Below are 72,089 nucleotides of genomic sequence, written 5' to 3' on the forward strand. Positions count from 1 at the left end.
TGTTTTCCAAGTTTCATAATATATGTCACAATGTTTGAACGTTATGACAGCAGTTAAATCAAAATTCATCAAGTTTTTTTTTCCATATTCCTTTTTGTTTTCAATTATAAAATCAATCTTTAACTGTACAAACATGATATAATCTATAAGGAATGCAAAAACAATATCATGCAAGTAGGCAATATATACATTTGCAAAATGAACTAATCAATACATTGACGTACATTGTACCGTACACCTTTCCAATTCTAAAGCACTTACATTGAAATAAATAAAAAGTTGAAACTTTCGAATTATGTATAACATCCTCAATTATTGGACGGTTTACAAATTGTCAAATTTAATCGAGTTCACAGTTAGTATATTGTTTTACTCATCGATGCTTAATGATCAATTAAAATGGCTCTACATTTAAACTGCTGATTTACATTTCCTTTTCAATGACCATAATTTACTTATAAAAAAGGGCAGATATATGAAAATACCTTGATTTCGAAAAACATGTCTTACTAAAAGAATTGAATATTGAAACCACTTTCTCCTCTACTGTAAAAAAAATGATATAGTACGTATAAAACGGTTTTAATGGCATCCCAATAGATAATCCTATGTTTTCAATCTTTTTAAAAGGGAAAAACTAATAGTTTTATTGTTGTTATTATTACTTATTTGTATTGTCACAAGTTTCATGTTTCACTAAGTTGCCAATACGGAATGATATTTAATACTTTTCTAAAGAACCAAAAACCAAAAACTAAAGTTTATATATGATTAATAAATTTACAAACCTATTTAGGTTTGAAGACCTTTGCGCAATTCCATACCTTAAGTTTTGTTTCAAAGCTTTTAAGGAAGAAAACAAAAATAAGCAAATATATTTTTTTTATCAAATGAATTGTACGCGATATTAAGTTTATAATGCATGTTAAATCTTAGATATCTAAGTCACTAATTTCCCATTCGAAAATACACGACAGTATTAGCATTTTGCTTAAACAAGCAGAATACAAATATGACTTCAAACAAAAGCTATTTCAAATACACGAATCAACCTCTGGTAAACAGTTTGAGTCAAAAACAAATCTGTTTAGATTAATGTGCATTTGAATCATATTGATTTTTCAACAGTCAGGGACAGGTCATATATATATGTTTAACATGTTTATTTTTTCCCCGAAAACTTTTACACATTTTCATAATCAATCTAGTGCCTTGATCTATTCAATGCTTGCATAAAAACAATCAAAACTATTATAAAACCTATTGCCATAATAAATAAAAGCTGGATGGAACAAAATAATGGAATACTATTTCTGAACAATATTTGAAACTTCTGAGTATTGAACCAAAGGGTTACCGACATCTGCTTTGGATTCATCTTTGTCATTTTGTACTGAAAAAAAAAATTTGGAAAATTAGAAGAACGTATGATCATTATGATATATTAAATTGGAAATCAAGGATGAACATACTGCATGCAAAAGTGAAGTATAATCGAACTAAGGAAAACAAGACGTGTAATACAACTTTCTATTATAAAGCAAGCCTTTGATATTTCGAGAGAAGAATAATTCCTGATTAGATATGCATACAAGTTATTTTGTTTCAAAGTTTTGTCGTTTTGCGAAACGCTTTAAGTGAATAGTTTGAAATGCCTAACATTGACAGGTATTATATAAGATTACTACACAGGCCTGATAAGTTTCTATTAAATTTCAGGTAATTTGTACATGTTGTAGTACACTAATATCTTTGAGATTCTGTATTATACAAAGAAAAAATTCTTGTTACGAAACAATAATAATGATTCAGTTAAATTGAGTTTAATCTTCAAATACAAACTAGGAAAGTTTTGTGTCTATGATAAGTACTTCAAGGTAAACTACGTTAAGCATGTACCCACTTTGTACTTCAGAGGGTCTTTTTCATGATTAAGAGAGAACAATTTGTTCTCAAAATAAGATTTACAAATGTTTCATAGAAAATCTAGATTCAAAACAAAAGTGTGTAATATGGAACAAAGATAAATATGAAAATGTTTTTGATCGACTGATTGTTGTCTGTCAAACGTAAAGTAGCGAATCTATCCTTTATAATAGGACGATAACAAACTGAAGTTAACTCCAATAGGTAGTTTCATGATGATTGGTAGGAGTTTCGAGTGTCGTGTGGAATGAGAATATGTTTGTGAAGGACAGACATATTGTTTTTAAAAAAATGCGACCTATTTATGATAAAAAAAACAAGATTTATTCTAAATTGGTTTAAATACTTACATGGCGTTGGTGGTCTTCTTATCACATATGTGAACACTGTTATACAGACAATTAAAGCCATTATACCAATTATAATTATTAAAGTCTGTAAATATTCAGGAAATGACTTTTCATCTTTTCTGTTCTGAAAATCTAAAAAAATATACTTAAATATACTAGGCTTTCTACACATGGATTTCGTTAAATATCAGCCACGTGCTATATGTCAACCTTTTTATAGAGTGGAGTGCATTAGCTAGAATGCGATCAGGGGCATTAATTACAATCACAATCCAGTAAAAGAAGACATGATTGTGGCTACGGAAAGTAGATTTTGTCCATTGTTCAAATAGGACACAGATATTATGTAACAGTCTACCAATTAATAATGGCATGGGTTCAACCTATGGTTCAATGGGTTCGTCGAAAGCAACACAATTATACTAAGGAAATCAAAAGAAAAAATAGCCCTTGAATAACATGCAGGCGGAGCTCGAATATTGATGCATATAAATTTAAAGTTTACTTTAGTAAAATGGAACGTATATGTTTTGTTTAGATGTTTTGTTGCAAAGCTTAGTGACCAATTGTTAATACCTGGATTTTAGTCTATACAAATCGTACACCTATATTTACATATTCTCATTCCAGTATAGTGGCCTCGGTGGCCGAGTGGTCTAAGTAGTTACTATTGTAATCACTAGCCAGTCACTACTGAGGTTGTGAATTCGAACCCCGCTCGTTAGGGTGCATTCGACTGCAATCTTAGCTGACTATCATTGTCAGTTTTCCTATCGAAGGTCGGTGGTTTTCTCCGGCCACTCCGGCTTCCTCCACCAATAAAAAATGACCGCCTCGAAATAGCCCAAAAGCGGTGCTTAAAAGTGGTGTTAAAACACCAAAAATGAAAATTAAATCCTTCGAGTATATATATCAGTACGTAATATAGTGTATTGTCGTTAGCAATCTATATGTTAAATACAGTGGAATAATTCTTTTAACTTTGTCTTCAAGTATAGTATAAGAAATGTCTGTTAGAGACACATATGGGGCTGATAAGTTAAATATTTTAATGCTTTTGCACAATGATACTATCCAATATGTCAATGTTTCGATTGAGAAGATTTATCAAGGCAGCAGCAAAAGAAAACACACAAAAAACAAAAAACAAAAAATCTGAGAGATTCTCATAAAATGAAATAAAAATAGCGAGATCTGGAGTGTTTAGAAGATTTGCGTCACCTGATTTGCATACACCACCCGCCGTGCAAATTCCAAGATAGTCAGAATTGCACAACTAGTAAATTACAAGATAAGATGACCTAAGATATCAAACTTCGAAATCATGTCGATAGTGAATTGAAACACATATATGTTAATTGAGACATGAGTTATTTGTAGACTAACTAAGGAACCGTGATTATAACTAATTCGTCAGACGTGCGTTTCCCTAATTTTGACATTTTTACCTATTATGTCTGTTTGTTTTGTTTACACATCGTTGTTATTATAATTGAATTTGAGCTTAATATGCTTAATCCATAACAAAATGCCAATAAACTTAGGAGTCAAAGCAGAAACAGCTTTTGTCTTATAGAGGCACATCTTTCAAGTAAAAGCTTGTCAAACAGTTGTTTACATTATGATTTTCCTTGTTTTCCTTGGTATTTAGCTATCTTGTTAACTATTTTTATAGAGTAATGTGCTTTTTTTTGGCTCTTATTGATTTATATTCCTTCCACCTGTTTTGATTGAAAGGTCACTTTTGAGTCTAACATGTATGTAGATGAAAAGTGAAATCACAAAAATAATGAGGAAAATTCAAAACAGAATAAGCCTTATCAACTCGCAAAATCAAAATCTCAAATACATCAAACGAATGGATAACAACTGCATATTCCTGATATAGTACAGGCATTTTCTTAATATTTAGAATTCGTATTTGCATTAAATCTGGTTTTATTAACTAGATAAATCACACTCTTATGACTGAAAAGGATGTTACATTTCACCTCAAAGTAGAAATATAACATTTACTGTGATATGTTTAAACTAACATATGTAACACACAATTGCTATTTGGCACAGAACGTTTCGAAACATTGAATATGAGCAAAAGCATGACGGAAGATTAAAGATTTAACATGAAATGAGACGATATCAAATGTGTTTGTATAACAAAGGTATTAAAAAATTTACCTGAGCATATTTTATTAACTTCTTTTCGTAAGACAATCCCACTTATATTACAGGCAAACACGAATGGTTTTTCAGGTTTTTTGCAGAAAAATGAAGTATTAAATACCATTGTCTTGAAAAAGATATCAATTATTTGGTCTTTGTCTGTTGTTTTAAATATTGTCACAGGAAAAGTATTGTTCTGAAACAAAAAAATGTATTTCCTTAGAAAACAAGCTCATTTTCTGGAAAACATTATGAGTACATGGATATATTGTAATGCCGACATTCCCCCCTTTTTATAGTAAACCTATGTCTGTATAGTTTCTCGAAATTATTGAGGATAAACGATAGATGTTAGTGAGATGTCTAATGTTACAAGTAGTGCAAGACTTGTCATTTGTTATTTTGGCTGTTGTTTTCATGATACGACATATTTGTGTATGTTAGTCTGTAAATAAGTTTTAGTTTACGTACTGATTCCGTATTTTCGCGGTAGTTACCTTATTATACTATAAACTCAAATAAAACTGTTCTAATGATCTACTTATAAATTTAAAGTCGAAACCCATCTTTATTGATGAAGATCAATCATTGTTTACAAACAGTATCAACATTACGGGAGTTTCCCTAATATGATCCATGGTTGCCGATTGGTAAACAATATGTAACAAGCTCTGTCATTGGTCCGTCGAAAGTATAAATACCAAAACAACAACAGAAACGACGGAGTGGTTGGTTGACAAGTATGGGTAGTGACAAACTTTAATAAATGCTGGAATATGTAGCTAATTGATCGTTACCTTTGTTTTAATTTAAGGTTGTCGGTGCTGGTGCTAAGGGTGTCGGTGACGGTGCTAAGGCTTGTCGGTGACGGTGCTTAGGGTGCCGGTGACGGTGCTAAGGGTGCCGGTGACGGTGCTGAGGTTGTCGGTGCTAAGGTTGTGGGTGACGGTGACAAATAGTCACCAATCACGGTGACTGTGCTAAATACGGTTACCGGTGACGGTGACATTGCTATTGAAGGTGCACATTTAGAGTTCTGTTGGCGGTTTTGGCATGATTAATATGCAATGAAGGTGTTATACTAAGTTGTTGTCTTCTTAGTTCTATAATGAAGAAGGGTGTTTTTTTATCCTTTAATTGAGATTATAGAAATATACAAAATAAGTGGCAACCTTGTTACTTGAATGTTGAATTAAACATGTAGTAGTTGTGTGTGTCTATGGAAGACCATCCTGAACCAGGGACCTGACCCGACCCGTGACGAATCCTGCAAGACCCACTCTCTCCAGCGTGGATTATTTTTGATATTAATAAAATATGAAACTTTATTTTATTCAGATATTTTATTTCATAACTGAGAACTATACATAAATACAAGTATTCGTTTTCCCTTTCTGTAACGTGTTTTGGTCCGACGGTTAATAGTGGACGTCGAACCTTATACTTTATAGATCCTTTAAATCCCTTTTTCTTTGTGACCCTGTGTTCCCTGTTGACCGACTCTAGCACCAGGGAGGCGGCGTTACAATATAACACGAATATTATGAAACATGGTTCAGATATAGTTTTGTAATGACAATCCACATGAGAAGTATTTTAAAAACACTATTCATTTTGATTTCAGCAAGTCAACCTGGTGGTTTATTCCTTAGTGAAATCATTTCAACTTTTGATTCGTCGGGAAATAATAGACTACGGCAATGAAATGTAACTGGGGATGAAATTGAAGTATTTTATATGTGATGATTTACTGTAAAACAGTTTATTTCTTTTTTTTTGCGACAGCTTGTAGAAAAGCCTTTATCTGATGATATAATGAAGTGCAAATTGTAAGTTATAGTATATGTTTTTTTAATTTTAGTTTATTTATAGGAACCGCTTTATATAACATGGAAAACCAAAGGATAATGGGTCCCCATCCACAGTGCATTAAGAACAGCAAAAAAAAAAAACCCCAACCCCAACTTAAATTGCTGTTCTTCATCTCATAGTCGCACATTTTTGTCTGCATATGAAGACCAAGTCTTTTTTCCTGTAGATCATATGTCTACGTCTCAACAATGTATATCAACAGATAGTTTTGTTTGTCCTGTAAAAACCTTTTTTTTTTATATCATAATGCATAGCTCTCAGGCTATCTGATATTATGTTAAAGCAAGTTTTGTATTAAATAACAACTTGATATGGTAGAAATAGTTTAGAACATTGATCATTTGAATGTAAACACTAACATAAAGTATAATGAAAAAGTATGATATAACTTTCTGGTACTTTATCTAACCTTTTATAAAATATTCATTTGAGGGAGAATAATGATATTTTTGGGATTTGTAGGGAGATGACACCTACGAAATTATACAAATTAACACAGTTTTATTCAATAACAGCATTTAAAAGGATACACATATAATACTCTAAGTTTAGATGATATTTTATAATTTGAACTTTAATACATTTTGTATGACGTATTTTCTTACCACACTAATTTGTTAATTTGTTTTAAAAATACAAAACAATCTAAGATATCTCACAAGGCTTAATGATATTTAGATGCAAATATATGAAAAGATAAGTATGGCCAATACTGGAAGGACATACAAAAGGTGAAAACTTCTATGTATTGACAAAAGTGTAGTCAATCATTTCTCAACAACAGACCTGTATGCCCTCCCTCTAATTATACTAAATTAAACTTAATACAGGACAAGTGTATCATTACAGATCAATTTAATTTATTTGACAATAATAATCTTAAGTTCGTCTGCATTATTTGCGTGACAATATCCAACAAATTATGTCATCCATGAATTAGTTCTTCAATTGAAAAACATTTGATACTGTTCAGAGTGTTTATACACATAAAATTATAGGTAATGAAAATACGATAACAAAGTGATTTTTCAAATATATGTGAGCACAAAAAATGGTTTACCTCAACCTCTAACTGACATATGGGAGTCGGAGATACATTCGATACGCCTGTAGATATACCTATACCAAATACTTGCTTCTGTTGTTTTACTTCAGTTTTTGTTGAATTGTCACAATCTAAAATTCAATATACATGAATATACATCTCATAAACACATATTAGCTGTAACTAATTATTTGAACTCTGTTGGAATGATTAAATGGATAAACCAACAATAAAAGAATAGATATGTACTAATGCGTGTGTCAGATATTTCTATTACAACTAATAATTGACATTTGCTTAATTGTTGATAGACTAAATATGTTCAGAATTTAAAAAAAAAACATACCTCAATTTAACACATTGTAAATGTAATGTGATTATATGTAATGCTGCAAACAAATAATGAGATTTCCGACCCTTTCAGAGAACTTGAGATTCCCCTTATATTTTGGTGTGATTATTGTTGCTTTATATTAAGTTTTCTATGTTAAGTTAAGTAGACTGTGATTTGTCTTTTCTTCAATTGTTTTATTTGTTTGTCCTCGAATATGAGTTTGAATATCCATAAGTATTTTTTTAATTTTTTTTTATTATTTATATATAGTGAAAGATTGAATGGCATTCTTGAAATTGCTATTAAGATTACTTTTTGCTTACAAATGAATTTTCCAGATTCCTGTGATAGATCAATTAAATCTTGAAAAATTCCATTGGAACAGAAATATTGACCGATGTCATCAAATTTAAAATCGTGAATGGTTAGTTGTCTATGATAGTCATCAATTATCTCCTCTGTGTACTTATTAGCATCAATATCATGAGACGGTCGGTTGTTTCTGTATAACAGCGCATTGTCCTTAAACCAATGCCAATCTTTATGATACTGTCCTGATGAGCACACCAACCTCAGAACCTTGCCATACCTCACAGGATGCGATTGAAGAGCAACTTCAACTTTCGCTAAATATAAAAATCATGATATAAATACCATACAGCAAGTAAAAACATTTCTTTAGTTGTACAATATATGAATATGAAAAAGAAATCTTTACAGTATTATACATTCAAGTAAATTTGCAGGAAACTGAAAAAATTGCGATTAAAAACCATTATAATGTAAGTATCCTTTCTTTGTAAGTTATTATTATTCATCTCCAGCAACAACAGAAATCCACAATTTTACAATGTGCAACATGAGAAACTACATTGAATCAACATTAAAATGTCATGTACATTTAGTTAAATAATTGGAAAAATTCCCTGGCATATATTTACCACACGTTTAGGATAAAATAAAGTACATTCTTTTCAATTGAAAGATGAGTTTATGTGGTTGTGACTTGAATAAAGGAAAAGAATATTTTTACTTACCAGAACAATAGAAATATTTCATAACAAACAGCAAAATTGTCCATCGATTCATTTTAACAAAAACGGAGTTTTCCTATCCCTCTGAAATAAGTAAATAAGATATACAGAATTAATCACTATATATAAGTAAAAACATGCTGAGTTCAGTTTTTACATTGTTGCATTTTATCGATATTGTTAAATCATTTAGGTTTCAGTAGACCCATTTTATGATCTTCCTATACATAATAAGGTGAAGGCATACTTTCAAGCTCAGGAAACATCATATAGGTGGTTACCAACTTTAACGAGTGCCAATTGTAACTTGAAGAGTACATATAACAGTAGACAGTAATTTGGCAAGATGAAAAGGTTGAATACAAGAACTGATTGAGAGATATTCTTTATAAAATCGGAATCATAGCAATTTCAAATAATTTGAACACGAAATAAAGTTTTGTCGTGAAAACCATTATATTTATATAATTTCAATTAGTTGCATTAACCCATTGTCTGAATTTGAAGAAAACATGAGTGTTATCAAATGTATTTTGTAATTATATATTTAAAAAAAATCTTAAAGAGGTGAGGTAAATATGTCCCGGTTTGTGGGAAATCAATAAAATATTTCTCACTTTTGTTTCATGTTTCATACTGATAAATCGGATTATTAAGTACTTTTATACTACATGTATTTCATTTTTGTTAAATGGAACTTCTTCCACATTTAAATGACCACCAAGAAAGATATATAATTGTCATTTCAAACTGACACTCAGTCAGGTGTAATGGTTAGATACTTTCAGCGCATGAGTTGTTTAAAACGGCTATACATATCTTATTTAATCTGTAACTGCATATTACATAAGTAGTAATAATAACTCATATACGTAAGTTCTACGAGTACCTGAGTTCACCTCATTTTATGATTGAGTTTATTTTACTGTATTGTTTATTATTTTAAATGAAGGCAACAGTAAAATTGAGAATGGAAATGGGGAATGTGTCAAAGAGAGAACGACCCAACCATAGAGCAGACAACAGCCGCGAAGGTCAGCAATGAGTGTTCAATGTAGAGAGAAACTCCCGCACCGGGAGGAGTCCTTCAGCTGGTCCCTAAACAGATATGTATACTAGTTCAGTGATAATGGACGTCATTCTTAACTTCGAATTATACACAAGAAACTAAAATTAAAAATATTACAAGACTAACAAAAGCTAGAGGCTCACGACTTGAAACAGGCGCGAAAATGCGTTGGGGTTAAACATGTTTTTGAGATCTCAACCCTCCCCTATACCTCTATCCAATGTAGAAAAAAACAAACGCACAATAGTACGCACAGTAAAACTCAGTTTAAGAGAAGTCCGATTCCGATGTCAGAATAAGAAACAAAAGAAAAAAAAAACCCAAGAAGACATTAATACATAAATAACAGCAGACTACTAACAGTTACTGACATGTTAGCTCCAGACCTCAATTAAACTGATTTAAAAATTATGTCTTCATTATATGAATATCAGGTACAATCCCTCCTGTAAGGGTACATGTAGTATACCGCTGCTCAAAAGTCATAAATCGTTTGAGAGAAAACAAACTGGGGTACAAACTAAAACCGAGTGAAACACATCAACTATAAGAGGAAACAAGGAATTAATAGACACACTGAAATGCAACAAAAACAAACGACAATGGAACAAACACGAACTATAAGATACCAACATAACCTGATTTGGTATAACTGATTAATTAGTCGTTACATGTATTTTATGATATCATCACATGTAAACTAAAAGTGCATTATTGGATTGAGAGGTGTCTCATTACCACATCTTCATATATTTAATTACTCACTGCCAAAGAGTGTTTATCTATAAGGAATGACTGTTATAATTTTTCTGTCAATGAAGAAATAACATTAAAAATATGGAGCACACTGAATGACCCGTGAAGCTGGTTATTTTATTTCAATTTTTATTCTGAGTTCCATTAACACTGAACTTCTATATACAAAATTATGTATGTGAGCTAATAGACAAAACACCGTCAGCCAATCAGAAGACGCGTTACATCCAAAATTAAATTATTGGTAGAGATTTAGGAAAAATATGTTTCAGTTAAATCATGTTAAAGGACAAATCTTTAAACACTTGAACTTCATTCCGCTGTTGATTTTATGATAGAAATGATGATCACGGTAGTTTATATTGCTTTTAATGTATTATATTCAATTTGCCAGAAATAACATTTTTTTTTATTCTAGTTTGTTTTGCATAAATATACATTTTGCATTCCTGATCAGGGATGTCATTACAAACTTAAACAGGGTCTGTATATTTTTATGACGGTAACCAAAAGAATTATTTATCCATATTGTGACATATGAAGGTATACTGAAAGAAATCAAATATACTTACACATTATATTCAAAACCTCTTATAGAACTGAAACAGAATTATTTTCATTCTAAAATGGTAAAAAAAACACAGATATATTCTGAAATACATACCGAAAAGATCGATCAATAACATTTGAAAAAATAAAACAATGCATTTTAATATTGATCAAACCAAAAGTAGTGCATTAGCAACAAATCTCTATGCAGAGATATGGACATGTTAAGCTGAATAGGAACAACTATCGTCAATTTCCTTCATATCGACCTATTATAGATCTTATTGTACTGATTATCGTAACGGATTATTGTTTTCTCTTCTCTATGACCAGTAAAACTGTTTTTGGATCATCAAAATGTTCTTCAAATATTAGTAACATATCCCACCGGCACTATAACCGAGGCTTGTATGATATCAGACTATTATATGTCTGTACGTCGGTCAATCCAACTAAAATAACTCTTCTTTTGTCATCTTAAAAAGGAGTAGCTGACCAACAATTGGAACAGCCATTTCCGTGAGACTTAGACTACAGATATCTTCATCGTGACCGGCATACAATAACCCGACTTGACAGCCATTGACTAATTCTGAATTTTCTATATTTGGTATCAAAAAAATTCTTGCACCTCCAAAATAAAAGTTCTAAGTTGTTCCAACGGCTCCTTTTCCACAATCGTGGAATTATAGCTGCACACATTTTATAATTGTCACCTCTTTACCTCTACTAGCAGAACACATAATAGTGATTTGATGGTTATGCTGATACATTAAATATGATCTACAAACATCAAATGCACCAAAGAGTTATGTATAAGGCATACATTTCTGCTCTTTTTCCGGATGCATCATGACACAACCACATAACAACCTGTTGGTTCATGTTTGGGAGTAACGAAATTCATGAAACAACGTAGTCCTGAAGTATTTTATACTAGTGTTGCTTTTCTAGCATTATTAGATTGGACCTGGACAACCGCTTGAGATTTTTTAAACGCTGAGCAATTCACACGTTTAAGAACGAGATATGTTGCGTTTGCTACACAAGCAGGACATACACCTCATTACAGCTTTCACATTTAAATACCAGCATAATGTACCTACAGTCCCTAGGGGAACACACATTAATTGAGTAGCCAATCATATTTTTTTTTTTAAATAAAACTAAGTTTAAGGATTAAAAGGAAATTATACAATAGATTGGCTACTTCCGTTTTTTTTTTTATAAATAAGAGTCGATTTGTTTTCATATGGCTCTTCTTATATAAGAATAGTATTGTTGTCAAATGTGTAAACGATGACGTTAAAGTTTTGGTTTTAAAAATATTTATATAAAAGAAAAGAATTATTTAGTAAGTCTTTTAAAAACACTCATTTTGCAAAACATCAACCCTGCAGACTAATATGTAACATGTATAATAACGACCACGTGATAAAGCTAAAAATAGACAAGATCTAGCTTAAATGTTAAAAATAGAAAAAAATATAAACTAAGGTGTCCTAGTTTAAAAGTTGTACAAGGACACACAACCAGGTATTACGTTAATAACACATACGATTTAACTTTCGGTTTCAAAATAAACAACATTTAAACTATCTAAAACCTTATTTGGGTGAACATATCAATGAAATTATATTTCCAAAAGTTTCCAATATTTTTAGTATTATAGATTAATCAATTCAGATCAGATTCTGGAAAAAAATTAGTTTAATATTCTATGCACTTATCATTAATAATTAAATAGCAGCATTGGATTTTCTCAACGATCGACTGATGTAGAAAAGTAAGTATTTATACAGTAAATCACTTAATATCCTTGCAAAAACTAAAAAGTCTGAATCATATTATTTCATTGCTTTAAGTTATAAAAGACTTACCATATTTTTATCGACAAACCCAAGATCCAAATGAGACGAGAACGCATGCGTTAATAGTGTAATAATGATAAGGAGAAATCGGGTATTCAAGATGAAACATACAGCTTTAATATACGAGATTGTATTTTGAAAATAGTTATAATCGTACATCTTTACAATTTTAAAGTTTAAAGTAATTTGAATCAAAATCATACCCTTCAATTAAAAATAAAAGTATCAGTTAAAAACAGAAACACCCCTATGATTTAATGAATCTCAGGTAAATATTTGTTTGTTTGCATATCCGGGTAGGTTTCCACAAGTATGTTAGACGCAGGTCTTATAATTAAAACAAGTATTATACTGCCAAAATTGCATTTGCACCAAGCGTTATGAAGAGCTCATAAAATGTATATTTTGTGTAAACATTGTTTATTAGTTTCAGATGCAAGAAAGTGTTATTTCATTTTCTCAAAATATTACGTAACATTGCAAATTACTAGAAACAGTCTTGATTTTCAACATTAAAAAAAGAAAAAAGAAAGTTTAGGTGGTTATGTGAGGGTTGGGATCCCGCTTACATGTTTAGCCCCGTCACATTTTATATGTTAGTGCCTGTTACTATTCATTCGTGTGATGTGTTTGAGCTTTTGATTTTGCAATTTGATGAAGGACTTTCATTTTTGAATTTTCCTAGGAGTTCAGTATTTTTGTAATTTTACTTTTTTTCCAAGTCAAGAGCCTGTAAATCAGGTTTGTTGCTGTGTTACATATTTATTTTCAGTTCATTTTTTTGTACTTTATTTAGACCGTTTCATTTGATTTGTTTTACATTTGTGATTTGATGGTTTTTCATAGTTGACTATGCAATATGGGCTTTGCTCATTGATGAAGGAAATAAAGAGACCCATAACTGTTAATTTCTGTGTCATTTGTTCTCTTAAGGAGAGTTTTTCCATTGACAACCAAATCAGATCTTCTTTTTTATATTAAGGATCCAATGATTTCTGACATAATATATTTAACAGGAACAAGAACATTCATTTACAAAAATTGTGATTGTAAAGCACATCTCACCCACATCGTCTGCATGTGCAAAACATGTGTGGAAACTGTTTGCAGTTTGGATTTCAACGTTTTTACTCGTTCAAATGGATACGCGTATATCATGGCAACATGCCGTCGTCGTCATTGTTGTGCTAACAAAGATAACAGATATTATTTAAAAAAACAGTATATTACATTATATACAGCATTAATCAACATAGAAAAAATCGACTCCTCCTTGAATAAAATAGTTCGTTTCTATAAATGGTAGGGTTTGCTCTTCAGTTTTGCTGTTGTCCCTTTATTTTCCTCTTATAGTTGATGTGTTTTTCACTGTTTTAGTTTGTAACCCAAATTTGTATTCTTTCACAGCGGCCAACCGTGAATACTGATGAACTCGCAGTTAGCCAAATAGTATGGTAGGATTGAGTATCTATGTATTTCTACTAAACTTTAAGCAATAAACATTGATAAAATGGCTCAATACACGTGTGTTATCTCAAATTTGATTTGATTTTATTTTGTTTAACCTTTAATCAACTATTTCGATTCTTTATAAATTGGTGGCCTTTTAATATAGTTGGCGACGTTGACGAACAGTAATGATTTCGTAAATGTTGGCGACGTTGGCGAACAGTGGCGATTTCGTAAATGTTGGCGTCAATTGCGATGTTGGCAAACATTTACACAATCCTGTACCAGAATGGGTTCATGTGGTTTTGTAGAAGTTTGAAACTTTAAAAGTTTCTATGTACAAATTCAACGGGTAAACATTATTAAATCGATTTCCACAATTTGAAGTAATTTATGATAAAATGACACCCAAAAAGAACAGAACCGGAATAAACCAACATCATATATAAAAAACAAATAAAACTTGCAAAATTAATTGAAGTAAAAGAAAACCACCTTTGATGTTGCATTTTTAATTTAACGTCCTGTTGTTGGAACATCATGCACAACGTTTATATAACACGACATTACGTAGATATTATTTTTGTATAATTTTTTGTTACAGCATAGAATTTGAATGTAAAATTATCATATAACAGTTATTTATTACTTTTAATTTTAAACGAATATTTGTTCTTTAACCTTTTTTTGTTATATTGGTATTTCTATTAATTCATCGTTATAAACAATGAATAAATCGACAGACAAAGAAATGAATATTTATTTATTTCTTTTTCTTTTTATTATTTATCTATTTATCAAACTATTATTATTATTATAATTATTATTATTATTATTATTATTATTATTATTATTATTATTATTATTATTATTATTATTATTATTATTATTATTATTATTATTATTATTATTATTATTATTATTATTATTATTATTATTAATAATTAAGAAACAATAGGTTCACGTGTTCGGGTTTTCACTTTTACCAAGGTGGAACTATAGAAAACTTATTTTTCAATCTTTAGTAAGTTAAGAGCAGAGACATACTTATACATTACATAAAAATTTATATGTTACACCAAATGCAATAATGTTTGTAACAAAAATCTCTAAAGAATGATAACAAAACATATTTAAAGATTTCCGGTTCGGCGAATTTCCGACAAATTCCGGTACGGGTTCTGGTTACCACTTTTACCGACCACCTGTTTTTGATAACCAATATTTTATTCATAATTTTTTTTTGTATAAAACTTTGCGCTATATTTACTGCTGCGTAAATACTCTGCTTTACTATAGGTACACTTCTTCTTTTTTTTTTTTATATTTCATCACATTGACTAATGTTGTTTTTTTTAAATTTTATTAAAAAATAAACGTTGATTATTATTTCCCCCGAGATAGCATAATAAATATCCCAGTAATATATAATATATATGACTAATACAAGTGGTGCATGAAAAGATGGTCATTGTGTACTATTTTTACTAGGGTGAACATCTATCAATCAAAATGCAGGTTCAGGAAGTAATCTTTTTTTATATTATCTACTGTCCTTCATATTTTTATTTACAGAAATAACTTTTTTCTTTAGCATATATATTAATAAGACAACACTTATATTATTAAATGACAAAATCGAAATCTCAAATACATCAAAGATATGGAAAGCAACTTTCATATTCCTGACATGATAAAACTCCCTTTTGGCTTCAATGACTGTCTTATTACAAATGTATCATGTATACAGCAGTTGAATTACATGTACTCATAGTTTTCGATACAAATGGGATCAAACTTCATCATATACATTATATAGTGTAATTGCACATTATATAGGTAATTTTATATCATACATTCATGTAAGGAAACTAGACATGTATGTCATATTTGTTTTTCGTAAATTGTTTTGTATAAATGTTAAAGACCGTTCGTTTCCTCGTTTGAATTGTTTAACATTTCTCGCACCGTGACATTTTATATAAAATGGTCCAAACAAATCAATTTCTAACTCTTTGCACGTGTGTCTCTGACATCTTACGAAGTTTAACAGTTCAATGTTCTTTTGGTATCGTTTTTTTTTATAACATTTCGTTTATTCTTTCATATCAATAATTCTAGAGCGCATCTTCTAATCATTAATCAACCTTCATAAATGTTTGCTTGTTTTGACTTTTGAGTCCAAAGCAATATGTATTACGATTAAGTCTTATTTTCCATATATTGGATTTGAATTTCCCCTATTTGATTAAATTTTATTCAACTGTCATATAAGTGAGTGGTGAAGCTAGCTATAAAACCAGGGGACCTATAGTTGTTAATTTCTGTGTTATTTTGGTCTCTTGTGGAGAGTTGTCTCATTGGCAATCATACCACATCTTTTTTTATATATATTAATCAACCATTTTCTACACAAGAAAATTCCTGTACCAAGTTAGGAGTATGAAAGTTGTTTTCTATTCGTTTGATGTCTTTGAGCGTTCGAATTTGTCATAGAAAATAGACTTTCCGTCTTTGATTTTTCATCGGAGTTCAGTATTTTACTTTTAGCTCAATATTATAATTGTATTCCTTTGCGCTTTGCTCACTATTTCTTCAAACCAATTTACTGCAAAATTTATGGATCTTCATTATATGTCTGGTTTGATGAGCCTAATATAAAATCATTACTGGTTTTTAAACAATAAAGGTACTAATTGCACCAGATGCGCATATCGACAATAAATGTCTCTTCAGTGATGCTCGAGACAAACATATTTGAAAATCCAAAACTTATTAAAAAAAAGGAAGAGCTAATAAACCAGATAGAACAAAAAGTATAAAGAGTTTTACACCAAACACAACTATATATTTATTAACCGGTCATTATCATAAATGTTCTCACATCTTAAGATCTTTATATTGATGAAGACTTATTTTTACTATGACACCCTTGCTAACAGTGACAACACGCATTAAATCGCATATTAACCTTTACGTATTCCGGATTAACAGTTTGTTTCTGTGTTCTAATGTAGATTTCATTGTTTAGTTTAAAGTTTCACATTTTGTTTTTGTCACAATCAAATGTTTTAATGTTCTTGTTTCTTCTTTTTTCATTTGATACACAATTATCCTTCTCTTTTTTTGTGCATGTTGTTTGAAATGACATCTTTCCCTATACATGTAACAAGGACGTATGTTGTTAGTAATACGTTCCTGTCTATAAGAATAAAATACTTTTGTTCTTATATTTCTATGATTTATTTTTCTTTATCAAGTTCCAGTACCGATTAAATGTATAAATCTAACCATACGCAGGAACTCAAATTTAGTATATGAAGGCCTTATACGAATTTATTCGGTTCGCAGATGTATATGCATTAATATTCGTTACGTTAAACAATACTGTTGCTTTGTATAATGAAATATACTTTTATAAAACTGATACACATACAAATGCCCATTCGCTTGAAATAATCATTTTCTTCATTTAAATATAATTACTTATTCATATACCAAATATTTGAATTTCTTTGTACAAGTAACGATCACATCTTTTCAAATAAATATCAGTCTTTCGACCATAATGAATGTTAGAACTATAATACTTAATTTCATGCATTTCAATTCGATTATTTTTTTTTTTTGTAAACTCATACCTCGGTTAAAACTTGTTAAACTATTGTAAAACGGCATAGTTATTAGTAGATAACTTGTTTTCTGATTTGCCAATTTACTAAATTTTGTTATTACTTACATTTAAAAACATATAAAGAAATCGAATCGTTATCTAAAAGTTTGGAATTACAGGTAAGATGATCATGACTTAACATTTCAGAAATATTGCAAGCTTCGTTTCCACTAATAATACTGAACTTAATAATATTTAAATCATTTCCAAGTTACAAAATAAAAAAAAAGTTTTGGATGTATTCTTATTAATTGAAGTACAATGAAGAGTTAAACATTATTATAAATGAGAACATTGTCTAATGTCACTTACCGGAAACCCTCCAAATGATAGTTGGTTGTCGTTATAATTAGGGGGTGTCGGAAATCCTTTCCTAAACATAGACGATCTCGACAGAGGTACCTACAGCCTACCGTGTCCATCAACAAGGACCACAGCACACAATAAGTAAAAGAACTTAACACTGATCATTATCAACATTCAAAAGTAAAGTGAAAACCATATGCACCCGATTTAATTTAAATACACCTTGACCACGTGGGACACACCTTATCTGACTTCCTAATAGCACTCTATGTCTTTGTTTACGTTACTCCTTCAAATTTACATCATATTTGGCAGTTCTTTTGTTAATAATCATATCCATCCAATAAACGGATAGTTTGATTCTCTAAAAGTAAACAATAATATTAAATCAATGACAACACGTTATATTTGTAATTTTGTAGATGAAGATCATTTTTCAAACGATTGTCAATGACTAGATAATATTTATCATACCTTCCATAGTTTAATTTATTGAAAGGGGAAGCAGATTATTTAAATGACAGTTATGCGGTTATAAATATAAGGGTACGCAATAATGAAACCATACAAATAAAGTTCACTCATAATTAAAACTATATTTTTACACGAATTTAAACACCATATTTAATTTATTGATATTATAAAAATGATACATGCATGTATTGTACCCGACTTTTTAAAATGTTGTACGTCTCAAATTTGTTTATACGATTTAGAACCCTACCTGTGTATGTAAGAATGTAGACACAAAATGTACACGAGTTGACCCATAATTAAGAACACTAAGTGTATTTAATTGATCTAATCAGAACTAACGTACAATGTAACAATAGACTACACTAATTAAACCTCTCACACACTAGAGTAATACTGCGTTGTTTATAAACATTCTAACAAATACACATGCGAAACAAGAAGTTAACATATACATATCACAGTTGCATCAGATCCGAAAAAGATATAAGACAACTCTAAACTTTTTACTGTGCGTGTTTGTTGCTGTGTGTTTGTTTGGGGTGTTTGGAGAAGGGGTGAAGGGGTGAAATATTACAAAAATGCTTAATCTCACTGCATTTTGCGCCTGTTCTTAGTTAGAAGCCTCTGACCTGTGTGAGGTTCTTTGTTTTAGTTTTAGCTAACTTATATGCTTTAGAGTTTAGTGTGATGTCCATTTTCAATGAACTATTATACCTTTTAGTTTTTAAAGCCCCCCTCCTTGTATTAGATGTTTACGACTTGTTGAAGACTCATTGGTGGCCTTTGGTAGTTAACTGCTTTTTGGTGGGGTTGTTGTCTCTGTGATATATTCCCCATTTCCAGTCTCAAGTTTTTTTTTTATCCTTTATAATACTAAAACTTGCTTTTGAACGATACATTTATGCTTGTACATTAAGTACTTTAATATTACACAATGATAGATACATTTTTACTGCGCTGTGATATTTTACATAGTACTTTAATATTACACAATGATAGATACATTTTTACTGCACTGTGATATTTTACATAGTACTTTAATATTACACAATGATAGATACATTTTTACTGCGCTGTGATATTTTACATAGTACTTTAATATTACACAATGATATATACATTTTATACCGCGCTGTGATATTTTACATAGTACTCTGAAATGTGTTGATATCTTCTATTTTTTTACTAACATAGAATAACATTTGAAAAGGTAATAATATTAACTACCAATAGCATTCGGAAGTATAAGACTCTCTTATTCCAGAATATTGTACATGTACATGTACCTCTTACCTAACTCTTATGGAGTTTTCAAATTAAAGCATCTTAATAAAGAAAACAATTCATGTTTGATGGGTGATAAATACAATGAATGTTGTATATTTTATATTTTCATTATCATTCTGTTTATATTGATCTACATCAGTCAAACCATAACAAAATATTGAACTCCGAGGAAAATTTAAAACAGAAAGTCCCTAATCAAATGGAAAAAATCAAAAGCTCATTCACATCAAACGAACGGATAACAACTGTCATATTCCTGACTTGGTACAGGCATTTTCTTATGTAGAAAATGGTGGATTGAACCTGGTTTTATAGCTAGCTAAACCTCTCACTCATTCGATGAGGTCAAAGTCAAGAAAACGAGCAAAGGATTGTGGTAACTCCAATCTGGATAGTCATCTGTGATACAGATATCTAATAAATGTCAACAGACTCGAGATTACGTCTGTAAAATGTTTAAGTGATGACTACAACATTACCACAAGGAATCCTGGTTTCAAAAGTAAAAAAACAAAAACAAACAGCAACCTTCTTCCGACTAAGCCATGGTAGGAAAGAAAAAATCCTATGTAGTTCATCTACAGGAATATTGCTACATAAAAAAAACAAATGTCTCGATGTTTGACATTCTGTTTATTGAAAACAACTTAAACCTTTTAAGCTGAAACCATCAGATTTGTTGTTAAGGTTTGTTTTCAAACTGTAAATTCAGAAATATCTCTTTCGCCATCTTAAATTAACTGATAATTACAATGTAACACGTCGTCAACTCGCAATAGCCCAACAATGATAGTGTGACATTATCACTCATTTCCTTGTAAGTTCCTTGCTTGGGTTATGTTTACTCGGTGTGACCTACGAATCAACCGTAGACTGATGTACGATCAGCGACGCTAACCATATCTTTCCATGGGTGACAGTTTGTTTAAACATGTGGTCTTTGCTTGTTTCTCACTTTCATCTTTTGATCCTAGAGTTATAGAATAAACATTAATTGAACATTTATACACTGCACATGTATCACAAGTGAATGCCACGGAATAGCTATAATAAGGAAGTAAACAGACAAAAAAGTACATGATTGATTATATAAATATACATATTGACTTTACAAATTACACATTAGGATGCTGTGAATGAATTGGAAACATGTAAGCATAAATCATGTAAATGAAAAAGTGTGTTTACAGGAAAAATTTAGGAAACCGACGCAAAATGTCAAGATGTTCAAATACGCATTTATTGTAAGTTATATCCATTTATTAATTACGTTTAATATTTGAATAAGAATTATTGATAAAGATTTGTAAATTATCATTATTTGTTTTTCCTGTTTTATTACACGAAAAATAAGTCAGCAAAAACATCATCACTAATAATATACGGTAATCTAGTACACGCATATTTAAGACTGGTAAATTGAGTGTGTATAACATCGGATGATTTGTATGTGTGGTACATGGTCATGACACAATCCAGATATAATTATGATAATATATTGTTACTTAGCATTATTAAATACTTGATGTTTTAGAGAAACTAGAATAAGTCAGTTTTTTTTATTTTCTCTATATGTGTTACCAGATACAGTGTTTGAATATTGTTCTACCTATATGTAGAATATAAGAATGAGAGAAAATGTTGGGTATTCGCCAATAAAATATCAAGGGGTCAACTTGCTGTCATAAATATATACATATACACCCACTTATATGGTATACCAATATCTCAATTGCTCCGAAGTTTGATAAAAACGTTAATATATACTGACAAACATAAACTTTTCTTCGATATCAAATTTCCTTAACGACTCAATATTTTTAGATATAACAGACGCAGTCACTGATTAGTTGCTTAACTTAAGACAATTACATCAATATCTGCAAATGAAATTATCACAGATACCAGGATTGAAATTCTATACAAATTTGTTGCCCACTTTGAATAAAAATCTGTAGTCTGACTTTTTGTTGCACATAGACAAAATATTATACAACTTTTTTGCGGTCTTTTGGCTTTTATTTTGATTTTTTTTAAAAGAGATAAACTGAAAATAACAAAAATGATATGAAGAATAAGATTTAAAAATGAGTCGACAAATAGCTAATATTGTCTTTGATCTTTTATTAGAGTTATCACTCTGAAATTGGGTTTTAAAGCGCGGTAATTACGGTTCATTGGTTTAAATACACAAGAGGTAAACAGACTTTTATAATGAAATTGTCTACAAGAATAACTTACAGATATTGTGTTTGAGGTTTTTTGTCTAAACGTTATGATTTGTATTCATGTTTTGTGATTTTCGCTATGATTATGAAAACAATAATGATAGAGACAACATAAAAATGAAATGACCAGCTATTAGATCTTAAAATAAGTCTACATGGACAAATCGTCAGTAAAATGATAATAATAGTTTAAACCACTTTTGCGCTATGGATAAACACTTTTGGAGATTACGAAATCATCCGTCGAAACCTTAAATACCATCATTTAAAGATAATATTCAATCATAAGCGTCTAGTAAACATATATCCTGGGTACAATAACCAGTATTACTGATTCATGGGTAGGTCAGATTGTTTTTATTCTCGTTTTCTGATTGCAATTTCGTTTGCATTAAAAACCAAAAATACATGAAAATATGGTCAATTTGAAATATCCATTCCGATTTTAAAGTTATCATTTATTTAATTTTTGTCAGGCATTGTGTCTGGTTGCTACAGTTTTTATTCCTGACCGTAAATTTGAGAGAAGGTAATTATAAATAGTAACCATTATGCAGGATAATAAATTGTACATACCCATTAAAGGTAAACAATATTTATTTTGAAAATTAAATCACTCATACAAGGTTCCAAATTTTGTACAGACTCATTTACATTTGACGGTGTCAAACGATTGTTTGGTGCTCTACTCCAATTTACATACATAGGTGTAGTTTATCAAAGGCTACACACCAAAATCTACAATGAAATTCAGCTCAGTAAATGAAATAATTTTGGTCTTTAATAACGGTTCTGGAGCGCTACCGAATAGTCTCCTTTTCTAAGATCTAGTGTCTGTCATAATGTAAATTTTAAAGTCTTGTAAAGGTATCTTTGAAGACTTGTTAACAAATGAAGTCATACTTATGTTGAAGTCATATACTAAATGATGCTGTATAGAAGAGGGGCGAAAGATACCAGAGGGACGTCAAACGTATAGATCGAAAATAAACTGACAACGCCATGGCTAGAAATTAAAAAGACAAACAGACAAATAATAGTACACAAGACACAACATAGAAAACTAAAGACTAAGCAATACGAACCCAACTAAAATTGGGGATGATCTCAGGTGCTCCGGAAGGGCAAGGAGATAAGGCTCCGCCTGTGGCACCCGTCGTGTTGCACATGTTATTACATTGACTTGACTGTTAGTGTTGCTATCCACCAATTGCAACTCATTCAAAATTTTGACCAAATTGCAATTTGTTTTATTAAATCAAATTGTTCCACTGGTCAGAATATTGAACAAATTGTTCAGTCAAAATGTGAAAGTGCAAGGTGTTAAAATAAAATATACTTACAATCCTATAAGACTTTAATTTCACTTTAATGATGTTATTACTAAATTTGTCTATCAATCTGTATAGTTATATTATAGCCATTACCATACTAAAGGTAAAATGTTTTATTTTGAATTGCTATAAAAATGTCCAAACTAAGCTTTTAATATATAGTTTTTCTTTCGAAAAGGATTTTATATTTATAAGAATCATATATCATTTAAAATAATACATCATATATTCAGTAAAATACGTGTGAAATAACAATGTGCTATTGATAAGTTTCCTTGAGGAGATAACCTAAAATACTATTCTTTTGAATAAAGACTTTTTGAAACCAAAAAAGATTATCTCCCCTTCCTACAAACATATTGCAATTTCACAAATATTTTACTGAATATGAAATGTTTTTATTCACATAATGTGTGATTCTTATGAATATAGAATACTTTTCGAAGGAAAAACTATATAAAAGCTTAGTTTGGACATTTTTATAGCAATTACAAATAAAACAGTTCACCATTAGTATGGTAATGGCTATAATATAACTATACAGATTGATAGACTGATTTAGTAATACCATCAATTAAGTGGAGTTAAAGTCTTATAGGATTGTAAGTAAGTTTTATTTTATCACCTTGCACTTTCACGACTTGACTGTGGTTTTCTACAGCAGTTGATTCAAATTTCTGACCAGTTGAACAATTTGGTTTAATAAAACAAATTGCAATTTGGTCAAAATTTTGAATGAATTGCAATTACTAACAGTTAAGTCACTGTAAAACCCGGTAAATAGTAAAGTTTGGTAGGTCACAATAATGAAAAGGGAAGGGGAATGTAGTTACGATGTCAGGAACATAAAGAAGTTATATCACAGTTACAAAAAAAAAACCGCAATGTATATCTTACATTCAAGTGGTTATAGAAAAAATTGAAAACAAAACGTTTAATAATTTCTTGCGTCTGAAGCACTTTTTTTTATTTACCTTCATCAAGAACGCTCAAAGCCAAACATTTGAAATCCGAAGATAGATAAGGACCGAAAATCGATAAAGAGCGATATGTCAAAAATACCTAAAATGAATAGTCAAACTCATCTAAAGCAAATTTTGCCTGAGGGAGTTGAAACCTTAGTTTCATAAAAGTAATACTCAAGTATAAAAATAATACTCAAATTTAACGTATGTGAACACTTTATACAGCAACGTCTTGAACAATGCAAAATAGTGAATTGACGGTAGTAAAAAGTTCAATTTCATTGTAAAGTCTTGGTAAGTACAATTGATAGTATTTATATAGCTACATTCAAGTCAAAGATTTATTGTACACATAATTAGAATGATCAATCTTATCATCTTACCTTTAAGTTGCAGTCAGTTCCAATGTGTATACTAAGCTTGGTGGGTCAGCTGAGATGAAATGTCCACAGATAACAAGAAGTTCGGAGACAGCCTGGTTTCGATCAGATCATATTTCGCAAATCTCAATTGGAAATGAATTGAATGAAAAAATAGATCAACACCGTTTCAAGATAATAGGAAATAACAGTACTAAAATATACAACCTTAAGATTTTGAATGTCTTACAGTCAGATTTCGGAGAGTATTCATGTTCAATAACAGATGGAAATGTTTCGCAATTATTCACTTTGAACCTGATACAACTAAGTAAGTTTCATTGATGTCTTAGTAATAACTTTGATATTTGATATTTTACGATGCTTAAAACATTTATTTTAGTGAGATAAAAGAATAATGACATAATGTATATGTTTTAAAAATCATCGTGCTTTTTGATGAAGTGTATCATTCTAAGAAGTTAGTTGAAACAAGTTATGAGTTCGATACGGCATTTAGAGAAGCAATGCAACACTTGAATCATTCAAAAATAAAAGCATACTTAGCAAATTTAACATATCCTTTAATTCTAGCTGTGTGAAAACAAAAACTTGATGTCAATAAATTTAATATCTTTGTGGGTGTAACGAATTATGAAAGATATGTATTTTCAGGACCTCCGAATGGCATGCACATCTATTTATTTCATCAAAATAAAGTCACATTCCACAGCAACATTGCCGGAAGCGATAGAATTGCTGCAAATGAAGGAGAAACTATTCATCTTATGTGTAATATTACCAGTGGTATACCTGAGGAAAGTTTAATGTGGTTTTACAAAGGAAAAATACTCAGTTTCGGCGGGCCTGGATCATTAACTTTGAAACTCACCTTACTGCCAAAGGATAGCGGACGATATGTCTGCAGAGCAAATAGCTCTGCACTTGAAGAAACTATGATTGAAACAGTCAACATTGACGTCCTTTGTAAGTTATCATACTTTCTTCTATTATTAATATTTCTAATGCCAGGGAATGGACGTAGTATATATGTCATCTTATGTTATTCATATCGGAGACTTTTATATCCTAGTATACGTTATGTTTTTCTCTCATCGTTGAAGGCCGTACGGTAACGTAAAACCACTACCATCAACTTTATTTTAGCTTTGGAGGAAAGTTGTCTCATTGACCATCACAACTCCTCTACTCTTCTTATTTAGACAATTCTGTGTCTTTTAACGTCTTGCTTGTGAACATCCAACAATATTTGTTTTTGTTGAAAGAAAGACTTTCAAATGAAGTGTATATAAAAAAATGCAAGTGACGAATACCTTTGCTCATTTGCTATACAATAATGCTTCTTGGAACTCCAGCTACCTTGAGTCGCTTCACATAATTACATTGATAACGTGAATCATTGTTAATTATTGATGTCAGGTTTTTTAATGAACAACTTCCTTTTCATTGTTTTTATGTACCAGCAGTACACATTGTACGCTGGTTAATCGGAAGTTTAAACTAATACAATTCAAAATTACACATTGTTTGTTCAGATGTGTTTCCGTGTTGATTACCTAATTTACTTGAACTAAAAAAGTATAAGATACAAAGTTTAAACATATACTTTTTTTATCTACACAAACCATTTACAGCTTAACGACAGATAATGACATAGCTAATCTTCAACTTCGTACTTTATTTGGCCTTTTTAACTTTTTTCAATCAAGCGTCACTGATGAGTCTTTTGTAGACGATACGCGCATCTAGGGCAAATACAAAATTTCAATCCTGTGTCTATGATAAGTTTATTTACAAAAAGATAAGGACAAGATATATAAATAGTTATCAAAGGTACCAGGATTCTAATATATAAGACTAATCAGTGACGCTCAGATCAAAATAGTTATAAAGTAAAAAAAAGTACAACGTTGAAGAGCATTGATAACCGAAATTTCCGAACAAATTACACCAAATATGACTAAGGTAATCTATTTTTGTGATAACAAAATCCTAAGTTTTTCGAATAAATCAAAGTTTTGTAACAGAAAATTTATAAAAATGATCATAAATAATTAATATTCTAGTCAACACCGTTTTTTTATAGAGAAATTATTCACTACTAATTTTTTTTTTATATGAAGTATTTTCAGATTGATAACAGTTTATTCTTTCTTTTTCCTTGCATTTATTTTGTTTCATGTTTGTTTCAATTGATATTTTATCGTATGAAATAATTTCTACCTCACATGTATAGTACTGTCCATTTTTCTCTTTGTTAGACAAGCCACGAGTATCACTGAGTGTAAACAGCACTTTACATATTGTGGAAGGAAGTTCCTTGACTGTTTACTGCAATGTGAAAAGCAACCCGGAAATAATAAACGTAACCTGGTGGCGAACCTACGAAAATAACAATAAAACAATTAGTTCTGGAAAAATACTGCATGTGAATCTAGCCACACGACGGGATTCTGCGAAGTATGTTTGTGAAGCCGAAAATATAAAAGGACACGGTATGGCTTATACAGACATCATGGTTATGTGTAAGTTATCGGCATTAAAAAAAAAGTACAATTCCACTACACATGCTACATACGATATTTATTTTGCTGGGATTACATTTAATTCTGATAAATCTTTACCATAATATGCACATTTCTAAAAAGACTGAATGTTTAATAAATATAACACGATACAGCTACATATATGCTACGACTGCATGATATGTCAGGTTTCATGATCAACCTAATTAGTAAGCAACAATTAGTACAGTTATAGTTCTATTTACATTGGATGCTTTAGTATTTTGAAATAATTTAATTTCGGATGTAACGCGTCTTCTGATTGACTGACGTTATTTTGTTATCAGCCCATCGACATAATTTAGTTATGTGACCGTGACGTCAGCAACGTTTATCATGGTTTTCTACGGTTTGAAATGGAATTTATAATTAAATTATATGAAATGACTGTAATATTTTTTCTGTCTATTCGAAACAACATAAAAAAAAATGTGGTGCACACTGTTAAATAACCCGCTACGCGCGTTATTCAGTGTGCACCAAATTGTTTATGTTATTTCTGCATAGACAGAAAAAAAATATTACAGTCATTCTTTAAATAATTAAATAATAAGAATGTATCTCCCTCAAAAGTAATTTCTCGTCCGAATTCGTCTTCCATATGCTCTTCTTGGGACTTTCATCGCTTAAATGTTTGTATTATGTAGTAAATGTTTAAAATGCGTTGGTCTCGAGCATACGTGTCTAAAGAGATGAATAGTCATAATTGACATCTTGTACAATAAAATTGATCTCGTTTAATTTGACAATTCAATATGTCAATCGACGATACCATTAACATTGTATATACATCAGTTACATTTCAATATATACTATTTTATGCTTTATTCAGAAATTAATTAAATTTTACCTTTTTGCTGTTGTCTTTTTCTGACTTATACTCATGAATGTATGCAAAATGAAACAGTGATAGTTTCCCTTTTCATTTTGACTTCAGTGGGTAAAATGTTGCAGAACAGTTACAATCTAAGATCCTATTTCAGATGCTCCTGATATCAGCATTCAATATGAAAATTACACACAAAATTCAAAAGATAGAAAGCTGAAGTGTGTACCAAAAGGCTTTCCCGATGTGTACACTTTTCATAGTTGGAAGCACACATCCGATTATGGAGACCACATTCGTTTGTTATCCGGTACAGCAGATGGTAGTTTACTATTGCCGGAAATAACAGATTCGTCGAAGCAATACCAGGATAACGGATTTTATATGTGCACTGCAACTAATGGAATAGCTGACAGTAAAGGCGAAACAAATAGATCAGCTTCTGTATATCTTAGTATCACAGGTATGATATAATTATCATGTTTTAAGAGTTTTGTTGACATAGGATTGCACAATTTAGAGGAAATTCCAAGAAGTGATGAATTTGAATAAAACAAAACGAGTCATACCATTGATAAATATAATATTGAACATCATACATACATATACTGAATATCGTGTATCGAAACATAACATTTGTTTTTGCAATTTTTTAGTATATTCCATAGTGTGATTTATACATCATATATCTTATTTAGGGATAAAAAATATCTCTATAAGTTACGTGCTTGCATTTCCTATCATGATTTTCTTGATAGAGGTTTGCTGCTCACAAGGAAGCTATTAAACCAAGAGTTCCAAATGGTGAGGTTGAAATCATCCCTTCGTAAATTTTACGGACGCCATCACGAGTTGGTTGACCGTTATGGAATAACCGTTTCACAAATGATATCGGATATGTTCCTTACGTCGTAACTACAATCCCCTTCCCTTTCATGAATATGACCTACCGAATTAGACTATTTACCGGATTTGTAATCACTTAAGCAACACGACGGGTGCCACATGTGGAGCAGGATCTGCTTACCCTTCCGGAGCACCTGAGATCACCCCTAGTTTTTGGTGGGGTTCGTGTTGTTTATTCTTTAGTTTTCTATGTTGTGTCGTGTGTACTATTGTTTTTCTGTTTGTCTTTTTTATTTTTGGCCATGGCGTTGTCAGTTTGTTTTAGATTTATGAGTTCGACTGTCCCTTTGGTATCTTTCGTCCCTCTTTTACGATATTTACAAACTATGGTAAACATAAAACAAATTTAAATTTTAGGCATTCCAGTATTTGTGGCTGAAAATACAAACGTGTTCTACGGCGTTGTAAACGAACCTGCAGAAATAACTGTCAGTATTTTTAGTAATCCAAAGTATTCAGATTTCATCATAAAGCACAAAGACGGAAAAAGGCTTTTAAGCAATGGTATTAGTATGAAATTGCGCGAACAACACATGTTTATCACAGATGTGATTCACACATCAAAAGTACGAGTAAAATGTTATAGGACTACCTTTATAATAACCACGTTGAGATCTGATATGGTTCAAAACTACACTGTTTTCGTACAGAATGATTATGGGAATAACCAGTTCCAAACAAGTGTCTTATTTGCAAGTAAGTTTCTTGAAATAATATGTATGATGATTTCTTGTTCGCTATTATAGCAAATGCCTCCATTTCTACTACTTGGTAGTTTATCCCTTTCAATGTATTACTTTATGATCTTGTAAGTATTGCATCTTTCAGAACTCCAATAAAAAGATAGTATATATCAACAGCTTTTGGTTTTTATTTGGGGTATGGTAATACGGATCCTTTCTCAGTCAATCAATCACTGACTGCATTTGTTAAAAAGTTTATCATATGTTGATATTGTAGCATGGTAAACATATACTTTACATTCTTTAGAAACCTGCGCTGAGTCTTGAACATGCAGTGAGGTATGAGAGTTTCTACAATGGCGAAATCATTGTATCGCCTCTCAATTGTATCGTCTGGTGTATCAAATTATAAGCTTGGTACCTTTGATACCTATTTTAGGTTATCCCGATACACCTCTAAATGTCACTGTACGGCCAGTTGCGAAGTACGCAAGAATTGATTGGACACAAAACTTCAATGGTGGATTAAAACAGAACTTTTTCATAGAATATCGAACACAAGACAGTAGTTTGTGGAAAACAGTGAAGACATTGAACTATACACAAAATGTTAGAGTATCCTGGACTATTCAACATCTTCAAGCTGGGTTTTATGTCTTTAGAATGTTTGCAAGAAATAGAATTGGTGATAGTAACCGAACTAACGAAATATTTGTAGAAATTAAAAGTATGTTGAAGTTTTCAGTAGACATATGTATACTTAATCACATAGGTTTTCGATGCCAAGGCTGGTGGAGTTTATTTCCCCCAGGGTATCACCATCCCAATAGTCAACACGTTTGTGCTGACATGAACTATTATTGATATGGTCATATTTATAAATAAACTGTTACAAATCTTTTGAATTTTTGAAATACTAAGACTTTTTTACCTTAGGAATAGATTAGCTGAGCTGTATTTGGCAAAACGTTTTAGGAATGTTGGTCCCCCAATGCTCTTCAACTTCGTACTTTATTTGGTCTTTTTAACCTTTTTGGATTCGAGGGTCATTGATCAGGTTTTTTTTGTAGACGAAACGCGCGTCTGACGTTAATACGCAATTTTATCCTGGTATCTATGATACGTTTATTTATGATTATCGGATATTTCGACATAAGTTTATACGTTTTAAAAAACCTTATAACATAAAACAGTTGCAATACATTTTCATTTGAACCGATATTATAGAAATAAAAGGTAAATGCAGAAAAGCGCCTTTTGTAATATATCTGTCAAATCAGCTATGCGGTTTTTATATTTAAAGCAGGCAAAATATGTCATAAGAACTTGTAAATGCATAAGGTTTGCAACCCTTCAGTGATAAAAGTCAATGTTAAATAAACACTTATATCTTTTTGTTATTCATCATTTGAATTTATGTATTTTTTCTAAATAAAAAACATTTCTTTTTCAGATGAAAACGCAGGATTTTCTTCCTATATCATTTTGTCTGGATCTGCTTCTTTGATATTGGTATTCATTATCGTCTTAACTGCGTATGGTATTAGGAGATGTCTGAGACGAAAGATCCATATTAGTCACAGTTCTACTCAGACTTACAAAATTGAAGCGTCTCAATATGATGAAATTGATGAGGATCAAATAATACATGTACATGATGTAGAAATCGCTGCTACCGATGAAATATATGTCACAGATATTGACAGCGATTATGAACAACCCGAAAATTCAGTTATTAGACAAAGAAGCAACAGTGACCAGATGAATTTGCCGTCGGCAAGCAGCAGTGAAGGTAGCGAAAACGACATTGATGAAAATGACACGTTTGCAAAAGATTTAATTTTAATTTCATATAAACAGTTAACTGGAGATCGATCACTTCCATTACCATATGACAAACTTGAAACTGTTGTTAATTAGTCGGTTTGTAAAAATCTGTAAACCTCAAATAGTTTGAACTAAATATTACTTATGAAAAGTGACTGTTACCCTTATTTGATTTTTAAAACTATGTGCTGCATAGCTAAAAAGTTATTGGAGGTTCAATTGTGCCTTCATTCCGTCACACTTTATCATTCCGTCATTTTTTAATGATTGTAAATCTTCGAGTAAATAAAGGCACCATTATGTGGGAGGAGAAAATAATATATTAACTCGTCTTTTTCCCTTATGCTGCATACTTGTCAACACTGTAAGAACTCCAATCATTTAAGCTAAGAAAAACAATTCATTTTATTTCACAAATACATGTATCAAGGAACACGCAGATATTCAACAAATCTTATCTATCTTATAAATCTGCGTCCTGAAAGTTTTTGATTTTAGGAAATTATTTTAATTGGTAAAGTAAAAAAGAAAGGCTGTGATTTGGTTATGGTTCATGTTGCAAGGAACCACACTGAACTTCTTTTTAATTTTGAAAGGTAAAAACAAAATAGCAATGTATCTTATGAAGAAAATGCAACTACAAAGAAGAATAACCGTCGCATTCTGAAGTGAATATGCCATATTCGCCAACTTGCCTATATTTATTCAATACGCAAAGTTTAAGAATAATTTAGCAAGTAAATGTTGGTATAAACATGTCATTGAAATCGTTTTGACTCCTACCTGCCATTCTTTGCTTTTCGTTTAGCATGTTAAGACCTAAATACAACATACGCCACTGCTAATGATTGAAACATGTGAAAGTATTTAAATAACATAAAGAGCAGTAAATTCTGGTTCTTCCCGAGCCCGATCTTTATAATTTTGTGAAAAGTTTTCTATTGTCGTTTGTCATTCAGTGTTTTAATTTTTGGCATGGTATTGTCTGTTCTTAGATTACGTTTTGTCTGTCCAATCGGTGCCTTCTTACTTTTTATCAATGATTTAATAAACTGATATAATTTACCGTAAAAAAGTTGTGCTAATGTTGTACATGTTGTAAACCGATAAAAACAGAGGCAAATCAAAGTAACAAACACACACAAAAGAATATTGCATTAACTCCAAAAGGAGCAAGACTGTTAACCGAAAAGGTAAGTGTCCCTTGCTATGCATATACCAGTCGCTATGCGAGTTCAGGTGTAACATCACTAATTCGGACCCTGCCAGAAAGCACATATCAGAAAGTAGTACATATTAAACACAAAATAGTTCCGACGCATGAGTATAATTGTACTTTCATAATATAAAAAAGAAGATATGGTATGACTGCCAATAAGACGACTCTCCACAAGAGACCAAAATGACACAGAAATTAAGAACTATAGGTCAATGTACGGCCTTCAACAATGATCAAAGCCCGTACTGCATAGTCAGCTATAAAGGACCTCGAAATGGCAAATTAAAAAAAAAAATTCATACTAGATAACTTACGGCAAAATTTAGGTACAAAAACATAAACGAAAAACAAATATGTTACACATCAACAAACGACAACCAATGAATTTCAGGCTAATGACTAGAGACAGGCACATGACTTGGGATAGGCTAGTACATACATAATGAGAATTATCAGGATCCCAACCCTCCCCTAACCTAGGACAGTGGTGTAACAGTACAACATAAGAACGAAATATAAAAATGAGTTGAAATAGGCTTAATTGATTAGGTGGATGCAAATAGAAATACATCTAACAAGAACATAGATTGGTCGTGGACGGTAACTTGTATATCCCCCTTCCAAAAAAACCTCAATTAAATACAGATCTGAGAGTTCTCGCTGTTACTGGCAGATAGTTCAACGCCACTATCAACTTATGAAAAAATCATGCAACTAAGACTAAATTATCAATCCGTAAACATCCACCATCCAATGGGTATAGTGTAAAGACGTCACAAACAGTCTGAGAAAAACATGATCGTGTGCAATGTCAAGGTACAGGTACCGACCAATTGTAGATACATGCATGTGTATATATATATATATTATAACAATACTATTTAGTTTGCTTTTAATTAACTTCTAACAGAGTCAATATTAATACCAATAAAAACAATATTCGATGATCAAGTTACAGCGATTACTTGGTTACTTTTTAGAATAAGTGTATTTTTAAAAAGGATCGATAAGTTTAACAGGATCGTTTTTAAATTCCGGTCACGGTAAACAATATTTGTGATAACTTAATCACGGGTTTATTAATTTACCAGTAATACATACATTACGTTCGTTAAAATCAAAACTGTCACAAAAACGCGGGCATAAAGAACTAGTTGTGTATGAAGAATGATCAAGTATTTTGGTTATCAAATGAAAGCTAAAAGACTTGTTATAATTGTAGAATACTTTATGACTTATGATTAAGAACATGTTTGTCAGATCTGACGTACCTGTTGCGGTACATCCGAAGTTTCTGAAACTAATTCTTTCTTATTGGCCATTAAATATGTGTTGATTTTTCAGTACACGACACCATAAAGTGTTGCTTTGACATGTAATGATTGTCATTTTACTTAAATTGAAAATAAAATACCGGTGCCTGCTTGAAATTGAGGAATTTAATATAGAAAGCAATGGAGACATGCATTATTTTTGTACTTCCTTAACACTCAATACAAATGTCACATTTGGGAATAATACACAATCTTCAAAATCACTACTCTTACTATAACACAAGTATCTTATATCTGAGGCCGCAAAAACATGTCGGTAGAAAGTTAAGCCACCAGCTCATCGTATCAGTCATCCAAATTTGTGACTGAAAAGCTAATGAGTCGATTTCAAATCTGTTGGATCAGTGTTTGTGTTAAGAGCAAGCATCAGTTTAAGATATTCGGAAATTTTGAACAGACACAAGAGTATCATATTAACTGATGTATGTAAACGCCAAACGATAAGGCAAATAGTGTGTTTCTGCAGAAAATGGGGAGTTGGCAATTGACAATTGTAAATCTTACTGTTTATTATAAAGCTTGGTTTGACACAGTCAATCAGTGTCAATATCACTGATAATATCATAAAGCAGAACTCCTACTTGCAGCAGTTTTATTGGATGCAAGTTTGCCATGCTTTAGGGAATATAAGCACACATTGGAATGTATATACTTTGCATAAAGCTGATCCTTGTTTATGGTCTTTTATTGAGAAAAGATGTTTGGAATGAGTCATTTATTAGCTTCTTTGGTCTTGGTGTATTATGCTGTACTTATCATTTTTTTCAACAGTTGCCGTTTGGATATATGTGATTCATTAGGTTAGTCCCATTCGTTTGATAGAAAGGGAGTAGGGTAAATTCGTGACCTCGTGTATGGGGATGCAATTTTCTCTGCATGCAAAAGAACAATTTAAAAACTCTCCAAAAGGATAGTCTTTGGCCTTTTGCACAGCAATCTTACCGGTTCTATCTTTATTTTCCAGTGATTGTTATGTATGTCTCACCCTACCTGTCCAAGCTAAATAATTGCAATCAAATTAGGATTAAGCAAGCAAAAACCTTCCAGAAATGCTTCATAGATCTAAGGTTTTGGTATGTGTTTCATCCGTGTGTTATTATGGGGATAACAACTCATCCAGTTCATTTGGTAGATTTAATATTGGATAAACGAAATTTACACGATATACTTGGTTTGCAGTTTGATCAGAAGAAACACCCACAAAGCTAGATAATACCATTAATCATTTAATTACTTCTACAACTAAATATTAATTAGTATTATAATTTTCACTGTTATTAATATAAGTTAGATAAGTCATACAAATCTAATCTTGAATTTCATCCAAATATGTTCTTAATTTTCGAACACGTTTTAGAAATTTAAATGTGACGTCACTTTATGCGTTGCATTGGCTATAACTAACAAGGCTGTGATTTTATAATGTATTCGTTTTTATTCTATTGCTATTCACCACTTCAGTGTAATCATGTATATCTATTATATAGTCATTTTATAAAATTTACTGTTTGCAAAACTCTGTATTATTCTTGATAATTATGATGTTTTTGTCCCAGGCGGATAATTCTGGCCTCACAACTTTTTGGAACTTTTGGTCCTCGGCGATCTTCAACTTTGTAATTGTTATGGCTTTCAGACTTTTTACATCTGAGCATAGTTTTGTGTGGACGTAGCCCGGGTCTGGCGTATAACAATATTTTTTAACCTGTTACCTTTTGATGGCTATTATTCGTCTGTTTCTCTGTCCTATATTTTCTTCCGTTTATCTGTTTATTTATTTTAACCCTGTCGTGTAATGTTGTCATTTTAATGTTATAACTAACACTGCCATTAAAGCGAGAGGTTTGGCATGCCACAAAACCAGGTTCAACCCACCATTTTTTCATAAAATGCCCTGTACCAAGTCCGGAAAATGGCCAATATTACAGTATACTGTAGTTCATTTCTGTGTGTGTTACATTTCTGTTTTGTGTCGTAGTTCTCTTATATTTTATACGTTTCCCTCAGTTTTAGTTTGTAACCCGGATTTGTTTTTTCTCTATCGATTTATGAATTTTGTACAGCAGTATACTACTATTGCCTTTATTGTTCATCTTTTTGTATTTTGATCAAGAATATAAATGATTATTACTAAGTGTACAGACACTATCAAGGTTTTGCTGAGAGATAACGAAAATGGTTCAATGGCAAAATTTATGTGCAAATGTTTCCTTTTATAATGCAAACGGTATTTATCCTATGTGTTTTTCATAAGTAACACTATACAACACGTACAACTTAAACAAGAACACGAAGTAGATGTTGTTTTATTGTGATGTTGAAGTTGTTCAGTCTGTATACTTCATTTGTAAGTTTTTATTTTTTTTATCAACTGTTAATGTTTTATTTTTAGAGTATTTACTTATTACCATAGTTAATGCATGTCATTACAAATGTTGAGTAGAATTCTGCTTTGGGAATAAAATAGTTCGTTGAGCCTTCAATTTAGATGACAAAATATTCAACGAATTTGTAGTGTGAAAAAATCTGTATTTATTCAGTACATATATGACATGAAAAATTAGTTACAATAATACAAACACGTGCACAATTACACAAACAGATATAGACAATAACAAATACATATATCAGTATCATATTGGTTTTAAAATGCTGTTTTTAACTTTTGCTTTGTCTAAAGTTTTAAACGGAGCAGACACTAAGGTTTTTCTTGAGAGGAAAATTACGTGGTCATAAAATTTAATATGTATAAATGCTAAACTGACTAAAAAAGACAGCCAAAATAATCTCATCTTGAATTATTTTATTAAATGCTTTTGCTATGATGGTCTCGTGTGCAACATGTCCTTTTATGGTTTAGACTATTAATTTCCAAACCTATCTGTAAAATAATTGTTGAAGTTTAGATTTGTCAATTTGAATATGGCATTGTAGATGCACCATTACTGTTTATTACATTTAATTGCCAATTAGCAAACATCCTCTTATATTAGGTGCGAAAATGCTATTTTGTAAATGACTCACTTTTTCAAATATAGTACCCTAAAACTCTCCTTGACAATGTAAATCGAAAATAACAATTTCTATTGGATGAGCAGTTTTGAATACATAAATTCTAAGTTAAACTACTTAATATAAGCACATGATAGGCATCAAATTAGAGCCGTGAAAAAAAGAATCAAAACATTTTGGTTGAAATCAGAAAATGCTTATTTTAAGGGTCATCACTTAATAGTTATAACGGGATGTGATAATGGTAATTGTTTTAAATCTTCGTTCACCAACACATTTTCTGACATGTTAAAAAAAGTAATAAAAAATAAATGCCTACTTTCTACATATTGAAGGGTTTAAGGGTGTAAAAGTATGTGGAGAAACTGTGGATTTGTTTTTAATCTCATCTGGAAATTATGAACTATGACAATTAAGCGACTTATATTAAAAAAACAAAACAATCATACATCAACTTAATCCATTCGTACAATTATCATTTATTTAAGAGAATGAATTCACAAAATAAATATAACTTTAATTATCAAAACCGTAATTAAGCAAATTGCACCTTTTTAGCAAAAAATAGCAAAAAATCTTACTAGACTTCCTAAAGACTAAGCAATTAGTATTTTAATGATTTGATACCATGCACGTCTTTCAACAAAGGTAAAAATATTTAGATAAACACAAAATGTTCACAGAATTTATCAACAGATGAAGTGTTTACTGGAAAAGCAAAATGTACGGAAACGTCGCCATGTGACGTCATCAAAACGTCATCTTTTTTAAATAAGCAAATACAATATGTTATAATTACATGTTTCCATTTCTTTAAAAATGAAGAGCAAGCAAAGACTAATATCCAATTGTTCAAACTATTAGAAGTAATTCAACCAATGGTCTGTTATTCGACTTTTGACGATGCGAATTTTAGCATGGATGGTTTTGAGGTCAGTTCAGACCAATTTTGCTATGATTCAATATGGATTCAAAATTAAATCTGTGAAACTATATCGTAAAGAATGATACATCTACAAAATAAACTCATAATGAACACTTTTGTCTGAAGCATTAATAAACGTAGGTTACACAACTGTTAAAATAGGTGCAATTTTGGTACTCTCACGTTAGATACAAATATCTATTTAAGGTTATTTCATGAAGGAAAAAAACAATTTTGCCCATCGTTAGTTGTCCTTCCACATGTTCCATATCCATAACATGAAATGATAGAGCATTTACAATATATAAAACCACACTGATACAAATAATATTATGATTATACCAATCCTTTGTTGTAGCCATGTCATAGTTATAATCAAAATTACGATCATATACAAAAACTGACTGTATAATGATTCATTACATCTTTAAAAAAAAACTGATTTACAACTCGATTTTTGCTTTACACATGTTCAATTGACCATTTAAACCGACCACTACGGGATGCGTTTTCTAAATTAACGTGATCAAAATAACAAAAGAGCTGTTTGTTTAACTTTGTCCAGTAGCGCCAAGTTAACAAGAATGAAGTTTGACATTTTATCATTATTTGCATTTCAATCAGAATAACTGGTTTTTGATGTTTGGGAATATGAGAACTTTTTCCCATGTATATCTTATAGTATGTATTTATTTTCCGTTCCTGAGGGAGGTATGAATATGTGTTACCCAAGAAAATTATTTTTCAAGAAGGAATCATCCTTAAGCCAAGGGAAATGAATGTTTTAGTGCACTTTATACTATACTTTTGTTTTATTTCGGATTTTATTTATATTAATTTACATATTTGATTTCTTATACATTTGTTTTTATATCTTAAAAAGAAAACATACACAATAATAATCAGAACCGATTCATATTTAATTAAAAACCAATTGTTCAGAGAACAATTGAAAGTCTTTCCACATCAAAGAAATTTTGTTAAGAAGATAGTTTCTTCATACTGATGCGAAAAATAATGGTTAAATTATAATTTTTGAGTTAATTAAGGGAGATAATATGCTACTTCCGGTGAAATGAATGTCACTTCCGGTCTCATAGGATAGCTTCTTTGACACTGATTCCAAAAATATATATCTTCTATATACTTTTATATGTAGAATGGGAGATAATTGGCCACTTCCGGTTTGTTGGAAGTCATTTTTAGGCTTCAGTAATCAGTTTATGTATCTATATGACAAAATATATGGATTCTGAGTACTTTTGTATGAAAAAATTGCAAAAAAGGCTACTTCCGGTTTTCTCAAGGTCACTTCCGGTAGTCATTTTTCAAGGTCATTTGTCACCTAACCTTTTGTACAAAGTCAAATGCCTTTATAATAAACTTAGTTGAAGTTATAATCAAATAACCTCATATCAAGACATTTCAGGGGCACTAACTCTTATAAGATGCCATTAAATTGTATCAGACTTAATGGAGCATATCTTCATAACAATAAAGCAGACATTTTGCACTTGTTCTTTTATTTGTATCTTTTAAAGTGTCGGAGAAAATGCAAAAACAAGCAAAAGTCACAATTGAGAACTTGACCTTGACTTTTGACCTTGACCTCATTTTCTAAGTTAGCACCTAGGGGCCTCAAATAAAAACATTCCAGGGTTATACGGTTAACTGTTTATGAGTTAAAAAAACATACCGACAAATTTATTTTGTAAAGGTAGATAACTCCTATAAAATGTCATCGAATCGCTTCGATCCAAATTAGCCAAATATTCTTGAGGATATAACGAACAATTTGTAAAAAGAATTTTGTCGCTATCTTTTTTTGTTACGAAGGAGATGCACACAGATGAAAAACAGTGAATAGGGAGATAACTCTTACAAAGAAAATGGTTCGCCTTAGCAGGGTGAAATTTAAAAGCGCATAAACTATACGACACCATATGAGAAATATCTAAGCGACATATTGCCAAACAAACATTTATCACAAGAACAAAATTTGGCGGAAAAAAAAAATAATAATAATCAGAAGAAAAACAATAAGTCTTTCCACAAAAAAGTGGAAAGACTTAATTATTTATTCTTTTTCTGTTTGAATTTAGATCTGAAATAATTGTTAACTAGAGGCTCTCAAGAGCCTGTGTCGCTCACCTTGGTCTATGTGCATATTAAACAATGGACACAGATAAATTCATGACAAAATTGTGTTTTTGTGATCATGATGTGTTTGTAGATCTTACTTTACTGGACATTCTTCTTGCTACAATCATCTCTATCTATAATGAACTTGGCCTAGTAATTACAGTGGAAAATATATTCTAAAAATTACGAAAAATATTTAAAAAAATTTATGAAAATTGTTAAAAAATGACTATAAAGGGCAATAACTCCTTCAGGGGTAAACTGAAAATTGTGGTCATGTGACTTATTTGTTGATCTTACTTTGCTGAACATTATTGCTGTTTACAGTTTATCTCTATCTATTATAATATTCAAGATAATAACCAAAAACTGCAAAATGTCCTTAAAATTACTTATTCTGGGGCAGCAACCCAACAACAGGTTGTCTGTTTTGTCTGAAAATTTCAGGGCAGATAGATCTTGACCTGATAAACTATTTATAACCTGTCAGATTTGCTCTAAATGCTTTGGTTTTAGAGAAATAAGCCAAAATCTACATTTCATCCCTATGTTCTATTTTAGCCATGGTGGCCATCTTGGTTGGTTGGCAGGGTCACGCCACACATTTTTAAAACTAGATACCCAAATGATGATTGTTGCCAAGTTTGGTTAAATTTGGCCTAGTAGTTTCAGAGGAGAAGATTTTTTAAAAGATTACTAAAATTTTTGAAAAATGGTTAAAAATTGACTATAAAGGACAATAACTCCTTAATGGGTTAACTGACAATTTTGATCATTTGACTTATTTGTAGATCTTACTTTGCTGAACATTATTGCTGTTTACAGTTTATCTCTATCTATAATGAAATTCAAGATAATAAGCAAAAACTGCAAAATTTCCTTAAAATTACTAATTCAGGGGCAGCAACCCAACAACGGGTTGTCCAATTTGTCTGAAAATTTCAGGGCAGATAGATCTTGACATAATAGATTATTTTACCTCGTGTCAGATTTGCTCTAAATGCTTTGGTTTTAGAGTTATAAGCCAAAATCTACATTTTTACCCCTATGTTTTATTTCTAACCATAACGGCCATCTTGGTTGGTTGACAGGGTCACGCCACACATTTTTAAAACTAAATACTCCAATGATGATTGTAGCCAAGTTTGGATTAATTTGGCCCAGTAGTTTCAGAGGAGAAGATTTTTGTAAAAGATTATTAAGATTTACGAAAAATTGTTAAAAATTGACTATAAAGGGCAATAACTCCTAAAGGGGTCAACTGACCATTTCGGTCATGTTGACGTATTTGTAAATCTTACTTTGCTGAACATTATTGATGTTTACAGTTCATATCTATCTATAATAATATTCAAGACAATAACCAAAAACAGTAAAATTTCCTTAAAATTACCAATTTAGGGGCAGCAACCCAACAATGGGTTGTCAGATTCATCTGAAAATTTCAGGGCAGATAGATCTTGACCTGATAAACAATTTATCCGTGTCAGATTTGCTCTAAATGCTTTGGTTTCAGAGAAATAAGCCAAAATCTACATTTCATCCCTATGTTCTATTTTTAGTCATGGTGGCCATCTTGGTTGGTTGGCAGGGTCACGCCACACATTTTTAAAACTAAATACCCAAATGATGATTGTAGCCAAGTTTGGTAAAATTTGGCCCAGTAATTTCAGAGGAGAAGATTTTTTAAAAGATTACTAAAATTTTAGAAAAATGGTTTAAAGTTGACTATAAAGGGCAATAACTCCTTAATGGGTCAACTGACAATTTTGATCATTTGACTTACTTGTAGATCTTACTTTGCTGAACATTATTGCTGTTCACAGTTTATCTCTATCTATAATGAAATTCAAGATAATAAGCAAAAACTGCAAAATGTCCTTAAAATTACTAATTCTGGGGCAGCAACCCAATAACAGGTTGTCTGTTTTGTCTGAAAATTTCAGGGCAGATAGATCTTGACCTGATAAACTATTTATAACCTGTCAGATTTGCTCTAAATGCTTTGGTTTTAGAGAAATAAGCCAAAATCTACATTTCATCCCTATGTTCTATTTTTAGCCATGGTGGCCATCTTGGTTGGTTGGCAGGGTCACGCCACACATTTTTAAAACTAGATACCCAAATGATGATTGTTGCCAAGTTTGGTTAAATTTGGCCTAGTAGTTTCAGAGGAGAAGATTTTTTAAAAGATTACTAAAATTTTTGAAAAATGGTTAAAAATTGACTATAAAGGACAATAACTCCTTAATGGGTTAACTGACAATTTTGATCATTTGACTTATTTGTAGATCTTACTTTGCTGAACATTATTGCTGTTTACAGTTTATCTCTATCTATAATGAAATTCAAGATAATAAGCAAAAACTGCAAAATTTCCTTAAAATTACTAATTCAGGGGCAGCAACCCAACAACGGGTTGTCCAATTTGTCTGAAAATTTCAGGGCAGATAGATCTTGACATAATAGATTATTTTACCTCGTGTCAGATTTGCTCTAAATGCTTTGGTTTTAGAGTTATAAGCCAAAATCTACATTTTTACCCCTATGTTTTATTTCTAACCATAACGGCCATCTTGGTTGGTTGACAGGGTCACGCCACACATTTTTAAAACTAAATACTCCAATGATGATTGTAGCCAAGTTTGGATTAATTTGGCCCAGTAGTTTCAGAGGAGAAGATTTTTGTAAAAGATTATTAAGATTTACGAAAAATTGTTAAAAATTGACTATAAAGGACAATAACTCCTAAAGGGGTCAACTGACCATTTCAATCATGTTGACGTATTTGTAAATCTTACTTTGCTGAACATTATTGATGTTTACAGTTCATATCTATCTATAATAATATTCAAGACAATAACCAAAAACAGTAAAATTTCCTTAAAATTACCAATTTAGGGGCAGCAACCCAACAATGGGTTGTCAGATTCATCTGAAAATTTCAGGGCAGATAGATCTTGACCTGATAAACAATTTTACCCCATGTCAGATTTGCTCTAAATGCTTTTGTTTTTGAGTTATAAGCCAAAAACTGCATTTTACCCCTATGTTCTATTTTTAGCCATGACGGCCACCTTGGTTGGTTGGCCGGGTCACCGGACACATTTTTTAAACTAAATACCCCAATGATGATTGTGGCCAAGTTTGGTAAAATTTGGCCCAGTAGTTTCAGAGGAGAAGATTTTTGTAAAAGTTAACGACGACGACGGACGACGGACGACGACGGACGCCGGACGCAAAGTGATGGGAAAAGCTCACCTGGCCCTTCCGGCCAGGTGAGCTAAAAACGATATTACTATAATATTAAAAAAAAAAACGATGAACACGTTTCAAAACATAAACCGCGAGAAACGTTTTCAAGACAATCGCGACAATCAGAGGTATTATGAAGTTGTATTCGACGTCACGTGGGATCTTTACAAACAATCAAATGTTGATACCGCTAAAATCAAAATTCAGTTGAATATAGTTATTTGTATAACTTTTCTTTTCTTTACAAATTTTTGCTCGGGAAATTTTCCTCAAGCATTCCTTGTCATTTTTCCATTAACATTAAGTGTTTTTTAAGAGTAATCAATTAAAAATGAATATAAGAAGATTACATAAGATGATCATGTTTTGTGATATGATGTTTTTATCAACGTTAATACTATCAGATAGAGTAGAGGGCAACCTCGGGCTTTTCATATTAAACTCTTGAAGTAGTGTAAACTAAATTCTAAGAAACAGATTATCAGAATACGATGTTCAATAGCATATATTTTGATTTAAACAGTTTAAAAACTTGATTATTGATTAACATTTTACGTTTTGTCGATAGGATTTGCTATGCAGCTTGATTAACAATTTAAACACATAAAAAAAACTATGTGAGAATTTGTATATCCTAAATATGTGTTATGAATATCTATCAAAATGATACAAATGAAAATATTTTTTGTTGGATTATTAAGTTAACCAATTACACAATTGTTATAACAAACGGTCCTGATATTGAACAGTAATCTAGATTTTAATATAATAGGATAATGCATATAAATAATAACTGTAACATAAAAACGGTTACTTCCCGTTATTGAAAATGAAATAATTACAAAGGGAAATCACAGTTATTGTTCTTATTGTTTAGTAAAATCACAGTTATTGTTCTTATTGTTTAGTAAAATCACAGTTATTGTTCTTATTGTTTAGTAAAATCACAGTTATTGTTCTTATTGTTTAGTAGAATGAGCAGACGTTTTACATACAAAAAGACATAATAATAGAAAAGGGTATTTAACGAATTCAATGAAGAAAATAATATAAACAGACGAAATCAATAAAAAAATAAAAATGTCAAGCGCAATAAATTTACTGAAGAGCTTAAATAAAAAAGAGGAAACAATTCCGAAAAAAATAGAAAGAAGAAAAAGATTTAAAAAAACAATTGTATAAAGAGGTGTCGTAACCCTATTAGATACATCAAATTTGAACTGTTCTACATATTACAAGAACGGAAACGTATAGGCTTGGGATACCTGATGTGGATAGGCCTAGATCTACAAGACCAAAACCGAAACACCGTTTTTTAGTACACACACAATAATTATACTACAAATATCTCGTGTTAATTTCTAGAAAAATATGAAAATAAATGCAGAAGAATGTATTCCATAACCAGAAATATTTATTATACACTGAGTTTACCAGCTTTAAATTACTCTAAATGTATGCACATAGAAAATGGAAATTATTAACGAAGGATTATAATAAGATATATTAGATTGGTCCTGGACCCGATTAATTTTAGTATTTGATTTTATTGTGTAGTAGAATATTTTCTATCACAAAAATTGAAGTATCAGGAATTGAGGAGAAAATAAGACCTAACTGAATAATTTTCAGAACACTTTTTTTTAAACACAGGAAAACTAAGACTGTATGTCGATTGATGATTCGTTTTTATCTAGTAATGGTTGTGCATTGGTAGTATTATCAGCATCAGAATCTAAAATGAAAATAATTACATATATCAGACATCTTTTTACTTGGTTATTGATTTAATGAACAACAACGTATTGTTTGAATTGCTTTCTTTCATGATGATTACCGACATAAACATCACAGCCATAAATTTGTCATTATGCAGTATGTTGACCCTTCTACCAACAACCAGCCACTACAATACTGTATATTGTTCATCGTTCTTAGTGTGCTACCTGGACCTTTTTTTTATTAATCAATATGATCAGCTTTGCAGTCAGACAAGAAAAAAAGTACTGTTCCAAAACTTCTACGTTCAAACAAGAATTGTTTGGAATAGTATTGTGTTTTGTCAGCTGGTTTGGTGACTCCATTTCTATTTACCTTACTGACTTGTGATATATGCTTGGCCTATGCGACCTTCTTACTATTCTCCATTGTGATAATTTGTAAATTTCAAAATTGATTTCAACATTTCAAATCATAATAAAATTAGACATAACATAAATCCTTCAAATTCCCACCTAAATTCGTTGGTACAACTTTAAGATTTAGACAGTCTAACTAATGAAATTGAGAATGGAAATGGGGAATGTGTCAAAGAAAAAAGTCAAAGAAACAACAAACAGACCAAAGAGCTTGTTATCTTTTAAAGACAAATAGTTTTAAACATTCACAGGTAACCAACATGTTTATTGTACTGACATTTGTTTATTCTAGACAAGACATTGTACGCATTGTATTGTTTGCAATACATTCTACTAGTTATATTAGGTATTGGGGAAACATGAAAAAAAACCAATTACAATTAAAAACCAATTTGTCGGAGACCAATTGAAGGTATATCCAACATTAAAGATCAATTTTGATATAGAACTATGAAAATTCAGTTTGAAATATAATATCCAGCTTCAAATAAGAGCATATTGTACACTGATTTACATTTTTTTCTAAACAAGAGGGATAAATTTGAAATATGTCACTTCTAGTTTTAGTTGATAGTTTACTTGATACTGATTCCAAAAATATATTGTTCAATATACCTTTACATTAAATGAGTACAAACAATACCTACTTCCGGTTTACACCAGGTCACTTCCGGTTGGCTTTTCCATGGTCAAGTGGCTTACAACGTAGTGTAAAAAGTACCATGGCTTTATCATGTATAATGAAGTAAAAGCATAAGTCAAAATCTAGAACGTCAATTTTACCTATGACCTTGAGTTTTATTTCAAGGTCATAAACTAAGGGCTCCAAATCAAAAGACCATAGACCTTGATTATATATGTTTAATGAGTTATATTACTATATGCCTAATTTTTAATATAAGAGGGGAGAAAACTCCAATTATATGTGAGCCTACACTTTCAACCAAAATTCATGTGTTACGACATGTCGTAACGTACAATTTAGTAAAAATATGTTCTTAATATCTAATGCAGTTTTTCGTCAGAATAGAAAATGAGCCAAAATCAAAATTTTAAAAATGACCTTGACCTCTGACCTTAATCTTATTTTCTTATTGTTGGATCCAGAACCTCAAATCAAAACATCACAGGTCTCTATCACTTATTGTTTACAAGATATAAATCCATATCACGTATATCAAATGCACAAGGGGAAATAACTCTTATATGAAATTTTCGTATTGATTCTGTCAAAATAGGACAAATTATGCGCAGGATATAACAAGCAATTTTATAAAATAAATTTGTCGCTTTTTACGGTTACGGAGGAGATGTAGTCAGAAGGAAAACCGTGTTCGGGGAGATAATTCTTACAAAGAACATTGTTCGTCTTAGCAGGGTGAAATTTAAAAGCACATTAACTATACGATACAACATGAGAAATATCTAAGCGATTTATTGCGAAACAAATGTTTATCGAAAGAACAAAATTAGGCGGAAGTAAACAAAAATTAAATAAAAAATATTCAAAACAAATACAATGGGTTTTTCCACAGAACAGTGGAAAGACCTAATAATCAGAACAAATATAATAGGTCTTTCCTAAAAAAAAAGTGGAAAGACCTAATTAATTAACAATCACTGGCAGGTTTCTTCTATAAGAAGCAATTCTGTTTAAAAGTACTAGCGTAAGGCGTTAAATAATGTTAAAACAATAATATAACACTCATACAGTGGAATACAATATAACCCGGACTAAGATGGTTATTTCAAAGTATTTTTATATATCACTTTAATTACTTAATAGTTATCAACATGTACCAAGCTTTTACTTATATACGCCAGACGCGCGTTCCATCTACATAAGATTCATCAGTGAAGCTCAGATCAAAATAGTTAAAAAGCCAAACAAGTATAAAACTGATTAGCATTGGGGACCCTAAATTCCAAATACCGAGATAATCGATGCCTGGGACGTGAACACAAGTTCTATAGGAGCGAAAAAACTATTAAACACAATATGATTATATAACTATACCATGTGTATTACGTAATTTTTAATTTTTGACATACATATGTCGGTCTCATATGAAAAAGTAAACATGAACTTTTTACATAGTTTATTAACGTATGAAACTCTTAACATCACTTAGCATTCGCCCAGATTAGGATAAGAAAATATAACGAAATTAGAAGGCAAATAAGATTTAACGAGTCGATTTTACAGATTAAAAAAAGAAAATTATGTAATTTATTTTCACGTACCAACAGGAAGAGCCTCATCAATACAAAAAGGGGGCCAATAGGATAAAGAGTTATTTAATCATCCTTCAAGATAAATTCTGATTTAAATGATATGTGCGTGCCATTTCTGTTCTATATTGTTTGTTTTAGTTTGAAAAACAAATGATATCATTATATGACAAAATCATCCTTACTAACCAATTCCGTCCACATTAAGCATCTTGGTACATGTAACAGTGTCTTTCTTTTCCTTTACATTATAACGCACTATAATTAGCGTTACTGATATTACAATAACAACTGCTATCACTACAACGGGAGTGGTAACTGCAATGACCAATGTTTGTTGATTTGTCTTTTCATCTAGGAGAAAAAAAATTAGATGAGAGAACATCCAGTAACACAAAAATAAACATAATCTAACTTATCGGAAAAAAGGAAAATATAGATTGTCATGCATTGCACGTTCATATACGCTGCTTTCATTATCATATGAAAATTGTAGCAGCACCCGCAATATGTATGTATGTCGGATGATAAAAAAACTCTGGAATCGGTCTTTTTTGTACCTGATTGGTTTTTCATTCATATATTTAATTGTATTTAAAACTTTAAAAAAAATCTCACCTGACGAAGGACAGTTAATTTTTACAGTCGTATTTAAGTTTAATCCACCAACATCACATTTGACGTATGTGATTATGTCTTCATTGCTACACTCCATATTCAGTTTGAATGACACATTGTAAAGGTAGACATCTTTGTATATTCTGTCATAGGTATATAGCGATTCTGGAAAGTAAAACAACGACGAGATAATAATATCTTTTTTAAAGTAATAAATTGACAAATACATAAACGGGTTAAACGTGTCATCTATCAACATTTGATCATTAATCTTCAATATTTTCAAATTTGCAATCGGACATCTGATTGATAAATAACAAAACTGACAATATTTAATGCGTTTCCCTCGGTTTTAGTTTGTTACCCCGATTTTGTTTTTTGTCCATGGATTTATGAGTTTTGAACAGCGGTATACTACTGTTGCCTTTACTTAACAAGATTATGGCTTTAGTGAGATTTATTTTTCCTGTAAAGTACATTATGACCGAGTTTTGAAGAATATACCTATTTTAAAAGAAAAGTTCAAATTAACATATCACATAACAAATGCATGCGAACAAAATGTGTCTTTTCGTAATATTATAAACCTTCTGACCATAAATGTAAACGTTTAATGTAAATCGATAAAAATTGCGCGCACGATCAACAAATCTTCGAGTGAGTAGTCCGGCAAGTACTTGATATTCATTATGAGATGTGTTATGAATAGGGAGACAGAAGACACAAGTGATGTGCAATCTCGTCAGTCGGAGAAACTGACAACAGCAATCAAAATAGCTACACAACACAAGTAAAACATAGCTTGAGCAACATAAAATTCAGAATACATATATACTGGGCTGGGAAACATTCAATGCAAACGCAATATCATTATATATGAAGGTAAGAATAAATAAAATGAAAAATACGTTTAACACAATATCTTCACAAATGAGACACCGGGTAACACAGTTACTGTAGAAATTTGAACATTTTTGACAGCTTTTTATTTACGAGACTTTGGCTAATTCAAATTATCACAAATACTAAAACAACTCAACGGCATAACTGTATACACGAAAAGTGTTAAGATTTGTTGACATTATAAAACTATATGATAAAATGGCAAATACATACTTACACACAAAGGTGTATGCTTCACTGGTGAGATCAAGTAAGGCACTTTCTAATGCATGCACACATGTGTAATTTTGAATATCAGAAAAATCGAAATCTGAAATCGTAAGATTTCTAATATTTTCTGTGACTCTATTTTCTTTATACTTGTTTATATCAACATCATTGACAGGGAGACCACTGCTAAACAAAATGTATTTGTTCAGAAACCAATACCACGAAGATGAATCTGTGACATTAGATGAACAAACAAAACTCAATTCCTGACCGTAAATCACTGGCTTTGTGACTATATGTAATTCCGTCAGCTCTAAAATATTGAGATTTAAAAAAAATGATATAGTGATTAATACTATCCAACTTTGCATCTGACATTATTTCAATGGGTTTACAAATCGACACTTACACAAGTATAATATGAAATATATTGTTTCACTTTACATACATATATCATACTACTGTAACTCCTCGAATAAAAGAAGATGTTAATAAGGCTTCAGATAACATTGACAGAAATTCACGGAATCCATCAAACAGGTGAAAGGAATCATACTTACCATTAAAGATCTCCCCACAATACAAAATTACCCGCAAAATCACAGAAGAAATGATACTGTGAACCAACTTATTTTCGTGAATATTTCATTTCTCGTTATGCCCTTACAAGTCCACTTCGCGTCAATTTTATTTCGTGATTTTTAAATATACTTGATGCAGTTACGAAAAGAAATATCCTAATTTTACATATTCGCGACGATTTATATTCGCGCTATTTTTGTATTCGCGAAAGTCGCAAAAATAAATCGCTCGCGAAAATAAGTTGGTTTACAGTATGTAAAATGAAACAATATTTGAATAGGTAACTGACTGTTGATGTCAAATACCAAAAACTGAAGGAAAGAAAGGATTTCTATATTCTGTTATCTTTCACAATTCGAAACCGGAACTTAGCCTACAGTTTTATCCTGCTGTTTTACCATTGATTACATTTAGTAGATGAAAAAGGATATCTTTGAGATTTCAAGGATAATACGTTTATGGCATGTCATCGTTGATATTTTGCCTTTCAAACTGATGATTTCATTGATAAGATATAGATTCATCATAGTATTAAAATGACATTAACAGTGTTTAAGCTACAAGGATACAGTATCATGTGGAATAACATTAAAGAGGCATATTCATAATACAAAAGGTGTATCACAAAACAGTATATTCACATAAATAGGTCACAAAAAGCAAAGGAAACAAGTTAAATCACATAAATACAAGGAAAATTCATAAAGAAAAGTCACTAGAAAAGCGCTGTTGTTGCTGTTCTTCATCTCAAAGTCACAATGAATCCTTCAACACGGAGCATCCTTCCTGCTATTTTTTTTATTATGGTATTACTAAGTGAAGCGACATTTTCCAACTTTAATGTATGATACATTTACAAACCAAAGCATACTTTATCATATGATATGATATAGAAAATTGTTTTTTTTAGATAATCTCAACCTATCCCTGTTACCCATACAACATAAGTTTTACCTGTCACCGTCAGTACTACAAACCACACCAGGAACGTTCCAATATTGAACAGACACATTGTTTCTGGAAATATAAAAAATACAAATAGTCTCTTATAGTCTGCTTCAGGGGAGGACAGCTTTATTTTTTGATGGACATGAGGTACCAACGGACATGCCTAATTGATCAGGAGACTTTTCTGTCGTATAGTTGACTGGTACCTGTAATACGTCCTTATCTTTAAACAGATCTGCTTATCATAAAACATACCTTTTTTATACTCCATGTCTTCCATCTTTAATATTTATTCTACCTTGAAATACTGTGGATTCATTATTATTCGTTTGATATCAATGTTCGTGGATTTCATGGGTAAAGGTTAACTACGAAATTAAGTGTTCAACGAATGACAATTTTTCTATCGGCTTGTATGCAAACTTTCTTTTGCAAAACCACGAAATCAATATTCACGAACATGTTTTCCTTACACCACGAAAATTGGTAGCCACGAAAATAAATGATTCCACACTAGACAGTATTCTTACAAGAAATGCAGCAAATCATGAATACCCTTTTTGTTAATTAGATACAAAAGGAAAAACGATTTAATTTACGTTTGAACTGGATCAAGAATACAAATTTAAACGGAGCAGATATGTGATAGTTGGCGTGTTTGATATCTGATGTACTAAAGGTCTAGTTCTTATCAACTTTGTGGTCCAAAATGCTGTTCTTGGTTTACATTCATTTGAAAGACACTATGGAATTTTTCTAATTATTAAGCAAATTATTTCACCTTCGGACAATGTATGTAAACACTTAACATTAAATAAATCCTTGACTTTTGAGAAATTTCTATTATATAAAGTTATCATTGTTTTTACTAAAATGATGGCATACTGCGAATTCAATTTTATTTCATAATAAACCAGTTAAAAATAATCATAAAACTCACGTTTTAACATTGAAATATAATGAGGATTCAGACAGTAACCTAAAAGCATTATAGTTCAGTATCTAATAATTGATGCACGATGTGATTAATGCTAAGACTTTAACAGCTGACTTTTATTTAAGTTTTTCAAATTTGTTGAAGTTTTTATTGTGAACTATATTCGCTTGAATCCAAGCCATTTGGACACTGTTGGATACTTATCAAACCAGAAAATGCTTCTCTCATATCAAACTTTTACGTATGCGTTTAAATTTGCCTTCAATATATTCTTGCTTTCTTTTTTACTCCAGAATGATGTTCTTGATCGGCATAAATAGTGAGACCCGTATACAAATATTTGTTTCTGTACCAAATATCATTTACTGCTATTACATTTGGGACTTTTACTACCATTCTATGAATTATGCAACCAGATTTTAGCTTTTGATTTTTTAACATTTGTTTTTAAGATTGTAATTTATAAAAACATCTTTTTGCTTTAGTAACCTCTTACGTATCACATTTTCTGTGTCGCATGATTTGGTACCACGCGTGCAACACGATCCGCTTATCCTAATGCTGCGAAGCCCGGTTATTGGAATTTAGACTCAGGATTTTAATGTTGATGTTTAAAGTGCATTGTTTGAAGCTTTATGATAATGGAATGAACGGAAAAGAGATTAAACTTTAAACATTACAAGACTTCGGACAATCAATGCAGGAAAAATTCAACGTTATCAATTTTATTCTATTCACATGTTAGATATCGTTTTTAACCATAAGTTTAAACTAAATATCCCCATGCTAAAGAACACTTCGGATGTATATTGAAAGAAATATTTCGTTAGATAAAATAATATCAGTTTTATTGGTATGGCAATTTGGATGGTTTCAACCTGGTCAAGGAATGGTAATGTATGAGATACATGTTAATAAATTGATATACGATTCTATAATTAATAAAAAAAAATTTACAAAATGTTCATCTCTTTTAACATTCTCCTGATACTTATTGTTATGAAATAGTGGCTTCAATAATATTGTATTATCAGACACAAATAATGAGCAAAATGTGAATTTCTTGTATTTATAGGTTTTTGCAGGAAAACAAGTATATGCTACTCTTGGATCGTCATTAGAAATAAAATGTCCAAATAGATCCCTTTTATCAACAACAGCATGGTTTAGAGAAAAAGACATTTTACAGATATCAGAAGGCCAAAAACTGAATGAATACGTCGACAAAAAACGTTTTAGTATAACAGGCAATTTTGAATTAGGAGAGTATAATTTAGAAATAAGGAATATTCTGAAGGAGGACTTTGGAATCTATGTTTGTGCCAGAGCGTTAAAGGACATAACATTTGAGTACAAGTTTAATCTGATTTTTATCAGTAAGTGCAATATATTAATAGCTAAATGTGTACCATGATTACCATGATCGATGCGTGAACAAATTATATTTATCACAACTTGTGACCATCTATTGACATAATGATTAGTAAAATTATATTATTGACATATCATGATACTTTGTTTCATTTTTATTTGATTAAACGACATGTACAAAATGTATGTAATTTCGTTATGCAATACCTTAGTATTGAACCAGGTTCAACCCACCATTTTTTCCTTTAAAAATTTCCTGTACCAAGTCAGGAATATGGCCATTGTTATATTATAGTTCGTTTCTGTGTGTTACATTTTAACGTTGTGTTTCCGTTGCGTCGTTTGTTTTCTTTTATTTTTTAGTGTGAATTCACATTACTATAAGACGTGTCAATGTACTTATCTATCCTAAATTCATGTATTTGGTTTTGATGTTATAGTTGTTATTATCATAGGATTTTGTCTAATGCTTAGTCCGTTTCTGTGTGTGTGTGTGTGTGTGGGTGTGTGTGTGTGTTACATTTTAATGTTGTGTCGTTGTTCTCCTTTTATATTTAATGCGTTTCCCTCCGTTTGTTACCCCAATTTTTGTTTGTCCATGGATTTATGAGTTTTGAACAGCGGTATGCTACTGTTGCCTTTATTTAGTCTAAGCTATGGTAGCATCAAATCTAAGACGTATGGTCGATAGACGGAAAGGTCCCTTAATGGTATTAAACGAATAGAGCCATGCTAAACACTTGTTATTGATCACCTGTTTAAATTCTATATCTATCTATCTATGTATAGATACTTTAGCTAATCTGCAATCAATTCCATCTTCATGCGGAATATATCATGTACTTTGTTACACGATGACCTTAATTTAACAAGCAATATGTAAGAAGGAGTAAGAACATACGATATTTCAATAGAAGTTTAAAGCATTTGTAAATTTCAAAATCAAAGTATATACTTCTTTCAAATACATTGTAAATCGTCGAAGTTGATTTCAAATGAATAAATATCAAAATTATGGACAGAAAAAATACCTTGGAAATTAATGATAGTCATATGTTTAGTTCATTTGACAAATTGTCTTCTCTTCTTGAAACACAAGAGCAAGCTACGAATCCATTTTTTTTTTAATTCAATGCAATCACCTCCTTTTAGCTAATTCAATAAGTGACAGTAGCTGGTACTCGTCACTATAAAACGACAGTCTCTCGTTGCTAATAAAGATACCAGATTGCCCTAGTCTATCTTGAGCAACCCTTCTTATTTAGCAACAACATTTCAAATGGAGTTCCTGTTACACAGTTTAAATAAAAGATGTGAATTTTTCCTAGTAATTGGTACTAAATCAGTAATATGTTTAGTTTATTATTTACTGTAAACTACTGTTACATTGATATTAATATAACATAACAGTTTGAGTCTATAATTCACAAGAAAATCATTGTGAATGAAAAATTGATAAAATAATCAATCAATTTGAATATTTGTTTTCATGTTGGCTTAACCTCTTCAAAAAACTTAGAAACTCATTGAAATGCTCATTTGTCAGAAAAATAAATCCTTTAAAAATGTATAGTTCGTTTTTGGTTCAAAGTGTAGTGTAGAGTTTTCTCTTTGTTATTTATACTGCAACCTTTCTTTTTCTTTTCTTTTTTATATTAGAAGTGCTCGAACTAAAGACAGATTTTGTTTTTATATCAGTAGCTATTTATGCTGCAATTGCATACATAAACAAACCTTAAATGCCTACCATAACAATTTAGAAAGAAGGATATTTAAGTAAAAACCTACCTTTTTATCAAAAAAGCAATTATGACAGATATTTTATACATGCACGTTTACTGCTGATAAAAATGAGATTTGATATACGATGATTTTGTACTTCATTGCCGAAATATTTTATTTTTGTTTTTATGTATTAATTACGATATAAATTATTAATAGAAAGAGAAAGTTATGAAATTTTTAGAAAGTATTCTTTACACGAACTTAAAAATAGATTACATAATAACATGTTTCGTATCACGAGAATACAAAGTGATATGATCTGAAAATGATTGGAAAACCTTGTGGATACCCTACGTTTCTAAAGTCGCTATTAATGTACAATTGTCTTATTAGAGTGGTGCCATCGACGATTGGTATAAAAAAGACAGAGTTTATTTTTTTGCGTTCTTCATGTAAGAAGAGTTGTAGAATATACTTAAGACAAAAACCGGCTTTAATGGATACATGATTTAATAACTTTTGAATGTGATTTGGCTAGGAAATGTCTACGATATTATGACTTGTTTGCCACAAGTTCAAGAAATTACTCCAAACAAAAAAATAAAGAAGAATCAATTGAAATCCAAATACCTCGAAATTTGGAAATATTACGAATAAGCTATGATTAACCATCTCCAGGAATATAAAGTATCCTTAGTGCTTAAAAAAATCAACAAACATCATACACATAGTTTACAAGTGACAAAGATTCAACAACATACTATTTGCTTTAATAACTACTGGTAGTTTTTTTTAACAAGCATCGTAACTGAATCCTTGCTATTTCTATTGTTATATACAAGTCAAAATAAAATATAAACATTTGTTAAAAAGATAAGGTGCACACAAAATGCAGGTTATTTTTTTATTTGATAAAGAAATGAATATGCTTTATTTCTAGAAAAAGTCGTGCGTCCTTCCGAAACGTGCAATTTTCCTCTATTTTGTCACGTATGTGTTCTATTGAAGGAATATCATACATATATTCAGAAGTAGAGTTATACATTAGTTTAGTACTGATATTCTATAAATTGTATTTTAATACGAATCAATTGATTTTTCAGAGCTTCCATCTGACCTACACATTTATTCATATGTTAGAAACACTAGTCAGATCACCAGATATTATGACCAAGACGCTACAACGATTATTGGAATAGAAAATGAAACATTGACTTTACACTGCAACTTGTCAAGTGGTGTTCCGAAGGAAGATATGATTTGGTCCCATAGAGACCACAAAATAAAGAAGGGTGGACGTGGATCACTTGAACTGATGATTAAGCTAAAACCATCAGATTCTGGAATATACGCGTGCCGCGCAAATAGTTCTGTTCTAGAGACACCGTTAGTCAGAACCATAGATTTAACGGTTTTGTGTGAGTATAATATAAATAAGTTGTGTATACATTTACATTACCTCTGATCGAAGCGGTAAATTGTCATTATAATGAATAGTTTTGCAATCATATACGATATCAGTTCATGTTTTCAAAGAATGTTATGAGTCATTTTTACCATAGACTTTCATAACGGTAAAACAAATTATTCCAACAATACGGTTCGTTTAGAATAATAAAACTTGAGTTGAATGGAGACTTATAAAAAGATTTACAAAAATATGTAAATCATCGTTTTACCTGTTTATATATGTTTTCTTGTAAGCTTAATCAGCCAATTTATTGTTTTTATATTATGGCTCCATTGTGTTGACATTCTTTTCTTTTACAAAACTGAACAAGCTTAGGACTTGCGTATTCCATATTTGGCGTAGGTTTAAGGGTTTGATCAATGCGGATTAAAATGAGGTCAACTGTAGACATGCAAGCAAATATACATTTGCGATGGTTTCGATCTTATTTTTATAAAATTGAACCAAAATAATTTCAAACATCGAAAAATAAATGTTTGAAACAAAAAAGTCGTTTTATTGTTTGTCTTTTTAATACCAATACTAGTATAGTATTGTATGGCTGTATTTCTTGTTTTTATGTTTTTTCTTGTATTTGATGAGTTGGTTTTGTATCTCGTTTATGAATGTGTTACAAATTCAACATGCATTCATTCTTCTTTGGTTTCTCTAAGTTTTGACTGTTAACAGTACTACTGATAAAATATCTATAAATAGATCCAAACACAGTAAAAACTACAATCACAAAAATATCGAACTCCGAGGAAAACTCAAAACGGAAAGTACCTAATCAAACGGCAAATGACAAAAACATCAAACGAATGGAAAACTTCCGTCACTTTCCCGAATTGGTCAACTACCTTGTTGATATGTTTTGGAAATTGCTTCAAGTATAAGCTGGCATACTCTTAGAGTTTATGTTTTGCTTTACATGACTTTTGTTTTGTCCTAAATATATTTCTGAAATTAAACATAAGCAATATTATCGATTTCCCTTAAGATACTTAATTTGGGTGTATTTCACGAGATTTTTTGAATTTTTACAAGACAGTTGTTGAATCAAGAATTGATGATTGCCGAATTCATATAATTCATTTGAAAGTTTGACCAATGCAGCTATTCTGGTTATCGTTTTGTAATGTGTATACAACTTGTGGTATCCATAACCCTGTTATCAATTTTGAAATAGCTGAATGTGGCTGATCACTGCATTTTTACTTGCCATGAACAATATTATGTGTGCGTAGACAAGGGACTGCAACACCTTTAAAAACACATCAGATCACTTGAGGTTGAATTTCAGTTCTGATTGTTCGATCGTGAAGTTTATTTTTGGGGTCCAATCCTCTTTTTTTTTGTACTAGTATATTTAATATGTCTGGACGTCTTTCAAGAGAGTGTTATTCTACAAACATAAAACCCCTCCCCGAAACAAGTTTGATTGTCAATGAAAATAGCTTTATCTGAGACAAGTTTCAAATGTCTGATTCTCAAAAAGAATATTGAATAATATTTTACTATTGCACTTGCTCTTTCCTTTTTTACACTTCAAGATAGACCACGAGTATCAATCAATGTAGAGGGAAGTTCTAACATAATAGAAGGAGACACAATAGTTTTATACTGCAACATTGATAGTAACCCGAAAGAGGAAAACATCTCATGGTTTAGGGGACAGGGAGGTTTTCTACTCGGAACTGGTACAAAGCTACAATTAAATGTCATCACAAGACGAGACTCTGGTACATATATGTGCATAGCTGTCAATACCATCGGCAAAGGTTTATCCGAAACCAGCCTAACGGTAATGTGTAAGTATTTCTGCATTTTTGATGCATTTACACAACTGCAATATCGCACCGATTGTTTTTTAAGACAGTATATCCGATTTCCAATTAAATCCGATTTCAAATAACTCACAGCTGCAGCACGTTTTGTTTCGTTAATCGTGACATATGTTTGCAGTTCACGGACAGATTTACATATAACATTGAAATTAGAATAGGGACTCCTGAAAAATTCTTTTATCGTGAAATTTGGTACTAAGCTTCCTGTTATACATATAGATGAAATAGGTGCAATAATAGGCGTGGTTCCTTATAAGTATGAGTGTTAGTATTAGCTTTATTCAAAATGTGTTATGAGATAAATATTTTTAGTTTTCAAACTGATGTCATAATTGAGAGCCAATATATCATCCAAATATCTAAGTGTTATTAAGTTTGTATCAGATGTTAACTTAAATGGTATTTGCTGATTTAAGTTAAATAAAAAACTGTAGCTCGTAACACAACAGACATAATTCCGCCATAAGCGGTGATCGATGGGTCCCCATAAAAATTCCAATGGTCTTTCCTAAGTTCTGACATTTCTATAGATCACAATTTTAATTAAGTGAATAACACCAATGTTTTTAATCCTAAATTGATATTATTGATTTATTAATTTGAGTACGTAGGACTGTATTTGTGTGGTTTGTTTGTTTGGGACAGAGAGAAAGATACATAAAGAGGGAACAAATTTTTTTGTCGTTATATAGATGCACCGGATGTAACAATCCAATATCAAAATGTTACTCAGGATAGAGGTGTTCGAAAACTTCAATGTAATCCCTCTGGTTATTCTTTGCTGTATACGTTTTACGACTGGGAGCACAGATCAGACTATGGAGACCATATTCGCTTTTTGACCGGTTCGAAGAATGGCGTTTTGCAGTTTCCTCCTAGCAAACATCCTCATCAAGATAATGGGTTCTATACATGCATTGTCAGCAATGGAATACCACATAAAAATGGAATGACCAGACTGAGTGGTTCTGTTTACCTGAATGTGAAAAGTAATAAACCATGTTAGTTCTGCATCTTTTGTAAAGATATTGATTGGTTTGAACGAACAGACGTGAAATATAGCATTCAAAATTGATTGATATAGACCAAACTATTTATTTCACGTTATTGATACATTGTAAACAGAAATAGTTTTTTAGTACTATACAACAATAAGAAGGCATCCCGACAAGAAAGCCAAAAAAGATCAATATGTCAACGAATATGTGTTCAGATGTGTACCAGTTAGTAACGTTTTTTGACATTTCTCCATACATCGTTGTCAATATAGTGAAGTTTTATGCCACTTTCATACAAGTGAGAGACTAAGCTAACTATAAAACCAGGTTTAATCAACCAATCCTCCATTTCTACATTAGAAAAGATTTGTATCAAGTCCGGAATATGGCAGTTTTTATCCATTCGTTGAAGTTTATGGAGCTTTTAATTTAGCCATTTGATTTCGAATTTCCGTTTCAAATTTTGCTTGAAATTCGTTCTGTTTGTTATTTTACTTTTTCTTAACATGCTCTTAAAGATCTTAAGTGATAACCAGCTAATATTCTTAGGAGTACTGAATGTATCGCAGCAAATACGTTTTAAAATGAGTAAAACACTGGGAAGGACTTACTAATACATTGTTTAGTCTTTTCAGAGCTGTTTTATAAAAATACAGTAATTAACTTATGGAATCTCAGTTCGATAAGTTGTTTTATATACAGGAGGTTATATATTGTTTACTGAGTCAAATTACTACTATCAAGATAACTTTTGTATTATTTATAGGCATGCCAGTATTTACGGCTGACAATAAACCTGTTTTCTATGGAATTCTTAACGCATCCATTGCCATAACAGTGAACGTATTTCATGTATTTAGCCGTCCTAAATATTCAGAATTCCTCATACAGAATCAAAATGGCATTAGAGTGCCAGCTGATGTTACAAATGTCAAAATACTTGAGGAACATTCCTACATCAATGATATTATCTATAACTCGAAAGTTAAAGTGAAAGGATATAAAATTACAATGAAAATAGGCAGTTTAACACCTGATCAGATTCAGAAATATACGTTTACTATAAAGAATGAATTTGGAGAAAGACAGTATAACATCTCAGTAAATACTGACAGTAAGTACCAATATTCAACATTAACATGATTAATTCGTAGTTTGATTGACAAATTTTAAGACATACTAAGTATTAGTAATAAACGGCGCCAGTGACCGAACGTGTTTGGCTTTAGAACTATTTTGATATGAGCGTCACTGAGGAGTCTTGTGTAGACCAGGTGCGCGTTTGGCGTACTAAATTATAATCGTGGTACCTTTGATAACTATATACACAGGGCTAGTATATTTTGCATTTAAAGAAAACGAGCGAAGGTGGAATAAGTTCACTATTAGACTATTCATGCATTTATTTTTCTGACTACCTAACTTGTAGAATTAGGCGTATTGGTAAACAATCACTTTTTAGTTGCTGTAGCAGTGATCAATATTAGTGAAAGTCAGTATCTCTAAGACATGTTTTGTATTAAAGAAGTTCCACGGTATACTGACATCTTGAATTGTTCAATCACAGTACATAGTCGACCTAATTCTTTAGCGAAATATACAAATTTGGAGACAGATTTACAATTTATTGATTACACTGTTTATTTATATAAAAAAAAAATAGTGATTCATTACATTATCGAAATTTTTTTAACAATACCAAAAATTTGTGTTTTTAGAATATATGTTTTGTTTTAAAAGGCCATTTAAGGGGATATATAACTTTTTAAGTACAAAAATTATACTGGACATATAGGAAAATTTACATTTTTCTCTTGTAGCAAGAAAACAAATTCGGTGACGTCATTTTTTCTTTTGCTTTCTTAAAATATATCAAAAAAAATATCTTCTCAAATTCTATTTCAAAATTCTGTCATTTAGATTTCATTTCATGCACAAAAGATGTGTTTTTTCATGAACAATCTACCTTGTAAAATAGCGCGGTGTCGCATACCTTTTTAATTTTTTTTGAAAAAGCATAGTAAAATCTTCATTTTGGCAAAGTATAAGAAAGTTCTGTCATTTAATTTCTATACCTACCTTCAAGCTTGACAAATATGTTTATGTTAGTTTACAATGCATGTAGATTTGAGAGAATTGTCGTGCTAATTTTAGTTTTTGTTTTCGTGTTTTATAACCGTATCTCTTCTTCTACCTTTGTTGTAGCCACGATTAATCGTGTATTGAGTAAAAAAAAAACATTGACCGTATACTTAAAATAAAACACTGGCATTCAATAACACATGCATTGTTCCAATATTAAGGCTCTTCTTTTTCAGGAATAGGTTACCTTAGCTGTATTTGGCAACACTTTAAGGAAATTTTGTTCATCAGACCTATACATGCTATACAAATTCGTACTTCATTTAGCTTTTTTAACATTTTAAATTTTAGAAGGGTTTTGTTGAAGCAATGCGCTTCTGGCACAAGTATAAAATTTCAATCCTGGTATCTATGATGAGTTTATTTTTTATCTATTGCTATGAATGTTTAATCGATGTTGCCAAACATAGTTGTATGTGTAAAATTCAGTATGACCAACTGGTGGCATGGTGAAGTTAATACTTTTGTTTACTTAAACTTCAAGGACACTGTGCTTCTAGTTATTATTTTAAGAGAATAAAACAGGGTGTGGAAAACATTTTACTAGAATATGATTTCATTGTATTTCAGGCGTTATGCAACGCAATTCTGTTGAGATTACAACTATGATAGTTTCCGTAGTTTCCGTCATTTGTTTGGCCGTTCTGATTGGAATATTTGTGTCATGCTTGGTAAAGAAAAAGAAAAGAATTGATATGAATGTATCAAGACAACACATGGAAGATGAAATTCCTTACGATGAAATAGAAGTACATGAAATGAGTGAAGTAAACGCAGACTTACAAGTAAATTCTTCATCCTCCAACGTTATCAATATTCAGACTATCAGTTTGGTGTATAGTGAAAGTACTGACAATCGTTCTACTGAATTATCGGAAGACGGAAGAAGCAGTTCAGACGCTAGCAGACATACTACGGATCCAAAAGATATTTATAGCGAATCATATCATGCATTAGTTGGTAGCACGTCACAACAAATGCAAGTGTATGGATCTTATGAGACTTTGGAAAGAGAAACCAGACTTGAAGATAGTGTCAATTAAAATAAAAAGTTATAAAAAGAAACATTACTTTATTTAACTTATTTGCAGTTCATGATATTAGACAAATTCATGTAAAACACAATTTTGTCTACTTAAGAATGTAGTGAGGACAGGTTTAGGCATTTTTGTCAGAAGTTCGGCCTGCATTTCTTCTTTTTTTTTTTGTTACCTACACTTGTTTTTATTGAAGGCTTCAATAGTTTGTAAAAAGGTCATTCCCAAAAAATAAGTAGCTTGCAGATTTTGTTTCTTATGATTGGAGACCCTCAAATCCCAATATTGAATGAGGTAAAAGTCCGAGTCATCTTTTTCCTACATTTTTAAGATATCTTAAAAAGGAGGAGTTATATGGCTTTATATGTTAGCATATTTTGTTCCTTAACTAATGCTCATCTGACTTTTAAGATATTTGTTTTTAATTTCACATAGCTACCTCCTTAAAAAAATGACCTGTTATTACAGTTTAAGACATACGCCAAATGTTTTCAGTTTTATAAAAGTACTAGCCACTGTTTTTATTATGTGACTCGATCGTGCATGTTTTCTATATATATCCTTGTTGATGAAGTTTGTTGACCTTTTATGGTATATTTGTTTATTTACCAAATATTATAGCTGTAGATTAATGGTATGTAATGATTGGACATACTATTGAACAACAATTTTGTAATAAAACATGACATTATTATTAAGGTGGTACGTTTTCTTACACATTAATTAAACTACGAGTACATGTACAGTGTCCAATCGAAATATTTAAATTACTTCAAAAGCAGGAAAGTAAATTTATTTCTAATTTTTCTGCATAATGAATATGTTTCCTTACAGAAGAAAACGACTAGCTTTCAATGCATACAGTGTTTAAACACTGCAATAGAACCGTTGTGGCATAAAAGCTCGATCATGTTGTCATTAAAGAAATTACAGAATTTAAAAGTCATCTTTAAAAGAAAAAAATCAACTTTATAATCTCATAACACTATGTTTTTCTATCTGTTCTCCAATTTTTCGTTATTTTTTTTTTTGTGATGAATTCTGATTAAATGATCATGAATGCATTTGGAAACATATAACAATTGGAAATAAAAACTATCATGCCTTCGGTCATTACAACATGAAAAAACAAATAATCTTACTAAAACAAATCTTTTGTTACTGTTCGTCAAGTTAGAGTCTTTTTTTAAAATTCATATTGTATTAGCCAAGAAAAAATAGAGAACAAAACACATGAGACAAAAAAGACTGCGACGAAAGAAAATCAGCGGCATAATCAAACGATAAATGACGAATTTAAACTGTACTACTGATAAAACACTATGAATCCTGGTATGATACAATCTTGATACACATTACTTACTTTGTGGAGCGTTCGATTTTGGGATATTTAAATTATTTCCTCCGTCATAAAGGAAACTTGAACATATATTAACCAAGTCATACTTTGGCGTTCAATTAGTTAAATGTTTGAATGAAAATAAGTCTTCAGATTTATACTATAGAATAATAATACAATGGTAAAAGTCAATGACAGGTAGATGAATAAGACCAAATATATTGGTATTGTGTTTATAAAACGTATATATGCCTTACTTAAAAAAATAAAGAAAAATAAACGACACAGAAGGTGAAAAGTTAAAGTGAGATAACAAAAATATCAAACAAGGAAATTTCGGAAACCGTAAATCCCTTAACAAATGGCAATATGAACTACTTCAACATTATAAAACTCTTCCTTTTTTGATATTGTTTTTTCATGTAGTACATAGTGGATTAAATCTGGTTTTATAGCTCAACAAATCTCTTACTTGTATAAAAGCCGCAAAGATTTTATTATATTGACAACAACGGGTGACCTAAACACAGTCTTAATAGATAAAAGAAAAAGATGATACAACGTCAATGCCCATAATTTATTCTTCAAGAATACTATACATTTTTTGTGAAGTTGATTATTCAAAATATTTTTCAAAAACGTCTAAGTATCTCATGTATCTCTCGATAAACTTTTTGAAAAAAAAAAGATAAAGACGTTCTTTGACATTCCTCAGTTTCATCAATTGTCTGATCAGACACTGGTGATGTTTTATAAAGTCTAAGTAGCAGCTGGAAGCTCATGAATAACGAATGATTTGGGATATGTGAATTCCATATAAATAGTTTGTCATAGATTCTGGTATGACCGCTAATGTCAAATAAGAGCTATTTGTATAAAAATGAGACAGAAGAAGCCGTGTCTGTTTTTTCATGAATATTTAGTTCGAGGATATACATATATTAATAGAACCTAATAGGAAGAGTTTGATTTGATACTGGAAATTATGCCATCAATATTAACTCAATATACAATTGAAATTGAATGATCTTGCCTCTTATCTGGTATTGACACTAAAAATGAAACAGCTTAATCAATAACTTAATTACATTTAAAGAATCCAAACAGTAAATTCCATTTACAAAGTGGAAACAGATACCAATTGTATGCATTGACTTCTATAAAACTTATCAAGTCGGGCCTTCACAGCCGAATAATAAATGGACTTTTATCATTATTGAAGGCCGTAACGTTACTCATAACTAATTGCATGCATTTTATTTTGAATTTGGTGGATAATTGTCTAAGTGGCAATTATAAAATCTCATCTTTTTTATATATTAAGACTGACATCAAAGCCGTTTAAGCTACAGTTACTAAAGCACATAATAATTTCATATCATCAAGATCAACTGCAGGCTACAGTTTGTTTTAACTTGTGTCAAAAACAGAAGCATTCTTGTTTTAGTGATTATTTAGGTCTCACTATTTTCTAATTATATTACCATTGTGAAGAATTAAATATTATCCCTCTATTGATGTGTATAGTATGTTATGTTATAACTATTGTCTTGGATACGTGTTGGATTATTAACAGGAAGCTAAGATGAACTCGAACAATTTTATAACTTGTATTTTGACTTTGTACAAATTGTTATGTGTATAAAAAGTGCTTATTACAATTTGTACACCGTTTGACTAAAAATCACTTATGATAACTTGTACACAGAATATATATTTAACAGAGTCGATATCTGAAATTGCCAGTATAGGAAGGATTTGTAAACTTTGTAAACAGGGGCGAAAGACACCAGAGGGACAGTCAAACACATAGATCGAAAATCAACTGACAACGCCATAGCTAAAAAAGAAAAGACAAAACAGAAAATACAATAGAACACAAGACACCACATAGAATACTAAATACTAAGCAACACGAACCCCACCAAAAACTGGGGGACATCTCAGGTGATCAGGAAGAGTAAGCAGATCCGGCTCCACACGTGCAACAGTCATTACCGAACTGAACAAAGAAATAACACGACGGGTGCCGTATACGGTGCAGGAAATGCTTATACCCTTCCGGAGCACTTGATTTCACTCCCGGCTTTTAGTGGAGTTTGTGTTGTTTCTTATTTATTATTTATAACTGTTGATGTTCTTTGGTTTAATGAGTCTTTGTTTACTCCTTAGTTTTGATTGTTATCGCTCATATTTTGACAAACCCGGAAAATGGTCTAATTCGGTAGGTCACATTCGTGAAAAGGGAAGCGGATTGTAGTTACAACATAAGGAACATATCTGATATCATCTGTGAAACAGTTATTCCATAACGGTAAACAATTCGTGATGGCGTCTGTAAAATTTACGAAGGGATAATTTCATCTTCACCGTTTATAACTCATTGTGAGCAGCAACCATCTATCAAAGAAATCATGGTAGGAAATACAAACACGGGAATATTGTTTCAATTGGGAGATAAATGCTCCGTATGCAGGTACTGCTGGAATGTTGCAACATACATTGACATAGAAATGGAGAGTTTACAATTGGTAAGCTAAAATAAACTATTCCGTCGTTAAGTTTTGTTTTCAATCGACCCTCATTGTCAATTTCTAGATGTAAGTAAAGATATGAGGCAGAATAAAACTTAAAACGCCGATGAAAGAACTTTTTACAAACCTTATTTCTGTTAAACCTTCTTTTTCTGATTTATTTGAATTGGAGAAGTTCAAATTTATAGTAAGCAGTAATGACTTAGATAGATGTATGTTATGAGTCAACAAGATGTATTATATGAATTTGTTTTTAAACAAAGATGTATAATACTAATCTTTCACTGTATACATGCTATTTCTGCTGTATTTTTGAAGTATTTTTTATTGTTGTGTAGTAAGGGAGATAACCTGTTAACATTTTGTAATAACTAAGATATGAATAAATAAAATGAACGCAGTCGTGGAATCAGTGATAATTGTTCTGTTTATATATTGTTGTTTAATAATTTCGTTCCATTGTGCAAACACCTGTATGTATATGTTCATTTGATGATAGTCCAATGTCTGCATTTTATTTCAATAAATAATTTTTACGTACTTACTCACTCCATTTGAATTCATATTTTGTTGGCATTTTATTCTAGTAAATCCAATATTTGATCGTTTTATACATGTGCATGCATTGTTTGTTTAATTAAAATCTGTGTATAGTTGAGGTCATTTCTTTCCAGATAAGCGTTTACAAACGTATAATGTACATCAATCATGTAAGGCCTAAGTGAGAATCGAAAAGAAACCACTCCTGCTTTAATGTTGATCTACACGAGACACATGTACGTGAAACTCACATTACTTTAAATTGATGTCCAATTAATTCAATTAAAATAAATGTTCAATATGTTACTGTAAATAGACATCAGAAAATTTATTTTGAAATACAAAACATCGGAAAAAAATAATAATTGAACTCAAAGTAGTATCACTCCACGTCAAATCGAAATTGTTAAACTGATATCTAAAGTATGCACGATGAAGATGTTAACCTCAAGGTAGATTTAAATTTTTTTTTTATCAAATTTCAATCATCATCTATATATTACACATGCATGACATGTATATTGTAAAATAATTTATTATCATATAAATATCAAATGGTTAATATATACTACATATATGCAACTGCAGCATGGAGTATAGCTGCATAACAATTAGTTGTTTGTATCTCGAAATATGTTACAGGAAATACGTAAATGGGGATAAGTACTTGTGATGTATGACATGTATGATGTCACTTAGAAAACACTTAAAGTTTCCGCTTACACATGTAATACAAACTAAACTCTCCTTAAACGTATATTACACATTAGTATAATAAGTAAACACAGTTGTCAAATTTTAATTGAGATGTGTAAAATGTAAAACATTTATCCAAACTATCAAAAGTCTAAAATAAACAGTTTTCAGAGCATGGGGTCGATAAAATGTAGGTTCGTTTCTTGTGTATTTTAGTCCAGACGCCATCTTATTTATTATCGATTTGACCTCAGATGACCATATACTAAGCGATGTAAACATAAATAAAGATATGAATATATTAAGTCAACACGTGCAAATGGATTTGTATAGGTCTGTTTGATTTTATTTTATAGATTAACAATATATGTTTCTCATTGTTTTTACCCGTATGAGAATGATTTTATGTGGATCGTATCAGTTATCAAATGATTTACCTTTGTATCACTTTCATTGTTGACATTCTTTTCCTTTAAATAGCCTGTACACGTACAAAGCATGCGTTGTAAATCTCTAGATAGGGGTTAAATTGAAGTTCAAATGAATACGGATTTAATGAGGTCTAATTATTCACTTGCAAGTGAATAACTAATTGTCAATGTTTCTTAGCTTAATTTGACAAAATTGAACCTTTTTGGCTGTTAAAAGCGAATTATCATTTCACTATTTCACTTTCATTATTGATTGAACCAAAAAAAATATTATTTGGATTTTTTATATATCTCGTAACTAGTGTCCCTTTAAGGATCCGCCGACCCTATTTTTTCTATTTGCAGAATAAAAATAAAGTTCACATTTCCAGCTGTTTTTTCCGTGGACCCTAAATAATATATTATCCCTGAAAAATAAATATAGATAGTCTTTTTTTATGAAATGAAATGCATTAAACACTGATATGTGTTGTGAAAAAAATATATTTCAAAAATAATCCGTATGTCTACGTAACTAAAAACAGACAAATCGATCATGAGAGAATAGGCTGTCACATCGACAGCAAACCGGATTTATTAACATTTATTTGTGTCCTGGCAATATCACAAGAACACTAACAGATGAACGGTGAAAGAGAAAATCGTCAATATCAAATATGACCTCCATTTTGTCATCAGTATCAACATATTGAAATTTGAAAAGTTTAGGTACAATGGTTCATGAGTAAATGCAACAACATGAATGGAAACGCCATTTTTTATCTTTCACGAACCATAACTCCTGAACGGTAAAAGTCAAAATCGACATTATTGAACTTCATCTCCATTTTGTCATTAGTAACAACATATTAAAATTTGAAAAGCTTTGGTTGAACAGTTCATGAGTACATGCACGGACTCGACTGGAAACGCCATTTTTCAATCTATCAAGAACTATAACTCCTGAACGGTAAAAGTCAAAATCGTCATTATTAAACTTGACCTCCATTTTGTCATCAGTAACAACATATTAAAATTTGGGAAGCTTTGGTTGTACGGTTCATGAGTAAATGCACGGACACGACTGGAAACACCATTTTTCAATCTTTCAAAAACCATAACTCCTTAACAGTAAAAGTCAAAATCGTCATTTTTGAACTTAACCTTCATGTTATTGTCAGTAACAACATATTCAAATTTTAAAAGCATTTGGTTGCCGCCCGCCCGACCGCCCGATTGCGCGACCGCCGTAGATCCCCAAATCAATAACCGGCATTTTATTTTGTCACAAAAATCCGGTTAAAAATGGTAAACAACACGTTTAATAATTTCATGCGTCCGAGGCGCTTTTCTGGATTTACCTTTATCAGGAACGCTCAGAGCCAAGCATTTGAAATCCAAAGAAGTTTAAGTATCGAATCCGTTGAAAAGCTATATGACATAACTGACATTGAAACGTTGTTTGTGCAAATAATAATGTGGAGCGAAACCTGACGTCTTTGTAAAACCCTTTACAATAAGTTCTTTTCTCTTTTTTGTCATAATTCAGTTTTGACCCAAGCACCATTTGTATGACGCGCGGAGTCAATTCATTCTAAAAGTGTGAGAAAAATTCACACTATAAAACCTAAATAAAATTTCTAAAAAAGAAGCATTCAATTCCCATAATTATATATTTATGATAATAAGACCATGTTGTTATTGTGTTTGTCGGTGCATTTATTTTGTGGAAAACATGTCAACACGACTATTTCATTGCGATATACTGTTTAAGCAAATCAAACAAACAGATTCACGTTAAACATAAATGTAATGTAACTATATATGAAAAGTCATGCCCTATGGTGTTTCATTTTTCACGTATAACGAACGCAACAATAATTTCATGTACCACATTTATATTTGACCTTTAAACAATAATGTACGGTGTTCTACACAATACCTCACGTGTGTGAATATATATAATACATACACTATCAAGAACTCCAGATCATCCAATTTGTAAAGATATATTAATATTATATATGGTCTAGATAGGCAGCAAAGAGTTTTGTTAACAATAAAATACTGATTTTACGCGAGGAATTTTCTTATCACATTTAAAACCAGTATTAAATCTGCAATTAAGGATTCATATGTACACATCCTTGCTGCAACATTTGTAAGTTGTTTTTGTTTTACTTTGTTTGTACATTAACGTTATAATAGAACTTCCTGAAAGAAACAACACGATGTTGTGGGGAAAATCTTAAAGGTTTCGACAGACAGAGAAATTGATGATGATCGATTGAAATAAAGTCCTAAAACACATTTAAAGCTAAAATGTTGTTATTGTTGGCATTTGTTTTTGTATGGACCGATACAAGTAGGTTCCAATTTCTTACAGTATTGAAGATTTGAACACTTTGCTAGGCCACTGGTCTAAATACTAAATGATAAGATAGTCGTTAAGATAAATTCGTTACATAGTGTGCTAGTGAGATAATTATAGATTATCGTCGATCGTCCCGGCTCAAGCGAAAAAAATCAATCGAGTTGAGATGACCAATGATAATCTGTTTATCGCTATTTTACCCATGACGACGTTGTCAATTACATGTTAGTTTCATTAGTTACGCAACGTGTCTTGTTAGTTTCTAGCGATAATTTTTCCATCTCAAGCAAGTAGCACGATATGAAAATTATAACAAAAAATGATCAAAGGAAAAATGCACAAAATAGCGATAATACCACATATTGAATTTACTGACCCCATATATATCGTTTTAGGTCACTAGCACACTATGTATCTAATAACCTACATGCAAGAAACCAAAATACATCCCAATTGAGATACACACACATCATAAACAAACAAAACATACAGAGAAAAACAATGAAACCAAATCAACTGTCAAAAAGACATAAAAAACTGTCGAAAAGACAAAAAACATATCTCAGATAGGTTTCCAGAATTTTGAAATTAACTCATATATACATTATGGAAAAATATTGCAACACCTTGATTTTTTAAACCTTGGAAAATCAGACTGCTTTTTTAGATAGAATATGATAAAATATTTGTATAATTATATTGAAACATTGTTATTGGTAACATTTGCATTAAAACAAATTCAAAAATGTATGAAAAGAAATGTTTTAATTAACAACACTTTTGATAACAAAATTAAGTAATTTTTGTACAAAATTAAAGAACCTTAGTGAGCACGCTCACATACCCCACGTCCCCACATTGTCATTGGAGAAATTAAATAAGTATAAGAAAAAAAAATTGTATAAGAAAAAATATTGAATAATAATTTCCTGTCAATATACACATCTACATATTATGTCCTTATTATCTACAAAATTTCATGAGGAGTTGAGATGACAAACTGTTGCAGAAGTACATTGAAGCAAATAAGTTTAAAGGGGCGTAACTCCTAGAAATAAAATTGAATCGTAATTTCCCGTCGATATGCACAACAACATAGTATGTCCTTATTATCTGAAAAGGTTTCATGAAATTCTGTTGTGTAGTTTCAGAGGAGTTGCGATGACAAACTGTTGCAGTAGTACATTAAGTAAATAAGTTCAAAGGGGCGTAACTCCTAGAAAAAAAATTGAATCGTAATTTCCCGTCGATATGCACAACTACATAGTATGTCCTTATTATCTGAAAAGGTTTCGTG

The 72,089-nt window shown here is 30.9% G+C and overlaps 2 protein-coding genes across 3 annotated transcripts; one reads left to right on the forward strand and one right to left on the reverse strand.

Moving 5' to 3' along the window:
- Positions 1 to 443: 443 nt before the first annotated feature.
- LOC139503390 (uncharacterized) lies at positions 444 to 11,171 on the reverse strand. The gene is made up of 7 exons (XM_071293164.1): positions 11,122 to 11,171; positions 8,728 to 8,808; positions 8,014 to 8,316; positions 7,372 to 7,487; positions 4,455 to 4,635; positions 2,277 to 2,408; positions 444 to 1,393 (listed from the first exon to the last, which is right to left on the reverse strand). Exons 2-7 carry the CDS (start codon positions 8,777 to 8,779, stop codon positions 1,308 to 1,310), a joined length of 870 nt encoding a protein of 289 aa, XP_071149265.1. The 5' UTR covers positions 8,780 to 8,808; positions 11,122 to 11,171; the 3' UTR covers positions 444 to 1,307.
- Positions 11,172 to 21,278: 10,107 nt separating this feature from the next.
- On the forward strand, positions 21,279 to 32,029 carry LOC139502959 (neural cell adhesion molecule 2-like). 2 transcript variants are annotated; one of them, XM_071292622.1, is made up of 9 exons: positions 21,279 to 21,405; positions 22,866 to 22,918; positions 25,079 to 25,378; positions 25,723 to 26,034; positions 27,330 to 27,593; positions 28,616 to 28,921; positions 29,722 to 30,060; positions 30,487 to 30,774; positions 31,501 to 32,029. In XM_071292622.1, exons 1-9 carry the CDS (start codon positions 21,332 to 21,334, stop codon positions 31,965 to 31,967), a joined length of 2,403 nt encoding a protein of 800 aa, XP_071148723.1. In that variant the 5' UTR covers positions 21,279 to 21,331; the 3' UTR covers positions 31,968 to 32,029. The 2 variants fall into 2 exon arrangements, with proteins under 2 accessions (XP_071148723.1, XP_071148724.1); XM_071292623.1 differs by having other exon boundaries at positions 25,085 to 25,378.
- Positions 32,030 to 72,089: the final 40,060 nt, after the last annotated feature.

The sequence above is a fragment of the Mytilus edulis genome, chromosome 14 (assembly GCF_963676685.1).
Source record: "Mytilus edulis chromosome 14, xbMytEdul2.2, whole genome shotgun sequence".
In the NCBI taxonomy this organism is placed as follows: domain Eukaryota; kingdom Metazoa; phylum Mollusca; class Bivalvia; order Mytilida; family Mytilidae; genus Mytilus; species Mytilus edulis.

Coding starts and splice junctions, on each gene's coding strand:
- LOC139503390 (XM_071293164.1), bottom strand. CDS start 8,779: ATGAATCGATGGACAATTTTGCTGTTTGTTATGAAATATTTCTATTGT. Junction 4,636..7,371: donor TATGTCAGTTAGAGGTTGAG/GTAAACCATTTT, acceptor TTTTTGTTTCAG/AACAATACTTTTCCTGTGAC. Junction 2,409..4,454: donor AGTTAATAAAATATGCTCAG/GTAAATTTTTTA, acceptor ATATTTTTTTAG/ATTTTCAGAACAGAAAAGAT.
- LOC139502959 (XM_071292622.1), top strand. CDS start 21,332: ATGAAAAAGTGTGTTTACAGGAAAAATTTAGGAAACCGACGCAAAATG. Junction 26,035..27,329: donor AGTCAACATTGACGTCCTTT/GTAAGTTATCAT, acceptor TCTCTTTGTTAG/ACAAGCCACGAGTATCACTG. Junction 27,594..28,615: donor TACAGACATCATGGTTATGT/GTAAGTTATCGG, acceptor ATCCTATTTCAG/ATGCTCCTGATATCAGCATT.